Source organism: Lolium perenne, chromosome 4, assembly GCF_019359855.2.
Source record: "Lolium perenne isolate Kyuss_39 chromosome 4, Kyuss_2.0, whole genome shotgun sequence".
Classification (NCBI taxonomy): Eukaryota; Viridiplantae; Streptophyta; class Magnoliopsida; order Poales; family Poaceae; genus Lolium; species Lolium perenne.
Window position 1 is genome coordinate 78974661 of NC_067247.2, and position 70796 is coordinate 79045456.

Here is a 70796-nt window from a genome sequence, read left to right on the forward strand (position 1 = left end):
TTGGCAGCAAAGACGCCAACGGCCGGGTTGCCAAGTGGGCTCTAGAGCTAGCCGCCCACACCATCCTGTACGAGCCGCGCACGGCCATCAAGTCGCAGATCCTCGCGGACTTCTTCGTCGACTGGGCCGAGATGCAGTACCTACCGCCTGTGCCGGATTCCACACATTGGAAGATGCACTTTGATGGCTCGAAGATGCGCAACGGCTTGGGAGCCGGCATCGTCATCACCTCTCCCAAGGGAGACCGGCTGGACTACGTCCTGCAGATCCACTTCGCCGCATCCAACAATGTGGCGGAGTATGAAGCGCTCATTCATGGGCTGAAACTGGCCAAGGAGATTGGCGTGCGTCGCATACTCTGCTTCGGCGACTCCGACTTGGTTATACAGCAAGCATCCGGCGACTGGGACGCGAAGGACGCCAACATGGCCTCGTACCGCTTCCACGTCCAACAGCTATCCGGCTTCTTCGACGGCTGTGAATTCCACCATGTGCCACGGGCAAACAACGAGGCGGCTGACGCGTTGTCCAAGATTGGCTCAACCCGGCAAGCCATTCCGCCGGGTGTCGCCTTGGCGATTCTCAAGAAGCCGTCCATCACACCGTCACCGGACTCGGATTTAATATTCGTGCCGGCTGACCCGGGGGCTGCTCAGCCGAACCCGGGGGCTTCATCGCCCAAGTCGGGGGCTAACAAGCCAAACCCGCCGGCTACCATGCCGAACCCGGGGACTTCTCAGTCCAACCCGGGGGCTTCATCGCCAAACTCGGGGGCTAGCAAGCTGAACCCGCCAGCTAGCAAGCCGAACCCGGCGACCATGCAGTCGAATCCGGAAGCTCCCACGCAGGAGGCCTTGTTGGTTAGCGTATTCGAGATAAGATGCGTACCTTCATGGGCACAAGAATTCCTCTCCTACCTCACCGACGGTGTGCTGCCTGATGATAGAGTCCAGGCCAGGCAGATTGAGAGAAGGGCCAAGGCCTATACAATCATCAACCACCAGCTGTACAAACGCAGCGTAAGTGGGGTGTTCCAGCGGTGCGTCGAGCCGGCTGAAGGGATTGAACTCCTACGGGAAATCCATCAAGGAGAGTGCGGACACCACGCCTCATCCAGAGCCATAGTGGCCAAAGCTTTCCGGCACGGTTTTTACTGGCCGACTGCGCTCAGAGACGCAGAAGAACTGGTGAAGAAGTGCAACGGCTGTCAGCGCTTCGCTAAGAAGAGGCACCAGCCGGCTTCCGCCTTGAAAACCATCCCCATCACATGGCCGTTTGTCGTATGGGGCTTGGACATGGTGGGCCCGTTCAGAACGGCGCGAGGCGGCATGACACATCTCTTGGTGATGATTGACAAATTCACTAAGTGGATCGAAGCCAAGCCCATCAAGAAGCTGGACGGCTCCACAGCCGTCACATTCCTCAAGGAAATCATCATGAGATACGGCTACCCCCACAACATCATCACCGATAACGGCAGCAACTTCTCCCAAGGCATCTTCTCTCGCTATTGCGGGGAAATGGGGATCCGGATGGCCCTAGCCTCTGTGGCGCACCCGGAGTCTAACGGACAAGTGGAGAAGGCTAACGGTTTATTCCTAGCCGGCATCCGGCCCCGGCTGGTGGAGCCGCTCGAGCGAGCAGCCGGCTGCTGGATTGAAGAGCTGCCCAATGTGCTGTGGAGCCTGCGCACAACGACAAACCGCTCAGTCGGCTTCACACCATTCTTCCTCGTATACGGGGCCGAAGCCGTCCTGCCGACTGATATCGAGCACGACGCGCCAAGGATCAAGCTCTACACAGAAGCCGAAGCCAAAGAAGCTCGCGGAGATGGAGTCGACTTGGTCGAAGAAGCCCGGCTGCTGGCTGCGTCCAGATCTACTATCTACCAGCAGAGCCTCCGACGCTATCACAGCCGGAAGGTCCAGCCCTTAGCATTCCGAGAAGGAGACCTAGTGCTCCGGCTGGTCCAACGGACAGCCGGACAGCATAAACTGTCATCCCCATGGGAGGGTCCCTTCATCGTGAGCAAGGCAGTAGGCAACGATTCCTACTATCTCATAGATGCCCAAGAGGCTAGAGAAAACAAGCCGGACAAGGCTGACGAGGAGACTAAACGTCCCTGGAATGTCAACTTGCTCCGCCCATTTTACACTTGAGAGCAGGAATGTATGTATCCCTTGTATCCCTTTTGTAAGCTATGAAAAAGCATGCGCCAAGAGCGCCGTTTCCGAAAAGTTTTTCGCGTACTCTACTTTGTTTCGCCAATTGGCTTACACCCTCTCACGTGGCCGGCTAAGTAACGTGATCCGGTTTCCGACAGCCGGCTTCCGATCCAGCTACAGACCGCAACCCGGCTGTCCGGCTAGCGGGAGTAAGGCCTAGGGAGCCGGCACGCGAAAGACGACTAAGGGAAAGAGTGAAAGCGAATTGACTTGTAACTTTTCATAAAAGTGCCGGATTGCCGAACTCGGCTCGTTCGACTGAAATACTGTCGGCCTCACCCAGCGGCCCGCTCTTGATCCGGCGATGGATCGCAAGTCGGACGTACGACCGGCAAGAGCAAAGCCAAAGAGTGGGGCGGATGGGAAAAAGCGAACAAGTCGAAAGAAAGCAAGTCGGCACACAAATGATTAACAAACACATTAAAGTGTGACATAATAAAAGGACGATAATATTCATACATATGCACCCGGCATCCCGGGGATTTAACAAATTGTCTTGGCAAAAGCGACAACTAAAAGACAGGTAAACTAAGCACCGGCTGGAGGAGGACCAGCCGGAGGAGCATCAGCGGAGCCGGTTGCCGGGTCATCCCCAGGCGCATCTTCCGCCTCCTCATCTTCCATCTCCTCATCCTCGTCGTCAGACGGCGGGTTCGGGTCCGCGATGAAGAGGCCCTTGTCGACGAAGTCGGCGATGGCGCTGGCTCGGGTAAGCCGGGCAGTCTTGTATTCGGCCGGGAGCTTGTCCTCCACGCCGGCTCGCCGGTACTCAAGCTGCCCAAGGTCCACCTCATTGTACCAGGAGAGGACGAAGGACAACGCCATGTCGGCTCCAGCGCGCGTGGCAGACTCCTTCCAGTCGAGGAAGCGATCCGGCGCCCGCTCCAGCCAGGAGATGAGGTTGGAGAGATCTTGCGGCTCCGCCTCCGTGGGCCACAGCATCTGGACCAGCTCCTCAGCCGCCTTCCGGAGCTCTCAGCCAAGCTTGGTGATGGGCTCAACGCGGGCGGCCATGGATGCCATGTAATCTTCCTTGGTGAAGTACTCCGAGCTGCCCTCGCCAGTCGCCCGCCTCCTAGCCTCGCGCGCAACGCCAACGGCTGCTAATGCCGCATCCTGCGCCTCCGGGAAGGCCGCTGCAAAGAAGAAACGTCAGAAGTTGTCGAAGCCGAAATAAGCTGAAAAATGCAAATTTTCGAAGTCCTAAAGTAGGCCTGGCGGCAGCCGGCAAGAGCCGACTGCCCCCAGCCCGAAGATGGAGATTCCGAAGCTCTAAAGTAAGACTGGCGGCAGCCGGCACGAGCCGACTGCCCCCAGCCCGAAGATGGAGATTTCGAAGGATAAAAGGAAAAGCCTGGCGGCAGCCGGCAAGAACCGACTGCCCCCAGCCCGAAGATGGAGATAGCGAAAAAATCAGAGTTTCTGCCGCCGGCTGCCAACCTAAGCCGGCAGCCGACAGCCGAAAGCCGGCAAAGGGAAAGGAAGAAAGAGAACGTGCACTCACCCGACAAGCCGCGGTCAAGCATGCCAATCTCCTCCACCAAGCGCTTGGCGGTGGCCGACAGCTCCGCCGACTTTGCGGTCACCTCCTCCTGAAGCGCAAGCCGCTGCTTCTCGACCTCAGTCAGCCGCTTGCTCAGATCCTCCACCTTCTCCTTCTCAGCCGTCCTGAGGAGGGCAAGTTCCTTGAGGTGGTTCTCCTCAAGCCGGCGCAGCCGCACCAGCTCCCCCTCAGCCACCTTGAGTTTGCCGGCAGCAGATCGGCCCGCCTCCTCGCTCTCGGCGCATTGGGCGTGAGCAACCCGAAGGTCCGCCTCCAGCCGCGGGACCCTGGCGGCTTCAGCTGCAAGGCAGCCAGAAAGAAGCATCAGCCAACCAAGATCAAGAAAGAAGACACCAAGTCGGAGGGAAAAAGATCTTACCCTTGACGGCCTCCAGCTCGCGAGCCAAGTCGGCCCGGTCAAGCTTGGCCTTGTGATAGTGGGTCACGGCGCGGTTGTACAAGTTGGTGCGCCGCTCCGTCACCGCCTAAGGAGAAAGAAGATCAGTCAACTAGACGAAACTCGGACCGGCTCCAAGCAGCCGGCCCACGCCTCGGAGGGCTACCAGGATAATAACCAAAGTAAAAAACAGATGAAGTGCTTACCTTGCTGGCTTCCTCCACCTTGGCGAGGTTGGCCGCGGTCTCGGCAGCCCTGGCCTTGAGGTTGGCCTGGAAGCCGGAGAAGAACGTCTTCACCGACGCCTGGCCTGGGTTCCCCTCCTGGCTGGTCACCTCGTAGGAGTCCGCGCTGAGCCACGCCTGCTCCATGGTGCCAGCCGAGCCAAGGCTGGAGTCGGAGGCGGACGGTACGTACAGAAGCCGAGCGCCCTTGGCAATATGCAGGCCCCCCAACGGCGCCGACGGGGCCTCCGTCCTCACCAGCGCGCGCGAGCCGGTGTCCTCCGTGCGCGCCGGCTCGTCCCTCGCCGGCTCCTTCCCGGCCGGCTCCTCCCTTGTCAGCTCCGGAGGCGAAGGCGCTCTGGGTGAAGCAGTCGGCCCGGTCGGGGCAGCCATCTCTGGCGCTTGAGGTGCCCCTTCCGGGCTCTCCAACACCACCACGCTTGGCCCGGCTCCGGCTCCGGTCGCAGGCGGCGCAGCCCTGCTGGTTCCGGCTCCGGTCGAAGGCGGCATGCCCCTGCCGGCTCCGGCCGCTGGGTCCAGAAGACGAGTGCGGCGCGGGAACATGTCGTCCAGCGTCGGCTGGCGCGTCGGCTCGCCCCGTGCGCCGCGCCCAGGTGCTGAGGCCAGAGGCACAGCGAAGGAAGGCGCCCCTGCGGGAGGCGGAGTAGCCGCAGGCGGCGGCGGTGTAGGCGCGCGCGCCGAAGGCTGTGGCGTCGGCTCCCACCTCTGTCGCGGAGGCGGCGACACAACGCGCGGAACCTGCCGGGAGCCACCGCCTTGGGTGAACTTGATGGGAGCCCTAGCCGAACAAATAAGAAAGAGATAAGCATAAAGAGCAAGGAAAGAAAAGGAATCAAACAAGAGAAAAAGAGGACTCACCCGGCCTGCTCTGGAACCTTCTTCGGCTGCTGCCGGCGGAGCTTCTTCGCCTTCGCCTCCAAGGAGACGGTGGAGCGGGGGTCGCCGACCCGCTTCTTCCCCTTGGGCGCCGAAGTCGCCGTGGTGCTAGGCGGCCTCGCGCGCAGGGGCACCGCGGGGATCGGCCCCGTGGCAGACGTCGCCGGCTCGTTGTCCTCCGGCTGCTCTGGCGAAGGAGGCGGATTGTGCTCCCCCTGGCCACCTAGGTCAGGCGCCTGCAGCAGGTCATCGTCGCCGGCCTGGTCGCCGGCTTGGTCAGCCGGATCAGCGTGATCCGGCGTCCACCTCCTTGTCGCCAGGTCGCCGTCCTCGACGTTCTGGCGGTCGAAGAGCTAGAGAAACAGAAGATACAAGTAAGCAGCAAGCCGAAAGTCGGCAAAGAGAGAAGTCGGCCTCGCAGCCGCAAGCCGGCATTCGGCCCAAACAATAAAACTTACCAGATCAGGCGGCAGGTCCCGGTTACGGGGCGCCAGCCCGTAGTTCTAGTCCTCAGGCATGTTCGCCTTGGTGATGTTGTTCACCCGGCGGGCCACCTGGGCCTTGGTGAGCGGTGCCTTGGACGTCCGGGTCGGATCGAACCGGCCGGACATGTGCCCAATCTTGTGGGTGCGCATCTGAAGCGGCAGCACCCGGCGCTCGGCGATGGTGCAGAGGAGGTCCTCGGCGGTCAGCCCGTTCCCGACGGCGGCCCCCAGGAAATCCCAGAGCTGGCTCACCTCCGCGTCCGGGTCCGTCGTGCGGGCGTTGTAGCCCCAGTTGATCTGGCCGACTGGAGGAGCCGGATTGAACTCCGGCAAGTTGATCCGGTCGAAGCCCGGATTCTCGTTGCGCACGTAGAAGAATGACATCTGCCAGTTCTTCACCGAGTCAACAGTTGGAATCTTGGGGAAGGGCGTACCCGGCCGGGAGTAGATCGAGGCGGCGCCGCAGGTCCGCAGCTGGCCGTCGGTGGTCTGCGCCTTGATGAAAAATAGCCGGCTCCAGAAATCTATGTCCGGCCACAAGCCGGCATACGCCTCCATGAAAGCCACATAGCAGCTGAGGAGGACGCAAGCGTTGGCCGGCAGGTGGTGCGGCTGCAAGCCGAAATATTCGAGGAAGTGGCGGAAGAAGTTAGATGCTGGCAAACCCAGCCCGCGGTCGAGATGCGCGCCAAAGACGACGCGCTCGCCAGGCTCCGGCTCGGGCTCCACCTCCGCGCCGGGCGCCCTCGTGATCACCGTCGACGGGATCCGGCGGAGGCGCACCAGACGCTCGATGTCGTCGTCCCTCATGTACGACCCCCTCCAAGACCCACTGGCGGAGGCCATTGACGAAGAGGAGGAAGAAGAAGACCACGAGAGGCGAAATGGAGAAGAGGAACCTCGCGACGGCGGCGGCGGAGGGCGCACTGTTGAAACGCGAGGCCCCGTGGCGCCGGCTCGTCGGAGTAGCGACGGCGAATCGTCGGAGGCGCGCTCGCCGGAGTTCGCCAGTGAAAAGCGTTCGCCGGAGCAGCGAGGAGCAGGAGCGCAAGGAAGAGCGAGCGGAGCAGCGCGCGAGGAAGAAGAGAAGTGCGGGGAGTGCCGCCTCGATCCCCCCCGCGCGGCATTTATAGCCGCCCGCGGCGGACGGTTGGCCTCCAAGTGGCAGACGTGGCCACGTCGCCCGGATTTTCTGCGCCATAACTCCTCCCACGTTCGCTGCGGTTACCAGAAACTGCCACACCACGTCCCCCACGACCGCACCGGATCCGGGGGAGACAGTGATGTGACCAGACGAACCGGCGGCAGAGCCCTGATGTCAGACCGGTCAAGTCGGGTGCAGGACCCGAGGCGGCGGAGACTCCGGCGCGCCGCAAGCCGAAGCCGGACATTAAGTTCAACTCGCCCCAAAACTTTCCTCGCAAGGCGGAGACATCGCCAGGACTTGTAAAAAAGCAAAAGCTGCAGAAGTGAAAATCGCGACCGGCTACTAGCAGCCGGCCAAAACGAGCCGGATGAGGGCGCAGCCGGCTGAATGGACATTCTCAGTCGGCCCCTCCGAGTGCCGTCAAGTATATTCAAGAGATCAAAAGCCAGGAAAACCTGCCTAGGTCCTTCTTAACGCAGGACCTTGCCAGCTTCGGGGGCTAATGTCGGGGGGAAGACCCCGGGTAGGGCAATGGACGAGGAACTAAGCTTGGGGATGCTGATACGTCTCCAACGTATCGATAATTTCTTATGTTCCATGCCACTTTATTGATGATACCTACATGTTTTATGCATACTTTATGACATATTTATGCATTTTCCGGCACTAACCTATTAACAAGATGCTGAAGAGCCAGTTGCTGTTTTTCTGCTGTTTTTGGTTTCAGAAATCCTAGTAAGGAAATATTCTCGGAATTGGACGAAATCAACGCCCAGGGGCCTATTTTCACACGAAGCTTCTAGAAGACCGAAGGAGTCACGAAGTGGGGCCACGGGGCGCCGCCACAGTAGGGCGGCGCGGCCTACAGGGGGCCTGCGCGGCCCTATTGTGTGGGGCCCCCGTGACGCCTCCTGACCTGCCCTTCCGCCTACTTAAGGTCTTCGTCGCGAAACCCCCAGTACCGAGAGCCACGATTGTCGGGGGGAAGACCCCGGGTAGGGCAATGGAAGCGGAGTAGCCGGCTGGCCGCTGGCCGGCTCGCGGCAAAGGCCGGCTGAGGAGCAGCCGGCTGGCGCCGTGGCCGGCTGGTCCGGAAGCCGGCTGGCTCTAGGTCCTAGTCGGCCTGGCTACGGCCGCCAATGCTGTAGCTGGGCCGGCTTCTACAAGCCATATCCGACTAGGGGTTTGTACCTCAGACCGACTCGAGGCTGGCGAGTCTTGCACTAGAAGGAACCGAGTTGGTGATCCGGGTTCCCCAAAGTCCACGCTGACTTCATCTTCCGTAAAGCGCGGGGCACTGTGGAGCGATAGTGCCACGCGCCGGACAGGCCGTCATGGTCCACGTCGATCCGTACTGGCTACAGTGGCTGATGGCGACAGGGACACTTCCTCTCCATACCGCTGACCCCGGCAGCCGGATGGGACAGGCCATGAGGCCTCAACGGCTCCTGACGTCACTGCCTCGGGAAGGAGCGGAAGCCGGAGCCGGCCAAGCCGGCTAATAGACTATAGGGACTTATATGTAAAGTGTCGGTGCCTATATAAGCCGCACTACCCCCTCTCGTGCAGGGGATCGATCATTCTCACCTCACCTCCACCCTTAGCGCTGCCCTGTGAGAGAGACTCTTGTCTTCCTTAGCCTCCCAGGAGCAGCCGGACAAGCTCTAGGAGCAACCTTGTATTGTGTGATCATCATATACATCCCTAGCAGTAGTAGAGGTGTTACCTCCATCGGAGGGCCTCGAACCTGGGTACGTCGCCGTGTCGCTCGTTCCCATACCCGCATCCGGATACCGCCGTGAGATCTCCTAGGAACCACCTTCGTTAGCCATCCTATGGCATATGCCGTGACGATACCACGACAACGATACCGAAAACCTTCCATAGACGCCGCCGCCGCCAATCCCATCTCGGGGGATTCAGGAGATCGCCTCCGGCACCCTGCCGGAGAGGGGAATCATCTCCCGGAGGACTCTTCACCGCCATGGTCGCCTCCGGAGTGATGAGTGAGTAGTTCACCCCTGGACTATGGGTCCATAGCAGTAGCTAGATGGTCGTCTTCTCCTAATTGTGCTATCATTGTTGGATCTTGTGAGCTGCCTAACATGATCAAGATCATCTATCTGTAATGCTACATGTTGTGTTTGTTGGGATCCGATGAATAGAGAATGCTATGTTATGTTGATTATCAATCTATTTTCTATGTGTTGTTTATGATCTTGCATGCTCTCCGTTATTAGTAGAGGCTCTGGCCAAGTTTTTGCTAGTAACTCCAAGAGGGAGTATTTATGCTCGATAGTGGGTTCATGCCTCCATTAAATGCGGGACGGTGTGAGAAAGTTCTAAGGTTGTGGATGTGCTGTTGCCACTAGGGATAAAACATCGATGCTATGTCCAAGGATGTAGTTGTTGATTACATTACGCACCATACTTAATGCAATTGTCTATTGTTTGCAACTTAATACTGGAAGGGGTTCAGATGATAACCTGAAGGTGGACTTTTTAGACATAGATGCATGCTGGATAGCGGTCTATGTACTTTGTCGTAATGCCCAATTAAATCTCACTATACTCATCATATCATGTATGTGCATGGTCATGCCCTCTTTATTTGTCAATTGCCCAACTGTAATTTGTTCACCCAACATGCTTATTCTTATCGGAGAGACGCCTCTAGTAAACTGTGGACCCCGGTTCATTCTTTTAATCGAATACAATCTACTGCAATACTTGTTCTACTGTTTTCTGCAAACAATCATCATCCACACTATACATCTAATCCTTTGTTACAGCAAGCCGGTGAGATTGACAACCTCACTGTCACATTGGGGCAAAGTAATTTGGTTGTGTTGTGCAGGTTCCACGTTGGCGCCGGAATCCCTGGTGTTGCGCCGCACTACACTTCGCCGCCATCAACCTTCAACGTGCTTCTTGACTCCTACTGGTTTGATAAACCTTGGTTTCTTACTGAGGGAAACTTACTGCTGTACGCATCACACCTTCCACTTGGGGTTCCTAACGGTCGCGTGCTGTACGCGTGTCACCCTACCATCCCCTTCAGCCTACAGCGGGGAATTACTCACACATGGATGGGGGAAACATGGCTGGTCGATGGAGAGGCGTCGGTGGTGATGATGGCGATGATCTCCTCCAATTCCCCGTCCCGGCGGAGTGCCAAAACAGAGTTTCTGGTCCCGAGATGGAGTTTTGCGACGGTGGCGGCGTACTGGGAGGTTTCTGGCGACTCGACTTCCTTCCTCCCGTTTTTAGATCGAAACCCTTAAGTAGTCCAGAGGAGGGCGTCGGAGGCCAGCCGAGGAGGCCACACAGTAGGGCGGCGCGCCCCCCTCCTGGCCCGCGCCGGCCTAGTGTGTGGGGGCCTCGGGCCTCCACCAGGCTTGCCCTTCTGGCTCCGTAAATCTTCTGGAAAAATAAGACCTTCAACATAAATTCCGGGGATTTTCCTGAAAGTTGAATTTCTGCACAAAAACGAGACAGCAGAGCAATTCTGCTGAAAATAGCGTTAGTCCGTGTTAGTTGTATCCAAAATACACAAATTAGAGGCAAAGCAATAGCAAAAGTGTTCGGGAAAGTAGATACGTTTTGGACGTATCAACTCCCCCCAAGCTTAGCTTATTGCTTGTCCTCAAGCAATTCAGTTAACAACTGAGTGCGATAAAAGAACTTTCACGAACACATTTTCTCATATGATGTAAATATTCTCATGACATGGAAAAGTGCTTAGGCAATTCATAATAAGATACATGCAAATAAGATCATCTAATAGCTATATCAATCATGGAAAGGTACCAACGAATTAATAATAAGCATCATGAATCATGTCTATCAGCAGGATTGCAATGTTCATAAAAGGGTATGATAAAGTGGTATCTCGCTTGTCCGTATTTGATCAGCAAAACATAAATGCTCAGGCACCTCTGAGGTTCATAGAAAGACTAGAAATAGAGATTATCAAAGATAAAAGCATCAAAGTTATACCACAGTCAATCATATTTTGGGACAAGCATATTATACTAAGAATGACAGTTTTGCTCTCAAGAAAGTGCTCAAAGAAAGGATGGTGACACAACATAAAAGTAAAAGATTGACCCTTCGCAGAGGGAAGCAGGGATTAACATGCGCTAGAGCTTTTAATTTTTAAAACAGGAGTAAAATTATTTTGAGAGGTGTTTTGTTGTTGTCAACGAATGGTAATGGGTACACCAACTACCTCGCCAACCAGACTTTTAAGAGCGGCTCCCATGAAGGACGTTATTTCTACCAGCAAGGTAGATCATCCCTCTTCTCTTTTGTTTACACATGTACTTTAGTTTTTATTATGAGTGACACTACCCAACCTTTGCTTACACAAGCCATGGCTAACCGAATTCTCGGGTGCCTACCATCAATCTCATACCATGGAGGAGTGTCTATTTGCAAAATTAAGTTGCTTACTGACGAATCAGGGCAAAACATGTGAAGAGAATTATTAATGAAGTTATTAGTTGGGGCTGGGCACCCCGTTGCCAGCTCTTATTATGAAGGTCTGTCAAAAGTAAATGACAAGGTTGATAGATAAACACCACATACTTCCTCATGAGCTATAAAACATTAACACAAATTGAGAAGCATTTTGAAGGTTTAAAGGTAGCGCATGAGAATTTACTTGGAATGGTTTGAAATGCCATGCATAGGTATTTATGGTGGACACTTTGGAACAACTTGGTTTTCAGGGGTTTGGAAGCACGAGCAGTGTTCCCGCTCAGTACAAGTGAAGGCTAGCAATAGACTGGGGAGCGACAAATCAAGAGAGCAGTCACTGTCATAATCATGCTTGCGGCAAAATAAATTAGCGGAGGCATAAAAGTGATACAAGAACTCTGAAGCAAAGTAAATCATCGAGGCTTAATTGACTTTTGTTCAGTCATACACATGCGTGAGCATGTGCCAAGTCGATTCAAATGAATTATTCAGAGGAGGATACCACAATGTCATACCTATTTATGAATAAAACAATGCAAGCAAACATCCATGACATGCTACTCATATTAATAAATTGGAGCTAAACATGAGAGATCATGAACTACTAGAATTTTTTAAGTGACATATACCTCACATGAACCAACTAAGCATGCTCACATGGATGAGTATATGTACAAAAATGAAAACAAATAGAGTTCATACCAGCCTCTCACCACAGTCGAATTGTCGTAGATCGTCATTATTGCCTTTCACTTGTGTAGCTTGAATAATATGGAATGAAAACCACGCTCCAGCCACCGAAGACCATTGAACTCATAATGAACTTTACAAAACCAAAGAAGAACAGCAAATATTTTTGGTGTTTTCGAATTGGAAACAAGAACAAAAGGAAACAAGCAAACAAAGCAAAATCTTTTTGGATTTTCTTATAGCAAACCAACGATAGCAAATAGAGCAAAATAAAAGCAAGAAACCAAAATAAACAAATGGTGAAGAGAAACAACAGAAATATTTTTGGTCTTTTTGTGTTTTACGAAAGAAACAAAGCAAAAACAAGAAAATGAAAACTAGAAGAGTCACATAAACACAAAGCAGCAGGAATTCGTCAAACTTGACAGCAGTACAGTAATCGATTTTTAAGAAATTCTTCCGCTGCCCAGCTCGAAAAGTGTTAAACTAATGAAAGTTAGATAACAACCTGGGGAACATGCACAAAAATTGGCTTCGCAAAATAACGTTCTGGCTGTTTTTGAGAATTTTTTTGGTAACAGTCCAGAATCTGTTTTCAGGCAGCACTTCCCCAAATATCATCTCCCTCTTATTAGAAAACCACTTAAAGAAGCTAAACAAGTATATACAAGTATCCAGCAACCATAATATGCAAAAAATGAGTGATGCCGGTATACCTCCCCCCAAGCTTAGGCTTTTGGCCTAAGTGGAGTTCAACCCCAGCGAGGGTCGCTGTTCCACGCCGGTGGATCATACATGGCGTAGTCATAGTGAGGTCCTGGTGCAGAAGAAAAGGGTGAAGGCTCCACATGCCCAAAATGTTGATGCGATGAGCTTGCTGCATCGGATGACGAGTCGAGGTGTTCCTCGGCCTCCTCCGTGTTGTCTCTCGCATGATGGCCTCCTCCCTCTATGTATGCATTCAGTGCACCTTCCGTGACAGACCAATCCTCCCTGGAATCAAGGTTAAATAGAACAGGTGCAGGCAATCCTACTAGTTTTTCAGTTTTCTTAGTTGTTCTCCAAGTTTTCTTGTAAAATGTTATCTTGTAAGATAGGCTACCCAAATTAGACGAATCAGAAACAAATTCATACTTAATCATGGAGACTATGTCAAGTTTCTCTATGGGAAGCTGAATATCAAGATGGTGAGGTTCTACACCATGCATAGTTAATAACCGAGAGGCAATGAGACCTCCACAAATCATCGAATGACAAGTTGACAGTTTTATTATAAATTTTGTACCGAACCATGGGGTTAGATTGCGACCAATTGAACTTAAAATCCTGCACGACAGACATAGTCAATTTTGCATATTGGTATGGTTCTCCATCAACAAAATCATCCAACCCTGCACGAGAAATTAGATTCTGAACATCTCCCAAGATTCCTGCACTTCTCATGAAATCTATGCATGGTTAGTAAGAGGGGTATACTCCCTCTTCGCGGTTAACTCTCATGACTTGTTGCACCTCCAATTCTTGTTGGTTTAATTGATGCCTATTCCACTCCATTTTCTGAAATTTTTCAACAAACAATATAAAATTTGATTTGGTGACATATAATTGAGGGAAACTACTATAGGAACTTGCTAGAGTACTAATCATGCATCAAAACTAGTTTCTACAACTTAGAACAAGCATGCAAGCTCACTAAACATGTTACCTACAGCAGCAAAATATTCAAGATATACTCAACCAAACAAAATTCTACTTGGATAATCGGACGAGTCACATACCAGAGAGCAAATGTGCCAAATTTCAGACAGAAATCTGGGCTGAGCAAAGAGATCGAGAAATCTTGAGCTCTTGAGCAGAAACGCGAGTGAGAGAAAGCTGGTGCGAGTTTTTTCGGGAGAGAGAGTGAGATGGGTGAAAGAGATGAATAAGTGGGGCAAGGAGGGACCCACACAACAGGGTGGTGCGCCCCCCTTCCAGGCCGCGCCGGCCTGTGGGGTGCCACCCTGGGGTGCCCCACTGGTCATCCCCAAGTGCTCCCAGGTGCGTCTTCGAAAAATAAGACCAACAGTATAATTTTCGTGAATTTTTGAAAAGTTTGAAAAATGCACATTTCTGGGTATTAAGTTTATTATTACTGGACAGAAAATGATTTTGAAATCTCTAATTAACTAAGGAAATTTGCAAAACAAAAGTGCTACAGCAAGTAGAACAAGTGGAGGAAGAAAGAGATGTTGTTTACCTCCTCTATGCATATAAAAAGTATTTGTTAACAAGGTTGATCAAGTCTTGCCACCAAATAAATTTTACATAGCATAAGAAGAAATAAACCTCAAATCAATCATGTTACCTTGAATTGTATTGATATGGATCCAATCATAAGATTTTGATATCCTTCTTTAGGCTCATATATAGGACAATCAATAGTTCCAACTTTGATAGTTCTCACATTAGAAATAGTATTAACTCCACATACTTTATCAATCCTCTTGGGGAAATAGACGGTATGCTCCTTGTCATCGACATTGAAAGTAACCTTTCCTTTATTGCAATCAATAACAGCCCCTGCGGTGTTAAGAAAAGGTCTCCCAAGAATAATAGACATATTATCATCTTCAGGCATTTCCACCACAACAAAATCAGTTAATATCAAGCAGTTATTAGTAACTTGAACAGGAACATCCTCACATATACCAACAGGAATATCAGTAGATTTATCAGCCATTTGCAAAGATATATCAGTAGGTATCAACTTATCTAAGTAAAGCCTCTTATAAAGAGAAAAAGGCATAACACTAACACCCGCTCCGAAATCACATAGAGCAGTTCTAACATAATTATTCTTAATAGAACAAGGAATGGTCGGTATACCTGGATCGCCCAACTTCTTTGGAACTTTGCCATTGAAAGAGTAATTAGCAAGCATAGTGGAAATCTCCTCATTAGGAATTTTCCTTTTGTTAGAGACAATATCTTTCATATACTTTGAATAAGGAGGCAATTTAATAGCATCAATCAAAGGGATTTGCAAGAATAAAGGTTTCATCCAATCGCAAAATTTATTATAGTGTTCTTCTTCCTTTGATTTTAGTTTCTTACCAGGAAAAGGCATTTGCTTTTGAACCCAAGGTTCCCTTTCATTACCATGTTTCTAAGCAATAAAATCTTCTTTATTATACTTTTTATTTTTAGCATGCTTTTCAGGTTCATCTTCAACATCTTGTTTATCAGAAGCATCATTCTTATCATTATCTTTATCATGTTCATTACCACTTTCAGTTTCAGCATCAGAAATAGAAATACTATTAGGATCATTAACAGGTTCAGAGGATTCTACAACAGTTTTATGTTTCTTCTTCTTTTTCTTAGAAAGAGCATTAGGTTCAATTCGTTGAGAATCTTGTTCAACTCTTTTGGGATGCCCTTCAGGATATAGAGGATCCTGGGTAGAAACACCGCCTCTAGTTGTTACTTTATAAGCATGTTTCTCTTTAGAATTATTTTTTAACAAGTCATTTTGCACGTTAGTGAGTTGATCAATTTGAGTTTGAACCATATGAAAATGTTTAACAAGCATCTTAACATCATTGGAGGTTCTCTCCGCAATATCATGCAAATTGCTAATAGCTTGAGAATTTTCCATTAAATGATTCTCTACTCTCATATTAAAATTTTCTTGCTTAACAATATAATTATCAAACTCATCTAAGCATTGAGCAGGAGGTTTTGAGTACGGAATATCTTTCCTAGTAAAGCGTTGAAGGGAGTTTACCTCAATCATGGATGAAGGGGGAATTGTCTCGCATAAATCTTCTATGGGAGGTAAGTTTTTCACATATTCGGATTTAATACCTTTCTCCTTAAGAGACTTCTTGGCTTCCCTCATATCTTCATCATTTAATTTAATCAAACCCCTCTTCTTCAATATTAGTGTCGGAGTTGGTTCAGGTGTAGTCCAATCATCATGATTCCGGCCTATTTTAGCCAATAATTCTTCAGCTTCGTCTGGAGTTCTTTTCCTGAAAACACAACCAGCACAACTATCCAGATATGCTCTAGACTCAATGGTTAGTCCACTATAAAATATATCAAGTAAATCATGCTTTTCCAATTCATGTCCAGGCCGAGCTCTGATAAGAGAGCAAAATCTTGCCCAAGCTTCTGGCAATTTCTCTCCATCTTCCTGGTCAAAACTATAAATTTTCTGTAAAGCAGCATGTTGAGCACTAGCAGGAAAGTATTTCCGAAAGAAAACATTAAGCAAATCACCTAGACTTTTAATAGAACCAGCAGGCAAATTATTATACCAAGTTTTAGCATCATCCTTTAATGAGAAAGGAAAAATTTTAGCAACGAAATAAGTACGCATCTTGACATCATCAGAAAACAAGCTACTCATAGAAGAAAGTTCATTCATGTGTTCTACAACACTTTCTTTTTCAGTACCACAAAAGGGTGTTTTCTCAACAATAGCTATATGAGATAAATCAAGAGAAAAATCATAATCTTTATCCTTAATGTTTATAGGAGATGTGGCAAATTTAGGATGAGGAGATAGCTTATATCTAACAGTATGTTGTGCGAGAAACTTTTTAATTTTTCTTGCATCAGTAATAGCATTGCATTTATCAATAAAATCATCATTAAGCTCCACATAATCCTCATCAGGATCATCACTAGAGTAATCAACAGACTCAGGTGAATTAACAGGTGTAGCAGCATTAGGAGTTTCAGTATTTTCAATTTGTCTAGACCTAGCAATTGTAGCATCTAGAAAGGATCCCAATGAACCACTATCATCAAGCACAGCAGAAACATTATCAATATTATGAGAGTTTTCAGATTCAGCAGAAGTACCAGCAAGTGAAGCTTGCGGCGGTGAAACAAGTTGACTCATCACAGATGGTGAATCAAGAGCAGCAGAGGTACTCAGAGTTGTACCTTTTCTTGTAGTGGATGGTAATATGGCGACTTTAGGATCACGAGATTTACCCATGATGGAGAATTTGCAGCGAACAATATCAATCCAAGTGAACTTCCAAATAAAGCTATGTTCCCCGGCAACGGCGCCAGAAAATAGTCTTGATGACCCACAAGTATAGGGGATCGCAACAGTTTTCGCGGGAAGTAAAACCCAATTTATTGATTCGACACAAGGGGAGACAAAGAATACTTGAAAGCCTTAACAGCGGAGTTGTCAATTCAGCTGCACCTGAAAACAGACTAGCTCGCAAGAGTCTATCAGTAGTAACAGTTTTATAGCAGTAGCAGTGGTGAAATAACAACAACAGAGTAACAAAGACAGCAGTAGTGATTTTAGTAAACAGCAGGATTAAAATACTGTAGGCACAGGGATGGATGACGGGCGTTGCATGGATGAGAGAAACTCATGTAACAATCAAAGCAGGGCATTTGCAGATAATAATAAAACGGTGTCCAAGTACAAAGCAATCCATAGGCATGTGTTCCGTATATAGTCTTACGTGCTCGCAATGAGAAACTTGCACAACATCTTTTGTCCTACCAGCCGGTGGCAGCCGGGCCTCTAGGGAATTTACTGGATATTAAGGTACTCCTTTTAATAAAGTACCGGAGCAAAGCATTAACACTCCGTGAACACATGTGATCCTCACATCACTGCCATCCCCTCCGGTTGTCCCAATTTCTGTCACTTCGGGGCCTCGGGTTCCGGACAACGACATGTGTATACAACTTGCAGGTAAGATCATAAAACAATGCGTATCATGATGAAACAATAACATGTTCAGATCTGAGATCATGGCACTCGGGCCCTAGTGACAAGCATTAAGCATAACAAGTTGCAACAATATCATCAAAGTACCAATTACGGACACTAGGCACTATGCCCTAACAATCTTATGCTATTACATGACCAATCTCATCCAATCCCTACCATCCCCTTCAGCCTACAGCGGGGGAATTACTCACACATGGATGGGGGAAACATGGCTGGTCGATGGAGAGGCGTCGGTGGTGATGATGGCGATGATCTCCTCCAATTCCCCGTCCCGGTGGAGTGCCAGAACGGAGTTTCTGGTCCCGAGATGGAGTTTCGCGACGGTGGCGGCGTACTGGGAGGTTTCTGGCGACTTCGACTTCCTTCCTCCCATTTTTAGATCGAAACCCTTAAGTAGTCCAGAGGAGGGCGTCGGAGGCCAGCCGAGGAGGCCACACAGTAGGGGGCCGCGCCGGCAGTGCGTGGGGGCCTCGGGCCTCCACCAGGCTTGCCCTTCTGGCTCCGTAAATCTTCTGAAAAAATAAGACCTTCGACATAAATTCCGGGGATTTTCCTGAAAGTTGAATTTCTGCACAAAAACGAGACACCAGAGCAATTCTGCTGAAAACAGCGTTAGTCCGTGTTAGTTGTATCCAAAATTCACAAATTAGAGGCAAAACAATAGCAAAAGTGTTTGGGAAAGTAGATACGTTTTGGACGTATCACGCCTCCGCCTCGAGTGGGCGCGCGCGTTCCCGGAGGACGTCGCCGCGATGGAGGCGTTCTACGCGAAGAAGAACGAGCAGAAGGAGCTGAAGGCGAAGGCGGCGGCGGAGAAGAAGGCCGACCGCGAGAAGCGCCGGGGTGAGTCGGCGACGAGGAAGGCGAAGAGGGCGGAGAAGGCGGCGCGAAGGGCGGAGGAGAAGAAGAGAGGTGTCGGGCTGTCGACGAACATCCCCTCCTCCTCCTCCTCCTTCGAGTGGACGACCACTCCGGTCTCCGAGACTACTCCGACTAGTGGATCGTCGGACTACGACTGGGAGGACTCCGAGTAGATTTAGGGTAGTTAAATAAAAATGTTGGTGTCTGTCGAACTTTTAATATATTTGAATTTCTAGTTAAATTTTCATGTTTTATTTGATTTGTTTCGAACGAAATACGAACAAACTAGCCGTTCGCGCGGCCCCGCGCGCTGCAAAATGGCGCATCCGACGGAGGACCAATTTAACCGCCCGCGCACGCGCTGCAAAATGGAGCATCCGGAGAAGCCAAATTCAGCCCAGGGCGCCATCCGTTTGGCGGAAAAGCGCGCCGATTTTTACCGCGTGTGTTGAATGTGTTGGAGATACTCTTAGAGCAACTCTAACAGAGCCCGTAAATCCCGCCGGAACCGAACTTTTCCGGCGGATTTACGGGTTCGGGCCGAAACTGGCGCAGAACCGCGCCCGAAAAAGTGGGCCGGCCCGAATACGGAGTTCAGGGGCCCGAACATTTCCCCGCACGGCCCCTATTAAAAGGGATCGCGGAGGGGAGTTCGGTTCGCAAACCCTACTCCCCTCCGCCGTCTCCTCTCCCTCCGCCGCCGCCCGGTCCCCGCTCCGACGAGCGATTCTGGCCGCTCCGCCGCCGCGCCGCCGCTTCGGCCAGCTCCCCTCCGTCCGGTATGACGCGTGCTAGACGCGTGGGTAGGGGAGGTGGCCAATCCGGCGCCGGAAGGTGCACTCGGCGTCCGCCGGGTGCACGGGCGTCGCCGGCGCTCCATCGGCGCATGGAGGAGGGCCGGCCGAAGTGGCCGGAGATGATGGCGTACCTCGCTGCGCGCGTGGAGGAGGCGGCGGAAGCAAAAGCCGAGGCGCCCCCCGTTGCCGCGACGTGCAGCCAGCCCTCCTCTGCCGGCGCTGCCCCCGCACGGCGACGACGACGACGCCGCCGCCGGGACGTCTCAAGCGTGCGGGAGCACCTCCGAGGCGCCGGTCGTCGAAGTGGCGGCGGTCGTCCTCGCCTAGGAAGACCGGCGAGCAAAAACCCTCCGCCGGTGACATTAGCTCCCCGGGGACTAATTCTAGTTGAATTTAGGTGCCTAGATCTTAATGTACGTGCAATATGCATATATTTTGCCTAGTATTGTATAAATTATGAATGAATTTAGCTTCATTCGATGAAATCGTGTGCGATCGCAAATTTTTGTTTCCCACGACGTTTGATTTCTTCGAGTTCGGTTTCCCTTTTTGGTTTCTGTTCTGCGTCATCGCTAAATCCACAACTAAAGTGTTTTTTGGGAGACTGAACTCTATTTTTTCAGTTCCGATAAACAGGGCTATGTTAGAGTTGCTCTTAGGCCGCGGAGAGCGAACTATATGGAAAAAGAAAAACAAAACAAGCAGCAGCGAGCAGAAGCAGCGGGCGCGAGGCGGCGGCGGTTGGCCCTGTGGAGCCATGGTGCTGCACGCCACTCTCTCACGCGACGCCGGGAGCCACTCAGATCTTCCGCAGGACGGCCAGGAGGAAGCCGGGCCGCCGCGCCCGCGGAGGCCGACCGCGTTCTACAGCTCCGTGTTCGCGCAGGTGCGCAGCCCGCTCGACGAAATGCGGCACCGAGCGTGCCGACCATTTCCTTGCTTTTGGGTCCCTGCAGGAGGCGTGATAGCCTTATACTGATAGGTGATGATTCTTGCTTTACCGTTCGTGCTCGCAGATTGAAGAAGTTGGGTGGGGGCGGCTGGCGAGCGCCGCGGGCGACGACGGCGTGTCCTGCCTTGCCTTCCGCGTCGTGTATGATTTTCTGTCCCAACTCTTGAATATACCAGTGTACAGTCCGAGTGACGTTTCAGTGATGTATTCTGCTTATGCATTTGCTCCTTGATCTGATGGTTTGGAGTGAGCTGTTTGTCGTTCAGTGAGACTAGCGCAAACTACTGCCTGAAGGCAATGCATAGGCATAGGATGATGTCATAAAATTGAGTAGAGTTCCCAATCTCTCGTGCATGCAGTGCTTCTATGACATTGCTTCAGCTCTATGGTTGTATTCTGTGAACTTATGGCCTGTGTTGTCTCTGATTGTCAGGGATGAACATGGACGGCAACATTTACTGGAGATCACACTGCCCATGAACTACCCAGCATGTCCTCCTTCAATCGCAGCGGTATGTTTCATCAAATTGTCAATGCCTCTGCCAAGATCGTTTTTATGACATTGTGCAATCTCGGTTATTTCCGAAGGTTCACAGACCTATATGGTTGTCTACCTTTACAGGATGTTCCTTATCTCCCTAAATTACAGTGGTCAAAAAGCTCGAGACTCAAGGATGTTGTCGGTCAGTTCCAAGAGGTAGGCGAAAATATTGTTTTTCCACTCATGAGCTTATTATTCAGAGGTCATCACGTATCAACTTTTTTATGTTGTTTGCACACAATTAGCACCTGAAGGTATTGCAAGATTACTGGTCTACAATGGATGACATCGATATGGCCCTTTGGGTTGTTGATCCGACAAAGCCAGCATATGCTATGTCTCATCGTCGTATAGCTTTGGGTGATGATTGCTATATTTTACTAAATGTTGATGCGCAGAAGCCCAGCTCCTTACCAGAGTAAGCTATGATGTCATTTCTGTACTTCAAGGCAAGCACAATTAGCTCAGATGTCATTTCTGGCTGTCATTGATCACCAACACATTTTACAGGTGCCGCTTCCTGGGCACAGATGGGAAACTGGAGAGGCTGATAAAGAATTGGAGAAAATATCGCAATAGATGGTATATTCTCAGCTTTCCTAGATTATTAAGTGTTGTTACATTCTATAATTATCTAGTCCTATATGCTAAAACAATATGTTGCGTTCAGCTATTTAATAACCTATCGAAGGTAGTTCTGCTTTTAACTGATACCAGTTCTTGTTTTCTGAAAGATCTATGAGTGTGTTCTTGTAATACTAAAATATAAGAGTGCATAAATGAAAATGTCCTAGTGTTACATTGAAGGCCATGCAACAAGGTACTATTAATGTGTTTGTTTTTGTTACTAGGAGTGCAGACAAAAAGTTCCATGAAAACCTGGCAACCGTCTTAGATTTCGCACTGCCGCAACCCCCTTCTATCAACATCAAAGATGATCAGCAAGCTGATTGTGGAATATGTTATGCCACACATCTGCCAACTGGTGAGCTGATTTACTCTACTCCCTGTTGCAATCATTTTTCTTATAACATAGTCCGTGACTAAATCTTGTGCCTTTGCTCCTGAAGATGATGAACTTGGGACTCAAAGTGGATGTGCGACGGACTACACATGTGAAAACTCCAGCTGTAGCAGAGCTTTCCATTCTGTATGTTTGAGAGATTGGTTGCGAGCAATTACTACGACGAGGCAGTAAGTCTAAATGAGAACCCCTAAACCCTGTTTGGATGAGGGGTAATACTTGGTTCAAAAATTTACGAAGTATTATCGTTCATCCAAACATCCTCTAAAGCAATTATTTTTCCTCCAGGTTGCATCGGAGTATCATAGTATCATTAGATTGTTTCCTCACAAGTTTTCTGTGTGTTTACAGGTCATTCGATGTTCTGTTCGGGAACTGCCCTTATTGCAGTGAGGCTGTTGCTGTGAAGATAACTGACCGCTAACTTGGCCTCATGTTTGTTTACAAAATGAGACACCGAGATTATCTCAATGTTAACAAGTGATTGATCTGACCGTGACCTATATTATAAAAAAAAACTTGTGTTCGCACTTAATTGCATTTGTTACTACCACTATAAGTGTAACCATGAAATATTTACATGCATTGCTAACTAGACAAATTGATGACATGGCATATTGAATGAAAAAAGAGTGTGGGCGAGTAACAAAGAAGATACATGCATTGCTAACTAGACAAATTGATGACATGGCATATTGAATGAAAAAAGAGATGGTTGTGGTAACTAGCTATGTTACCATAACATCACACTTTTCAATGTAGAAAATACGCTTACCCATGATACTATATCTAAGTTACTATGCACTATGAAGGTAGTAACATAGCCTAGTGTCATATGCATGACACTAGTCGATGTTACTTCCCAATATAACTAGTCTAATTATATGTACGATTGTCGTGCATCCATAGAATATGTGATATGTGAGAGACTTACATCCGCGTTAACTTGTATAGTGTTACGACCATGTTACTATTGAATTGCATCCCTCATATTTATTTCATATTGATAAGAAAGTGTACTACGAGAAAGCCCATTTTACCCACCATGCCTTATACAACAACACTAACATTCAGAACAACATGTCCTCCTTATCAATCCTTCAATATATATACCAGTCATGTCTAAGTTGTCTATTAGTATATACACATCCACTATGATTTGTGTGGTTGAAAAATCAGTACAAAAGAAGTAGATGGAGCCAGTACTTGGCGGTCCATACAGTGATAGAATCACGTATGTGATGCACCTAGTGTTTCCATTCATTTTGTTGGAATTGTAGGCATTGGAAAAAAACTAAATAGTGCCCAAATGTACAAATAAAATTGCATGTTTACATGCATGTAGTTTCAACAGAATAGCACACAAATGCAGCACTCGCCCACACTCTATTTCTCAGGAGAGGTTACAAGTATATATGACCTGACAGTCCATGCCGATCGTGCCGTTGAGGCCACACCCACTACTCTACAAACCCGCCTGATCTAACAAACTCAGGAACGGGTCCAATGGCTACATACGTGTTACATACAATGATACATACAGACACCGGTACATGTACATAGAGTACTTCAACAGTTTCACGAGCAGTAGTGTAGACAAGCCCCACTAAACAGTAGTCTGGACCTTCTTTACGCAACTTTAATCTTTAAATCTGCTCGGATGAGGACACAGAGATGCATGTCGTGAGTCGCCCTTCTAGTGCTCTACCGAGTTGCCTTTTGTTGCTCCTGTTGTAGAGCCAAGCATGTTCCTCGATTGTTTACATGGAAACACTACTTTTCTATTCAGTAATTTGTAACATTGATAGTTTACTAGACTGAGGGAGACCGGAAATAAATCCACCAGAACTTGCATTTGTTTTTCTTTGTGTGAAAATGTCACTTTTTATTTTAATAACATGGTTAGGGTACATCATGTTTTGTTTGTTTCTTATTATCAACATGTATAAAATTCTAAAGAGCTCTAAGCTCCCAGAGGTTTGAGCCCGTGTGGTTGATTGGCATGTCACAATTGTTGGGCCCACATCTCCGTGAACGAGCACTACCTTTCTTTGCTTCGCACGATGCACTGTGTTCAACGGATTTCATTAGCGTTTTTCAGAGCTTTCACACAGAGCGTTTTGCTGTTCGGGACTTTCTCTAGGCCCCGCACCTATCACGCCTCCTGCAGGTAACCAAAAGCAAGAAAATGGTCCGGCTACACTCGGTTCAGCATTTCGTCGAGCGGGCAGCGCACCTGCGTGAACACGGAGCTGTATAACGCGGGCGGCCTCCCTGGGCGCGGCGGCACGGCTTCCTCCTTGCCGTCCTGCGGAAGATCTGAGTTAGTGCCGGCTTCGCGCGAGAGCGTGACGGGGAACACCATGGCTCGAGAGGGTCAACCGCCGTGCGCCCGCTGCTTCTGCTCGCCGCGGCTTGGCTTGAACACTTATGCCACACATCTGCCTACTGGTTAGCTGATTTACGCTACCCCATGTTGCAGTCGTTTGGCCTGTAACATAATCCATGACCATAATTCTTGTGCCTTTGCTCCTGAAGATGATGAACTTGGGACTCAAAGTGGATGTGCGACGGACTACACATAAGAAAACTCCAGCTGTAGCAGAGCTTTCCATTCTGTATGTTTAAGAGATTGGTTGCGAGCAATTACTACGACGAGGCAGTACGTCTAAATGAGAACCCCTAAACCATGTTTGGATGAGGGGTAATACTTGCTCCAGAAATTAACCAAGCATTATCTCTCATCCAAACACCCTCTAAAGCAATTCTTTTTCCTCCAGATTGCATCGGAGTATCATTAGATTGTTTCCTCGCAAGTTTTCTGTCTGTTTACAGGTCATTCGATGTTCTGTTCGGGAAGTGCCCTTATTGTAGTGAGGCTGTTGCTGTGAAGATAACCGACCGCTAACTTGGCCTCACATTTGTTTACAAAATGAGGCACGAGATTGTCTCAATGTTAACAACTGGCTGGTCTGATCGTGACCTATATTATAAAAGCTTGTGTTCACGTGCAATTGCATAGCACTTGCGTTCCTAACAAAGGTTTCTGATGTCCGGGCAAAAAAGGGTTTCAGATGAACTAATAAAATACAACTTGACAAAAATATGTTCTAGATTGCTAAATAGAATACAACTTGACAAAAATTATGCCGTTCCGTTGCGGTCTGGCCGTGGTGGATGAGCAGGTTGGACATTGCGGTCGGGCCGTGGTCAATACGCTAGGTGCGACTGTGCCATATAATACTCAGATTCTCTCTCTCGAAATAGGCTTTCGCCCCGCTATATTAATATAGCAACCACGATACAACAAGCATGCCGGGGCCGCAGCACAACCAAGACTAAAGGAACCAACAGAGAAAAAGAAAAATAAAAAGAATGCCAACACCGGCAGATCGACAAGAACGAGGACAACCCGCGACCGCTGCGCCTCCCAGAAAAGTCCTACCACACTCCTAGCACTCCGAACTACCGCGAACCAAGCAACACCTTCAACAAGGAGGACGACGATGACGCCGCTGCTGTCTGGACTAATCCTAGGGTTTCCCCTGGTCCACGGAGGGGATTGGGAGAGGGGTACAACCGACGCCCTCCAGGAAGGCAAGGCGGCGCCCTCGGGCGTCACCGCGACGGCGGCGGCAAGGCCAACAAGGATTTCTCCCAACCCCCAACACCACCACCCCGTTCATCCGAAGTGCTCCGCCCAACCAACCGCCCACAAGCACGCGCCACCACGATCTTGACGTCGTCCTCGCTGTCTCCCCGGTGGTCCTCGACGCAGGGCCTAGGATGAGGTGACCGAAGATGGCAGGGCCGGGGGAAGCAGCACCATAGCCTAGCGGGAGGGAACTACCTCCACCGCAATCGCGGGAGCCGACCGGACATGGCAGCACGGGACAACCAGGCCCGCCTGGCCCGGTACGCCCACGCCGCCAAGCTGCTGCTAGCCGGCCATGGCGCCGCCGCCACCCTGCCACCACCGCCCCAGCCACCAGAAGAACACTCAGATTTACTTTCTTTCTGTCCAGATGATCTCAACACTGGAGTACGAGCCATGAAATATTTAGTTAGTAAGATATAATTGTACAATTATGTGTAGAATTGTCCTGCATCCATGGAATATGTGACATATGAGACTTTCACCAGGTTAACTTGTATAAGGATACGAAGTTCAAAAAAAAAAAACTTGTATAAGGATACGAACATGTTACTACTGAACCGTATCCCACATATTAATTTCATATTGATAAGAATTTGTACTATGAGAAAATCCATTTTACCCACCCACTGTTAAACGAGGTTAAGGAGATACGATCCTAACCGGTACTATAAGTTGTTGAGAAGATAGATAGTCTGAATCTATAGATAAGTAGATAGACATGCACGTTGTTATGGTTGTTGTAATCTGAACTAACTCTAGCTCGTATGAGGCTGATGCTAGGCACGGCACAAATCCAATCTCTTTCTCTTTCTTGTTCTCTTATATGGTATCAGAGCCAAACACTCCAATCCACCAATGGCTCCAAGCTCCACGCCGTTCGGTACTCCGATCAACATCGCGGCCACGCTGAGCGCCGCAATCTCCATCAAGCTCGACCAGGAGAACTACTTGCTGTGGAAGGCGCAGGCTCTGCCGGCCCTCTACGGCAACGACCTGTTTGGATACGTTGACGGCTCTACCCCAGCACCGCCGAAACGCGTCCCTGCCGCCACAGGAAGCTCGAGTATGATCGACAACCCTGAATACGCCACCTGGCGCAAACATGATCAGCAGGTCCTTAGTGGCCTGCTCTCCTCCCTCACCCCATCTGTTCTTGGCCACGTCCAACTCCTGACGACGTCGGCACAAGTTTGGGAGGCGCTGGATCGGACCTTCGCGTCTCGGTCCAAAGCGCGGATCGTGCAGCTTCGCACCGCGCTGGTGAAGCCGAAGAAGAGGGACACCTCCATGTCAGCCTACTTCCAGCACACCAAGAAGATCGCCGACACGATGGCGACGATCGGCAACCCGCTCGGCGACGACGAGATCGTCTCCTACATCCTCGCCGGTCTGGGTGAACCACGAAAACTTCACCACCTCCATGAGCGTGATTGCTGCCAACGAGGACTTCACCCTAGGTGATCTCTATGGTCATCTGACGGCATACGAGGCCCGAACCGGAGGACGTGGCTCGGGCGGCCATCATCATGATGCTCCGTTCCCACACTCCGCCAACAACGCCGCACGCGGTGGCGGCCACGGGGGCTTCGACTTCCAGCGTGGTGGAGGAGGACGCGGCCGAGGCGACGGCGGCCGCGGCGGCGGTGGCCGCTATGGCGGCTACAACGGCTGCGGCTACAACGGTGGCGGTGGCTACAACGGCGGCTACAATGGGGGAGCCCACGGCGGTGGCCGTGGCGACAACTACGGGCGTGACGGGAACGTGCAAGGCGGAGGGCGTGGCCGAGGAGGCAAATCAACCTGCCAGATCTGTGGCACCTATGGCCACGACGCCCTGCGCTGCTACTCGCGGTTCAACCACGCGATTCAACCAGAGAGCTCCACCCGCGCCGCCGCCAACTACACCAACGCCAACGACAACTACACCAGCGATCCGAACTGGTACATGGATTCAGGCGCGACTGATCACATGACGAACGACATTGAGCGGCTCCACGTGCACGAGAACTACAAGGGCAATGAGCAAATCCAAGTTGCCAATGGTACGCATATTCCTATCTTGCATATTGGTGAATCTAGTTTATCCGGTTCCTCTCGTCCTCTTCATCTATCTAATGTTCTGCATGCTCCTCGTATTAGCAAAAACCTTCTGTCCACAAACAAACTTGCCTATGATAATCATTGCTTCATTGAACTTCACCCTGAATCTTTCTTTGTCAAGGATCTCACCACGAGGGCAACTCTGCTTCAAGGTAGAGCTCAAGATGGCCTGTACCCAGTTCCACCACTTCATCCTCGCCGCTCACCACTTCATCCCCCACAAGCCCACATCACATCGCCATCCAAGGAACTGTGGCATCGTCGACTCGGACACCCTGCAACACCGATCGTCCAGGCCATCCTCCAGTCAAATAAGTTAGGATCAACACAAAATAATGTAGTGCCGCATGTGTGTGATGCATGCCAGCAAGCCAAAGTTCATCAACTGCCTTATGCAGATTCTAGTCGTATTTCTCAATTTCCTCTAGAACTCATCCATACGGATGTATGGGGTCCAGCAATTAAATCAGCTAGGGGTTTCAAATATTATGTTAGTTTCCTTGATGATTTCAGTAAGTTCACTTGGGTGTATTTGTTGAAACATAAATCCGACGTTGAGCATGTTTTCTACCAATTTCAGAAACAAGTAGAACTTTCCCTTGGCGCAAAAATCCTCTCAGTTCAATCTGATTGGGGAGGAGAGTACCACAAACTTCATTCATATTTTCGAGAAACTGGTGTTACACATCGTCTTTCGTGTCCACATACTCACCAGCAAAACGGAGCCATTGAACGCAAGCATAGACATTTGGTTGAAACCGCTTTAGCCCTCCTTGCCCAAGCATCTGCACCCCTCCGGTTTTGGGATGACGCCATTCTCACCGCTTGCTATTTAATCAACCGGATGCCTAGTAGAGTTATTCAGAACTCCACTCCCTTCACCAAACTGTTTAAAGGACCGGTTGATTACTCATACTTGCGCGTTTTTGGGTGCGCATGCTGGCCAAATCTTAGGCCTTATAACAACCATAAGCTCAGTTTTCGTTCCAAATTGTGCGTTTTTCTAGGATACAGCTCCCAGCATCGTGGATTCCGTTGTCTTGATCGTTCTACTGGATGAATCTATGTGTCTCGTGACGTCATTTTCGATGAAACAGTCTACCCATTCTCTAAAGATCAGTCCTCTCCACATCCTACGCCCACCGAAGATGCCATTCTCCTCTCTGAACCGGAGACAGATGACCCTCTATGCAATGATACGGCAGGTGCTACTGATTCTGCGTTCTCTCATGATGTTTCAGGTTCGGCCGACCCGTCCACGCATGACGATCGGCAGATGCATATGTTGCATGCACCCCCGCACGTCGATCTGCCGCCTGCGGCAGGCCATGGTGCCGCTCCGGACGAGCCTGGCAATGGGACTCCCGACGCCGACTCGTCTCCTCCTCGCACACCGTCTGCAACGGCCCACGAACCGGCCCAGGATGCTCACGGGCCAGCCTCCTCGCCCTCGTCTGTTCAAACGGCGGATTCTTCCGCCACTTCGACAGACACTGCGTCGCCAGCCTTACCTGCTCGATGGCCGATTAAGCCTGTCCGTCTGTTTGATGGGATCATCCGCTACGACTCCAAGAAGCGCGCATTTGCTGCTGAGCCAACATCGCATGTTGATGCACTCAGCGTCCCTGCCTGGAAAACGGCCATGGATGCAGAGTTTTCTGCCCTAAAGATCAACAACACATGGCGTCTGGTTGATCCACCACCAGGTCGTCATATCGTCGGGTGCAAATGGGTGTTCAAGTTGAAACACAAACCTGACGGTACAGTGGATCGTCACAAGGCTCGGCTCGTCGCCAAAGGTTTCACGCAGCGCCAAGGCATTGATTATACTGATACATTTTCTCCGGTGGTTAAACCTACCACTGTTCGGCTGATCTTGTCTATCGCCGTGTCCCGGGGATGGTAGCTTCGTCAGGTTGATGTTCAAAACGCCTTTCTCCACGGCGATATTCAGGAGAAGGTATATATGTATCAGCCGCCAGGATATGTTGATCAGAATTTCCCACATCGTGTGTGCCGGCTGCAGAAGTCGCTGTATGGACTCAAGCAGTCACCAAGAGCCTGGTACTCCAAGCTCAGCTCCAAGCTTCAGTCCTTGGGGTTTGTTCCATCAAAGGCAGACACGTCATTGTTTGTGTTCATTCGTGGACAAGTGATCATCTATATGCTTATTTATGTAGACGACATAATTATTACTGGATCATGCAAACAAGCTGTTGACAGATTGATGGATCAGCTACATAGCTCTTTTGCTATTAAGGATTTGGGCAAACTATCTTTCTTCCTTGGTGTCCATGTGACAGATATTGATAATGGTGGTGTTGCACTCACTCAAGCCAGATATGCAACAGATTTACTTCAGAAGGTGAACATGCTTAATTGCAAGGAGATCTCAACGCCAATGTCATCCACAGAGAAACTCAGCAGAACCTCTGGTACATTGCTGACAGAAGATACAGCTTTTTTATACAGAAGTACAGTGGGTGCCCTGCAGTACTTATGCTTAACTCGACCAGACATATCGTTTGCGGTAAATAGGGTATGTCAATTCTTGGCTGCTCCTACGGACGTGCACTGGTCAGCGGTAAAAAGGATCTTGCGGTATGTGAAAGGGACAGTGAATCTTGGGTTACAGATTCGGAGATCTTCGTCAACAGAGTTGAGTGTATTCACGGATGCCGATTGGGCCGGATGATCGTAGGTCCACTGGAGGATATGCAGTTTTCTATGGACCAAATTTGATATCGTGGAGTTCACGAAAACAGCCTACTGTTAGTCGATCTAGCACGGAGGCGGAGTATAAGGTCATTGCCAATGGAACAGCTGAAGCTACATGGTTACAGTCAGTTCTCAGAGAACTGGGAGTGTTTCAGTCTCATGCACCAACGTTGTGGTGTGATAATCTTGGGGCGACGTTTCTCACTGCTAATCCTATGTTTCACGCTCGAATGAAACATATAGAAATCGATTTTCACTTCGTTCGTGAAAAGGTCTCCGCAGGGGCTCTGAAAGTCAGGTTCATCTCATCACAAGACCAACTGGCAGATATTTTTACAAAGGCTCTAGCTCGAGATGTCTTTGACAGGTTGAAGTTTGACCTGTGTTTAGTCAGTACACGTTTGGATCGAGAGGGGCTGTTAAACGAGGTTAAGGAGATACGATCCTAACCGGTACTATATGTTGTTGAGAAGATAGATAGTCTGAATCTATAGATAAGTAGATAGACATGCACGTTGTTATGGTTGTTGTAATCTGAACTAACTCTAGCTCGTATGAGCCCATATAAATACAGAACCCTGAGGCTGATGTTAGGCACGGCACAAATCCAATCTCTTTCTCTTTCTTGTTCTCTTATACCCACACCTTATACACCAGCACTAACATTCAGAGCAACATGTCCTCTTATCAATCCTTCAATATATATACCAGTCATGTCCAAGTTGTCTATTAGTATATACACATCCACTCTACGATATGTGTGGTTGAAAAATCACTACAAAAGAAGTAGATGGATCAAGTTTTGGGCGGTCCATACAGTAATAGAACCACGTATGTGATGCACCTAGTGTTTCAATTCATTTTGTTGGAATTGTAAGCAATGGGAAAATACTAGATAGTGCCCAAATGCACAAGTGAAATTGCCTGTTTGCATGTATGTAGTTTCACGAGCAATAGTGTAGACAGGACCAACAGAGTTGTAGTTTGGACCTTCTTGACACAACTTGTATCCTTAAATCTTCTCGAACGAAGCGAGTGTCTGGCACTGTGGGAGCTGCTTAGCGTGGGTCACCCTTCTAGTGCTCTACTGAATCGCCTCTTGGCGCTTATGTTGTAGACGTAGGCATGTTCATCCGTTGTTTCATGGAAGCACTACCTTCTATTCTAGTAATTTGTAACGTTGATAGTTTCCTAGACTCAGGAGTCCAGAAACAAATCGGCTAGAGCTTTCATTTGTGTTTTCTTTGTGTGAAAACGCCACCTCCTATTTTACTGACTATGTAAGGGAATGTCATGTTTTGTCTATTTCTTATAGGTGTGAACATGTATAAAATGCGTGCTCTATACACATGTTGTAGAAAAGATCATCACAACATATAAAAAAATATCATCACAATAATTGTTATGTATATTAGTTTGATTGTTGTAAGGAAATATGTTTCCATATTTAGCTGGTCTTTTTGAGTGAACAATAAACATACAAGAAAAGTTTGTGCTTATACTTTTTATAACTAAAAATGTAGGGGAGTTCCAACTATTTTCTTGGAGAACAATCAAACTTGGATTGAACTACAAAAGCACAATTTAATTTCTTCTAATTGTGTCATTTTGTATTGAAACTTTATAATCTACAACTATATTTGTTCCACCATGTGATGTAGTAGCTTTCTAAATTAAGTAACTAATACATAAATTCACTATTTGGCCTTTAATGGGTGATAATCCAAGTACTGTATATAATGATTTTTTATGATGGATGATGCGTCTCTTTAAACAAAGTTATTCACCAAAGGAGATATTTATATGTTATTGCTAGTTTTACAAATTAACTTTAGAAATTGGAGTTATAAGTAAATTCATATTCTCGTTGTTATTTATCCTTCAAGCTCTCAGTCATAAGTTTGAGATTACACTAACAGAAGCATAGAAGTAAAAAAAAAAAACAAGATATTCTCAATGTCTCTTCCTTTATGGCATTACGATTCTTCTTGTGTACTTTGAAGCGTAGGAATGATTCCATGAAGCTGGGTTACATACTTGCTTCTTTCCAAATTACCTTGCATCTTAGGTTTACTCAAAGTCAAACTTTATAAAGTTTGATCAAGTATATATAAGAAAAGTATCAACACCTGCAATATATAATGCATGCAATATGAAAGCATTTTTATGAGGATTCTAATGATTTTCATTTAAGATATTTATATTTTTTTCTAAATAATTAGTCAAATTTAACAAAGTTAGAATTTGACCAAACCTAAAATGAGGGTAATTTGGAAATGAGGGAGTATGTTCTTAAGATATATAATGTTCAAATCTCTGCACTAGCCACGAAAAGTACTCAAAATATAGGCATAGAAATTAGGAGGTGCTAGAATGATTAATTGTGTCTACAAACTTGGAAGTTTTAGCCCTTTGTGCATTGCTGGAAAGAAATACAAAACCAACGTTTCTTTCAATTTTATCAAAAGTAAACAAAGTTTTCATCACATCAACTATTGTTTCATATTTTATGATTAAACTATGAAGCAATATGTATTGGATGATAAATCATTTAAGAACCTTTCTCCTTCAAAATAGATTGTGATGAACTAGAGCTAGTCATGTTAATTGCAAATTAATGGTTTTTTGAGAGATCCTCATGGTTAAAAACTTAAAATACGTCCATGCAATAAATATCTTCTTTTGTAAAGTGGTGCAACACCTTTTATGATACTTCTAGTTCTAATATCCTCTAACTGATCACCGAACATGTGTAAAATTTGGTAATCTGCAAGTCAGAAAACATTGAAAATCTGAATCTCAAAATCTCAAATTTGTTGGTTACCTTAAGTTTGTCCCGACTCGTGATGCATATACTGCAATGGCATTATTTTTAGGGTGACTTCGAAATTGCAGCCATGACACGGAAGTGCAAGCAGTGGATGTGCGATACGTGGGGAGATGATCTCAACTTGGCCTGGAATTAAGATGGACATATCCCACCCTTTAGTTTTCTTTTTGGACAAAGGGCATTTTATTGATCCAATCGTCCCATTAAGGGGATACAACTTTAAATATTTGAAATACCTAACCGCTGCATAACTAGATGAGCACAACCCAACACACCGAACAAAAAAACATAGAAATTCCACATTGGTAAAATAGGAAAGACAACCTAGGGCACCGGAGGACATATACTGCCATCCAAACTAGGTAAACACATCCTTAGTTGCTTGCTCCAACCGAGTAGATTCACACATATAATCAACTCCCCGTGCTCTCACCGATGGAGAACAAACCACATATGTGGAGCCAACATGTACATGAGTGAATAACCTGCATTGGAGATGATTTTAGTCAGCTTGCTCCAACAGAGTAGATGCACCTATAATCATTAATCAACTCCTTATGCTCTCATCGATGGAGAAAAACCAAATATGGAGCCAACGTGTACATGAGTGAATAACCTGCATTGGAGATGAAATTTAATTTTCTTAAAGACAACATTATTCTTACATACCAATGCCCAGGATGTATACCCCTTAACCAATGCCCAGGCATATTTATCACATTTCGAGGAGGATACAAGTTAGATGTCATTTAATAACTGATTGTGACCTATTTTATGAAAACTTGTGTCCATGTGTAATTGTTACTTGTGCTCCTAACAAGGGTTTCAGATGTCCCGGCAAAAAAAATTAAGTTTCAGATGCACTCCCTCTGTTCATTAATATAAGATATTTTGGCATGCTGATTGAGCTGGCCAAACGTGTTATGTTAGTTAACAGAAGAAATACTATGAACATAGAACTTGACAAAAATGTGTTCTAGATTGCTACGTGGATGCGTCTGTCAGGTTTGTGGAAAACATGGTGACCATGGCCTGGCCTAGACGTCACCAGTGAAGCCGGCGGGGGTTGAATTGCCGTCCGCTTCTAGAGATGAAACAGTTTGTCTCACCCACAGGCCACAGCAGTTGAGACCTTTTTTAGACGGATTCAGTTGGCACCCTTCTAGATTTGGAATGATTTGCATTGGGCGATTACTGGTGTGCGTGCTGTGGAACTGGACTCTGAATCTCTGGATGTTGCCTTGCTTGTTCGCCTAACTGTGGCCCGTCGAGTTAGCTTACCAAGCAGCCGCCGGATGTGAATATGTGAGTAATATAAGTTTCGGTGAGTCGCGAAATGGTCAAGTCAAAATCGCAGAAATGCCTGCTGTTCGAGACAAAGGGGGAAGAAAAATGCCATCTAGAACTTCTCCCGTTTTTTTCTAAACAAGTACAGCAGTTGGAACAATTCCGATCCATCCGAACCTGATGCAGCAATATATAACTGAGATTCTGAGGAGCATATCGCCGCTTTACTTTACGAGCCATCAGGACATCAGCATCAGTTACCTCAACAAAAAAAAAAGGACATCAGCATCAGTATAGCAGGCAAGTGTAAATTAGCATCGCGATTGCTGCCACCAATCGCACCAGATCCATCTGTCTGATCCCGTCGCAGCTCGCGACATCGCGATCCGATTTCCGGAGGAAAGAAAGAAGGACAGGATCAGAAATTCAGAATCCGGACTGAAGCTGAAGTGGTGGTGATCCACCACTAACATCCTCCCGCACAAACAAACAGAAGCTAAACCCCAGCCAATTCGGTTGAGCTCTCGCGCCACGCCTCAGCTCACCCCGTCAGCACCCACCTCGCGCCGCCCGCTCGCGTCACCGAGCAGTACAAAGTTCCGGGCGACTTCTGAAATCCAGCCACCTACTAACCCAGCCCCAGCTCCGGCCGCCAAGTCAAAATCCAGGCAGGAATGGCGGAGGGAGAGGGCGGGGAGAGGAGAAGGGGGAGGAGGAGGTGGCTGCCGGCTGCGTGCGTCCCGCGGCCGGGGTGCTTCACGGTGTCCGCCGCCGACGAGGGGCCCTCGGGCTCCGGCGCCGAAGAGGAGGGGAGCAGGCCGGCGCCCACGCATCTCGTCGTCACGGTCAATGGGATCGTCGGCAGGTGATTGCTTCCATCTCCTCTGCCTTTTTCCCCTGCTCCTTTTTACTGTTTTTCACCAACCCGAGACAGCTCAAACACAACTGATCTGTTGTGGGTCATTAAAAAAAAAGGATCTGTTGTGGACAAAAGGCTTGATAATTTTAGGATCGTTATTGATCAGCCTGACGCTCTGCTACCTGATGAACCTATGATGGAAAGGGGAAATATCCATTTCAAAGTTACTAGGCTGTTAATTTGAGATGATATGCTTAAACACTTGTATTGACATGAGAATCATTAAATGCTGATATTTCTCATGAGAAACACTTGTATTGACACTTGTATTGTTGCCTATAGCTATATCAGAAGGTCGCCGATGTAGCAGAATACCGCAAAATAAATGCTTAGGAAATGCTGGTTCACTTTGTTTTCGATTGCTTAGGAATTTAAGAGCTAGCTTTCAGTAGATACCTTCGGAAATGTTGGAAGTTATACGCGTGTATCAGCAACTTCATGTGGAGAATGTACTGATCCTACTGAAGCGGAGATTGCTGCCATCGAGGAAGGAATACGACTAGCCCTGCAATGGACGACGCTGAAGTTCACCGTTGAGTCTGATTGTGCAGAAGCGGTGGAGCTGATCCTAGAGACCACACCTAACACTTCAGCGTATGCGTTTAGAATTAATGTAATCCGTGAGCTCCTCAGAGAAAGAGATGTAAAAATCGTGAAGATTAGCCGTGAGGCTAACATTGTGAGCCATGAACTAGCTAAGCTAGGTAGGATCCAAGGGAGAACTGACTTTTGGTTGAACAATGCTCCCCAGGATATCGCCTTGGCGATTGCAAACGATTGTAACCTATCTGTGGCTTAATATATCTCTTTTTCCCGCAAAAAAAAAAACTTCATGTGGAGAATAGGAAAGACTGATACTTCCAGTGGAGAATAGAAAAGATGATACTTCCCGTGGAGCAATGTGCAATAGTATTTAATTTACTAGGAGTGATACTTCGCTGCTTAAATATGTATGTTCTTACGTACAGAAACTAATGCAAGTGTTTAAGACATGTAATAATGCGCAAAACCCTCCACCCCAAATAATTCCGCTTTCTACATTGTAGTGCACTTGAGCTGTGAGGAGACGTGTGTTTCCATGTTTCTTTTCAAATGTTTTCCCTTTCTACCATGCAGTGCAGATGATTGGGTTTACGCAGCAAAACATTTCATCAAAAAACACCCCGAGGATGTTGTAGTTCACTGTAAGTTCAACAGCATCTTTTGAAGTATGTTACTGTTTTTCCCAAGTACATTTAAAATCAACAACAGCGCTCTTTCAGTTGGCAATGGACCCCTAATTTGGATATGTATAATGGAGAATTAAGTACTTCACAATTTCGTTAATGGCATGACCCTCAACATAATCCACATTTGCACGGTGCTTCATTATGGTAAATGGTTTTTTTTTTGCTCTGTGGCAGGCAGTGGATGCAACTCGGCAACTCGAACTTTTCATGGTGTTGATGTGATGGGAAGGAGATTAGCAGACGAGGCAAGTTATTGATAAATTCATATTGGGAAAATTAATATACAAAGCTGAGCTAGCCTGAAAGATCTATAATGTACATGTAATTACTTTTTTTCGATAAAGGGTACACAGAATTTCTATTTTATTATTTCAGGTGGGGGATTTCCCCTCTGCCGATTACTTAAAAACTCATCTTTGTTTGGTATTTTCAGTTTACCACCTCCTATAACTCTCTACCTTGTCTTCCTTCCTTTCATTTAACCTGTACTTTATGAATTTAGGTGATTTCAGTTGTTAAGTGTAGACCAGAACTTAAGAAGATCTCCTTTGTTGCACACTCATTGGGTGGATTGATTGCAAGATACGCCATTGCATTACTATATGAGAATGAAACTGCTACACAAACTGATTGTAATGAAGAGTGTGAGAAGGATGTCAATGATGCTCGTAGGAACCAACCGACGGGCCGAGGCAAGATTGCTGGTTTGGAGCCCATGAACTTTATAACTTTTGCAACACCACACCTTGGCACAAGATCACACAAGCAGGTTTTGTTCAAATTTTGCACTGGTTTCCGCTTTACCTATATCTTGTACCTTTGCCAGATCTCAACTTGTTGAGTTGTAGTTTTAACTTGCATCACGGAATACCTTAAATTTGAATTACCCAATTCCGTATGTTACAACTGGGCTTTGTTCAGTTAGAAGGTAATTAGTTTGATGTGAAATTAGAAATGATGTAGGTATTCCAAATTAAGCCATTCTAATGCTACGTTCTCATAGTTGCTACCGTACTTGTTAGTGTTACTTAATTTTTTTCTACTATTAAATGTGTGCAGCTTTTCTGCTCCAAATATCCGTCACTGTTAAGTAGTAGCTTTCTGGTTCTAGCGGGTGCATCTCATATGGCGGTGTGTCAAACTGGCAGATTCATTGACTCCATTCTTGATTGCTATATGCAGATGCCCCTTCTCCGTGGTTCCTATAGATTGGAAAAGATGGCTTTCCGTATGTCTTGGCTTGCTGGGAGAAGCGGAAAACATCTGTTTCTGAAGGATATTGAAGAGGAGAAGCCACCTTTACTTCTTCAGATGGTCACCGATTACGGAGATCTTCATTTCATGTATGCCATATATATGCTTGAACTGCCATAAAATTAGATCTCATCGTGTCACAAAACAGGTGCATTTTATGTTCATTATTTTAGCAATCTTATACTTGTTTCTGTGTGCAGATCAGCTCTTCGTTCTTTCAAGCGCCGTGTTGCTTACTCAAATGTTTGTGGCGATTGTATCCTTCTTCCATGTATACTACTTAACTTCTACTTAGCAGATGTATATAAACATGTTCGTTATCTATTTACCATTTAAAGTTTTGATACCATTGTATTATGTCCTTGACTAAAAGTTCAGTCATTGTTGGCTTGAGGACATCTTCAATACGCCGTCAACATGAACTTCCCAAGGTATGTAATGTATTTATTATCAGCCCGTTTTTAGTTTGTAACAGTGCTCTTATGAAATTCCCTCTTCATCAGAAACAAGATTTTGTGCATGATGGTAAATATCCACATGTTGTACATGTGGAAAAACCAAAGTCTCAGGATGTTGATTTTTCGGATGCCATGATTTATCAGGCAAAAACTACAAGTGAAATGGAAGGCATGATACTGACCCCCTCTCCCTCTCCCCATGTAATTAAATTGTGTTCATGTGTAAATCTATTTAAGTAGGATAGAATAAGAGAAGGAATGGAGGTATAGTAGTACAAGAGGATCCACACGATGATTAACTGTTCACTCTCAAAGGACATAAACCAGCAGAAACTATAAATTATTAATGTATTTAGGCTGGTTAATGTTTTCGTTGGAGCTGGACTCTTGTTATTATTTATTGTGTTCTGTATTATATCCAATATGGTTCTGTTTTTTCATGATGATTAAGATGATATTTTTTTCTACTGTAACTGAAATTAACCTGTCTTCATCTTTCAGAAGTGATGCTCAAAAGCCTGAATAGGATTCCTTGGGAAAGGGTAGATGTTAGCTTCAAAAAAAGTAGACAAAGGTTTTTTGCTCATAGCACCATTCAGGTATGTTCTAGAAATGCCCTAGCGCCAAGAGATTCAATTATGGTCTAGGACAAGAAATGATCACTCTTTCCTGATTAACTGCAATACTGTCCATGCTTGCACTGCTGATTCCAGAATGCTACATATGCTTCTTCTATGATAGTATCAGTAGTTGATCATGTGGGGCATAGTTGCACCGACACAGGAGATAGAAAAGGCTCACATTTAAGTTGGTAGGTTGTCACGGACGAATACGGATGCAGTCCTTGCTGTCAAACACACCAGGCCCTCCATTTTATGCCTATTCAGGATAGCTTGGTGCCTATGCGTTATAGCTGCAATCACAGAATATAAGGTTTAGCTCAACTTGCATGGCTGGGTAGCTTTATTCATTTTGTTCTTGAAAAAAGGGGGAAAAGGTACAGAGCTGTCTTTGGCCATATGAGTTAACATTTGCCCAAACTGAAATATGATGCAATCAGTCGGCTGATAAGTAGTAGGTTGAAGCAAAGTCACTGAGTTGTCACCGTCTGAGAAACTGATTCGTTCTTTTTATTTCTTTCTCGTGTTGCAGGTCAAGACCTATTTCTTGAATTCAGATGGGGCTGACGTGATTTTCCACATGATTGACCATTTTATTTATTGACATGGAGCTGAGGCGGTGCAGATTTCTCTTCTGTTTGGAGATTCAGTTTCAGTTGAATAGGATAAAGAACAAAATGTTTTTCCTCATTCCTAGTTTTGAAGGCAGGATTAGAGAGAGAGATATACTACTACAGTGGAACAAGTAGAAGTGTAGAACCCATGGTAAATGAGTGCTGGGTCTGCATTTGCTTACTGTAACCTTCTGAGGCTCGTAGGTTCTTTTCTCATTTCCATGCTTCATGCTTCAGTAAGTCAGTGTGCATGCATGCATGTACGCATGTAATGGACCACAATCTGTTGTTGATCAGTACAGTATACTAATAAAATTCTGCTGCTTCTCGAGCAGAGAACTCGTAGCGAGGATTACGGCTATTGACTCCTTGCCGTGCATGCTTCGCTGCTGCAGCATGTCTTGAGAGCTTGACCTGAAATCTCTTTTAATCCCCAGCCCTTTGACTGTTTACACCTGCACTGATATCTGCCCCTCCGTTCATAATTAGCATTTTGGGTTAGTTAAAGTTAAACTTTGTAAAGTTTAATCACATATTTAGAAACAAAACAATAACTTCTACTATTTAAAATGTATTATATTAAAAAAAATTATAAAGTATGTTTTCAAATTATATGCATATGATATTATGAATGTTGATAGTATTTTTTATTCTATTAATGGTCAAAGTTTACAAATTTTAACTTTAGCTAAACCCATAACGCGAGATAATTGTGAATAGAAGAAGTACAATACTCAAGTTATCTTATGAGTCGTGACATTATTTGAACGCGGTGTATGACGACCGATCATCAACAAAAAGGTGTCTCTCCTCATCTCCTAGGTATTGAAATATAAGAGCATCTCCAGTCGCGTTCCCAAAGGTCTTTGGGGCACACCAGACATTTTTCGATCTCAGTCGCGCGCCCCAAAGTCCCCTTCCGCCCGGTGTGGCTCAATACGTTGTCCGGCATCCTGAGCCCGTCCCCGCTCCACAGGGGACGCTTCGGGCGCGCCGGACAGTGCGAGAAGCGAGGCGGGTGCCCACCTGTCGGTGACCAAATCCAGAACGGTTGGTTCCCGTCTTTTATTTCTCGTCGCGCCTCCCCTCCCATGCCTCACACCCCTCCGCCACCGCTCGATTTTCCGGCCGTCTCAAAGGACAATATCTCCTGAGTCGGGCACTATCATGACGGTTGGCTCCTCGCTGTCCTTTTTGCCGCCGCCGCTTCGCCAACGCGTTCCAGAACTCGCCGGCAAATCCGCCACTCCTCCGCGCACAGAAGGTGTTCATCGGCTTGTCTGGTAGGCGTGACATGTCGTTGTTCATTGCCTCCTCTGCTGCAGATACATTTTAACCATTTGTTTCGCTTCAGACATGGATAACGACGACGAGATGATCATCCAAATGATGGAGGACGAGCAAGCCTTCAATGACAACATCGGGAGCATTTGTCGACCATCGCGTCCCTCCAAAACATGCTTGACACCGACACGGGGAAGAGGAAGAGGATGCGCGGCGGAGGTTCAAAGGCGGGAAGAAAGAAGTCGAAGCCCCGGAGAGGATGGAGGGGCATACCATGCTGCACAACGACTACATCGCAGATGGCACAACACATGCTGACAATTTTCGGCGCTGGTATAGGATGAGCAAGAGTTTGTTCATGAATATGTTCCATGGTGTTCGAGAGTTCGACCCCTACTTCAAGCTGAAGCACAACGTTGTTGGAACGACCAGGTTCTCGTCGATTCAAAAGTGCACCACCGCCATGAGAATGCTTGCATACGCTACCTTCGCATGAGTGAGTCTACTGCCATTGAGTGCATGTACAAGTTTTGCCAAACTGTGGTGAAAAAGTTTGACAAATACTACTTGAGAGAGCCAACTGAAGAAGAGAATGCAACGATCATGGACCAAAATGCAGTGAGAGGATTCCCTGTGATGCTTGGAAGCATCGATTGTATGCACTGATCATGGAAGAACTGCCTGTTTGCTTGGACAGGTACATAGAAATGGCATCATGGATATTGCAGTGTGGTGCTTGAAGCTATGGAAATTATGACCTATGGATTTGACATTTTTTTGGCATGACGGGATCAGACAATGACATCAACGTATTGCAACGGTCTCCGGTGTTTAGCAAACTAGTAGAAGGTCATCCTTCACCATGCAACTATGCGATCAATGGCCTCCTGATACGTGCATTTTGCTTCATATTTATTGCAACATATATGGTTAGTTTTCATTGATTTCCGAGACTTTCCTACAAAGTCCCTTTTATTGGTATTTAATTCCCGGGAGGCAAAAATCTATTTTTTCATATTTTATTTGTTTCAGGACTTTCTGAATCGCTAAAAATCGAGGGGAAAATACGTGATCAGATTTCCACCCGGAGAAAGACAGTGGACGAAAGAATCACGCGAGGGGAGCCACGAGGGTCGAACGGACCAGGTGGCGCGCCCAAACATGTAGGGCGCGCCACCTGAGGTCGTTCGCACCTCGAGCATCGTTTCAGTCCCCTTTCATACTAGAAGATCTGTTTCGCCTAAAAACCTAATCCATATTTTCCCGAGATTTATTAAGGTGGCGACGGAGGCGAAAGTCCTCTCCTACTATGGGAGAGGGCAAATCCTACTGCACCGATGCCTCCGTTGAAGGGGAAATCGACGCCATCGACATCCTCACTCCTCCTTGGCTTGGGACGAGGCATCTCCATCAACATCTCCATCAGCACCATCATCACCACCATCTCCATCTACGAGATCGACATCATCTCCCTCATATAGTTTGTGTTGAACTGAACCGCGGATATTGTTTTTAGTGCTATTGCATGTTCGTGATTGGTACTTCGTCATTATTTGTTGTGGAGATTATATATTTAGATTGTGTTGTAATCATTATGCCTCTGGTCCATATCATATTTGACATTTGTGAGTAGTTCCTCACGTTCCTGAGGGCATACGATAATCTGGCTATGATTCTATATGATGTGCAATGAGTATTTGGTTAAGTTTTCTATCTTTTATGTTGTTTTATGATGGTTTTATGCGAACGTCACCTGCATATTACTTCACCTATATAGGCTCATAGGGATGCAATTTAATGTAATGCATCAGTGTTGCAAGGGTCGAAATCTCAGAAACCGTCTTCCAACAATATGGGTTGCATTAGAGGGGTTTATGTCGGGGAACAATGATCTTATGTCTATGGTGGAACATTTATGTCTTAATGATTCCTATACTTGCTCATAAAAATGGCTCTAGGACCCATCATAAGGGTTGTATTTGCATATATCTATGGCTGCACCTAACATAGGTTCCACCCTTAATTGAATGAAGCTTGACAAAATATTTGTCGTGTTGTTTAGAACTCTGATAATAGTGAATCCATGCGGCCCTCAGAAACTTTAGTCTCATACACACACGCACACACGCGCGCGCATACACACACACACACACTTGAGCTTGTCTCTTGCTGCATAGAGGATTGGGTTTTTCTCTCATCGAGAACTTTTTATTATTTGCTATTTACTTCCTGCACTTTAATTTTATTTCAAACTATACACCCAAAAACACCAAAACTGCTACTTTATTATTACTGCTTTCTTGTCGATTTTGCTAACCAATACCTTCAGCTCCTCGTGGGTTCGACAACCTTTCTTATTGAAAAATAATACAATTGATCTCCTGCACTTGGGAGCCATCACCACCAATATACTAAAGGCTATTATCTAGCTGATGGTATATATCTAAAATGGGCGACTTTTATCAAAACAATCCCGGTGCCATCAGGTCAAAAGAATTTCCACCTTGCTTCGCGGCAGGAGGCTTGCAGGAAGGATGTCGAGCGGGCATTTCGTGTGCTTCAAGCTCAATTTGTTATTGTTCGGTACCCTGCTCTAAGCTGATCTCACGACCAAACCAAATGTGGGAGGTGATTCATGCTTGTGTGATCATGCACAACATGATCATCGAGGATGGTCGCAAGAATCGGGTTAGGACACATGTTGGTCCCTATGAGAGTCATGGCACTCTTGCAGAGGTGGATCTTGAGGTGCCCGCAGATTTTGTTGATTTCCTCGGCATGCACACAGAGATAAGTGACATCAATGTTCATGAGCAACTTCAACATGATCTCGTCGAGCATCTGTGGAGGGTCAAAGGATTATTAACAAATGCTGCGGCACCTTGATCTAGCCCAACTTTTATTATATTTATTTAGTTTCTTATTTTTGTTGTATTTTAATTTAAAAACAAGTTTAGCAAACATATATATTTATATGCTATGTTTAATAAAATGGTTGTGTATTCAAATACTCTAGAAAAAATGGGCCTCGTTTGGGACACCCGAATGGGTAGCGATGCCCCCCAAACACGACAAGAAGCAACAACGTCCCCAAACGCTGATCTAACTCATAAAACGAACGAAAACCCCATATCGACCCAAACTTCCGTTTCTAGGCCGATATGGGGTATGTGCTAGAGATGCTCTTAGGCGGAGAAGGAGAGAAATGATTTGCCATTTGACAATTCTAGCAAGCCATCAGCAGCTGTGTACTGTTGTGAAGAACAAGTGCGGTGGCAAGTAGCCCAAGCTAGCTCCGTTCACCATCGTCACTCAGCTGCCTCTTGAATTTCTCGGCCCTATTTTCTTTGCAGGGAAGAAGGATCTGCGCAGGGGCAGAGGCGGGTGCGGGTCCCCTCTATTTTGGCAACGATCCCAGCCCCGCGTAAGCGGCCTCTGCCGAGCCTGCTCGCCTTGCACCTCCCCCTGCTTCCTTGCTCTCCAGCTCCAGCGCGCGGTGCGCCGTGTACGCCTTGCCCGTTTCGCCCAAGGACCTCATTAATCCGTGCCCCTGCCTGCCTGCTCGCTGAGAGCGTCACTGTTGCATTGCCCATCCCTGCCCCCAGCCCTTGTGCCCTCCTGCCGCCTCTCTCTCCTTCCTCCTCCCAACTCTTGTGCTCCGTTCTCGCCGCTGCCAAAGGCCAAAGCGTTGCACGAAGAAGCCTTTATGGCTTCAGAGCTCAGCCGCATTCAATTGCCATGATCCGTACTACGTACCAGCACACCACCACTGTAGTGTAGATAGCCTCTCTCTGTGGACCATTTATTCTCAGCACCACGGCAGCAAGGAACCCCTGCCCATGTGAACAGTGGCCGTCGCGCGATCTCTGATATAAGTAGCAGTATCCTAGCTACCACTGCCTCCTCCCCTCACTCACTCACTCACTCACTTATTCATCAGTGAGTGCTTACTGCTTAGCTAGAGAGCTTCAGTCAGCCCGAGCTCCTCATGGAACTCCTACTACTTTACTCCTCATTTCTGCTTCTCCTTTTGTGCTCTTCCCAGGGCCTAGCCTCTACTCTTCAAGGTAGTGTACCGGAATCTCACTGTGTCTACTACGCCTGATCTTCTTCCCCATTCTCTCTGCCTCTTGCTGAGTGCTGATAGATCACAATGCCACTGCTTTCTTGCAGGGACAGGGCTACATCATCAGCTCAAGGAGCCAGCTCCAGCTTCAGAGGTGAGAATTGACCGACGCATTTCCGTTTATTTTCTCTTGCTCTCCCTGCAAGGGTTTGGTGTGTAACCACCAACGATCGACCTCATGCAGGTGGAGGCCGCGGCGACGATGTCGGCGGTGATGATCGGCTCCAGGCCGCCGCGGTGCGAGGGGAGGTGCGCCCTCTGCGGCCGGTGCGAGGCGGTGCAGGTGCCGGTCGCGCCGCGGGACAAGCACGCCGTCGCCGCGGCGGCCGGAAGCCACTTCCGACTGTCCAGGGCCTTCGGCGGCGACGGCGTCGACGAGAGGTCCACCAACTACAAGCCGCTCAACTGGAGGTGCAGGTGCGCTGACAGGAGGGTGCTCAACCCGTGACCGTGCTTGTGCCAGTTTTCTCTTCTGAAGATGCTTGAGCTCACACCCTCCCAGCATCTTCGATCCATCCACCAGATAGCAGCTGTGAGTTGTTGGGAGAAGTTGCGCTGAGATCCTCTCCTCTTTTTGGTCGGTTTAGGTATAGGAGCAGCTTATGATGCCTGCTGGGTGTGATCCATTGATAGTTGTCTGGAGGTGTTGCACTAATTAATCAGGGAGCTAGCTGAGGTGTGATGTTTTAACAGCTGCTTCTTATACTAGTAGTTCCTTGTATAAGCACGTGCTGTAATTAACTAATTAAGAGAGTGGGATATCACAAATCACTTTGCATTGTCATTAATTTTGATGGACCAATAAGGTCCTGTCTTGTCAGTACATCAGTACTAGCTGAATAGCTGATGGGAGTTCTCTGAATTGTCTGAACAAAGAAAAAAATGAGTTTGAAGTTCGAAAACAAAAACACTATGAGTTTTATGAGCCTGAAAAATTAATGGACGTGTCCTTTCAGAGATAAAGGCTCTGAAGAGGGGAAAACAGCAAGACAAAAACCTTTTCGAGCCTTGGAGCTATGCTCATCATTGCGATAGCCTTGTCTTTTCCTCTGAAGAACTTGTGCCCGTAAGCATGTGATTCGCTTCCAGGACATGTCCTCCAGGGATTCGCTTTAAACCTGAACACCGATTCTGTGTAAGAACAGAACTTGAAAGTTTAAGCCTTTTGCCCTGCACAAAGATTTTGCACAGAGCTTCTCGTAGATGACTCCAATTCTTCGGAAGATTGCCAACTTGTGTGTGTCAGCCAACAAAGTAGACAAGCCATAGTGTACGGAACATTTTATTCTACTTACATTCACAATTGTTCGAATGTTTTTGAAATTCTTTCGCGTCATCTTATTCTCTCGTGGCATGTTTAAACTCTATTGTTTTGTACTGGCTGTCTCCCACCAGGTGGCCTCTAACTTAATCTTCACCACTACCTAGTTAGGCATTGTGGTTTGTGGATACATTGCGAAAGAAAACCTCCCATTTCTTTAGTTCCAAATCCCCCACTAATTAGCATGATGATGGGCACCAAAGTTTTTTCGTCTAGTGATATTGATGTTGATAACCAATTTCCACCATTCTTTAACCGAGGTGAAGGGTGGTCAAAGAGACGTGACTTTCCATGTGATGTTTTACAATTAAACCCAAGTGTTTTACACCTGCCATCCGCCATCACCCACAACCCCACCTCCAACTTAATCTTCACCACTACCAAGGCATGCATTGTGCATATATTGCGAAAAAACCATTCCATTCCGTTCGTTCCAAATCCCCCACGAACTAGCATGACGAGGGACGCCAAAGATTTTCACCTAGTACCATTGATGTTGGTAACCGATTTCCACCATTCTTTGACGGAGTTGAAGGGTGGCCAAAGAGATTGTCCACTTCAGAATCCGGAGCCAAGTGATGATCATTTGCCAAATCCGAGTAGTGTAGTGGCATTCTAAAAATAGGTGATCCGGGAATTCATCCTCTTATTTGTAAAGTTGGCAAAGCTCGCAATCCGGCCATCCACGTTGTTAAAGGCGGTCGTCCATCCATACCCGATCTTGGAGGATTAGCCATGTGAGTAGCTTACACTTTGGGGAGCCTAATTTTACAAACCGCCTCCATGAGAACATGTCTGGTGATATCTTCTCTTATTTGATACCATGATATCACTCTTCAAATTTTAAATTATCATTGTTAAAAAAATTGAAATAAATTTGTAGATGTTACAAGATGTGTATTTATATTGCCTATAACTTGCAGAACCAAATTCGAAATACCCTTAGAGAAACGAAAACGAGAAATCCAACATGAATAGTGTCACGTAAAGATAAAGCACAAATTGACACCATTCACATTGCAATTTATCTTTTATTATGTTTGTATATTTTTAAATTTGGATATAAAAGTTTTAAAGAATGTACACATCTTGTGAACACCCATAAATTTGTTTCAATTTTTTTTTTGGCATCTGCAAAATTGAATTTTGTGAATTAGTATCATGGTATCATGTAAAATATGGTAATATGGTATCACTAGATATTTTCTCCGGCCTCCATTACGTAGGAGCCAATCATGCCTTTGAATTGAGCCTTATGTGTCGATGCCGCCGAATAAATTCTCAGAGATGTGAATTTCCCTGTGATGTTTAGCATCAACTATGGCCACTGGTGATTTATCTCTCCATGAGAGAAATAATTCAAGTTGCAATACAATAATATGCAGATTACTACGCTGCAAACATGCCACTGTTCCAAACGGCCCAAGGTGCCAACAGAAACAGATTGCCTAGCCTGTGCTACGCATGCATGGCTAACTCAAGCGTTGAGCAGAGGTTTACTACTAGCGCTACATTCAATCGAGATCCTGTCACGTGTAGGTATGCAAAAATCTTGCCTACCAACCCGGGTGCAAGGAAAAGGACAGTGCTGAACACACATTGAATACTTGCTCGAGTGAATGTGTGCCAGTCCTCCTCTGCTCTTGGTTCCTTTGTGAGAGGTCATGTCGCGTGTCCAAAGAGCATTGACGCATCTGTCTCGTCTGCCTCATTTATTCTGCTATATTCTTTTTCATACTTATTTTCACACAGGGAGAGCGTCCAGGACATTTATGCCAAAGCATAGGGACAGCTTACGAGCAATAGGGAGAGACTCACAGGAATCACAGCAGCAGTCAAACCTCAATACAACAGCCATGAACAATGCTTCCAAGATGACAGAGGTTGGCTTTTTCGCAGTGTTTGCTATTGCAAGTTTCAGAGCCTTGCGTGCTGCTAGTTGCTAGCCTGTCACACGCTAGAAACAAGAATCTTAACCTACTTGCTGCATTGCCGTTGAGCACTGCTATCGATCTACCTGTGCTCTGAAAAACGATTGCACAGCACGCATTGTTCCTGAGTTGCTTTGAGTGCATTTGACCAGCAATGCGAATACAGTGTAAGGAAACGAAAAGATCTCCTGAACCGAAATTTCCCATGACTCAGGGTAAACCGGATTAACAGCGTATCTCCAGGACAAAAGAATATACAGTAGCAATCTGTCGAGCTGAGGTTTGAGGAGGGGGATCTCCAACCCAATAGTCAACTACACAAGCATCTGCAGTTATCTGTATTTACCCTTGTAATCTATGTCCCCAAGTGCCAGGGATTTCAGCAGTATCTGACCGTGTGTCTTACATGAAAGAATGAGATGTATGGACTGGGATCTGGATAACTAAGACAACTTCGAGAGAATGAGATGTATGTGCCAGGGATTTCAGCAGTATCTAACCGTGTGTCTTACATGAAAGCATGAGATGTATACCACCACCAACCCAAGACAGCTTCGAGAGAAAAGGGCGAAGCCTCAGGAGAACTAACGTGATGTTGTCTCTTGCGTTGCCAACTGGGAAAGAACCTCACATCTGCACAAATTTCCCAGGTTGTGATTTGTGGGAGCAACCTGCTCTCTGGTGATGAATGTGACACTGCCTTCTAGAGAATACAAAGAACAACTAGGACTGGGAGCTGCCCCGCAACTTCGCCCTGGCGAAAAATACCCCTGCTAGTAGGCCTGCAGGGAATGGTTTCATTGTTAGTGAAATGTAGTATGTGTCAGCTGTAAGGTATTAATCTCTTTGCCTTCACCATAGACAAAACATACCGAACAGAATGCTGATGGAATTCTGCATGCTTGTGTGGACTTTGAAGAGAATTATTCCGGAAATAGAGAGAGGGATCTTGTTCAGGGAACCTACAAGACTGCAACAGGGGGACAATGTTCGCATTAGAAGCTCAAGAAGAGTAAAGAGCAACAACTTTAGAAAGATTGATCATACTCTGTACCTATATGTTGTTGCGCTTGTCTGACGAAGAAACCACATCGAAGTAAAGCTGATAGCAAGACCCAAAACTCCACTAGCAGTGATGACTAGCCAAAACATAGGCATCCTCAGGAGAGGCCTGCAAATTCATTTCCCATAAGACAAAAGTAGCCTTTGCAATTACCTATTTTTTTCTACCGGATATTAGAATTGTATCTTTTAGGAACCTAAGTTACTAGCAGATAAACACCTTCGACCCTATAGATCACTTTGTAGCAGATAAATACATTTGACCCTATACATCAGCTTACTGGCAAGATTCAGGTGACATGTCCACAACAGGTTTTTTTAGACTACATCATTTTATGTTGGTGTGCCATGAAGGACAGGAAAGGACAAATAGTTTTTGTTATACAGATGGAAGCTCCACAGTTTGCATTTCATTTATTAGGTTCATGCTAGAACAAGTGAATAAATAAAGTCTGAATCAGGAGCTTACGTTTCCAACAGGTACTCCACTTCATTAAAACCAAGCACGAGGATAACTCCCAATGGTAGTGATAGAATGTTATTCAGTAAAACCATCGAAAGCTCATTCAAATTGCCAGACCTGGTGGCTTCCTTAGCACTGTCCATTACATGCCGCAGTGTAAGCTGGAAAAAAAATAGTTCACTTGTTAAAATGTACAGATGAGGCATCTCAGAACTGTAGATAAGAATCTATAATACGTGGCAGGACTAACTATGTGATAATCATCTCGTGCTGTAACCATTGAGAAGAACAATACCGAATATGACGCTGTTAAAACACAGTTTATGATCTGCCATGTATAGCCAACTGCATTAAATGACAGGTCTGTTATTCCTCCAGCAATGGCGGAGATTATCTACAGAAGAAACAGAGGTGAGTCGGGCCTTAAATGGCATAATAGTGTGTTACTTTAAGTCAATGTCTCATGAACACACGAGCTTAGAGATGGTAGTGAATTGCTATTATTTAGCAATAGAAGAGGAAATATGCCCCTCGGACATTCAAGTCCAGCTCAAACATTCATAACTTCATGACCTACCATCAACGTGAGAGAAATCCAAACTTGTCTATCATGCTGCTTCTTAAAGAAGTAGGTTTCCCCAGAAGCAGTAAGAACATTGGCGACATTCTTTAATATAGTCAACATTGCAACATTGATGTACTTCAGACTGAAAGGCAAAGAAAATATCAAAAATTGCAGGACTTCTTAAATTTTCAATCTGATATTTCCATATTACTACCTCCATCCCAAGGCTTAAGGCCTATTTTTTTTAGAAAGTCAAACTATGTTAAGTTTGACTAAGTTTTTATCAAAAATCATTAACATGGAAACTACAAAATCAATATCATTAGATAGATAATGAAATATATTTTCATATTGTATCTACAAAATATCATATGTGTTCATAAATTCTTCTAAAAGTATGGTCAAACTTTACTTCGTTTGACTTTCTGAAAAAAATATAGGCCTTAAGCCTTGGGATGGAGGTAGTACAAGAAACAATTTCTTCACGGCTCATGAAAGCTCAACTCAAGTTTAGAAATTACTCAGGTTTGTCATAGTCCAAACTAATAAATTGAACATGAATAGATGTAAAACAGATGAGCCTTAACACACCAACATTTTATCCCTAAGTGAAACATATGAGAAACTAAATATTATTAAGCATCAATAGTGATTAAAGGAGAAAAAATTATATCACAACTGTGTTACTTTATTCATGGCTAAGCAAATAAACAGAGAGCAATTTTGGAATGTGTATAACCATAACATAGAATAACTGCTTAATTCAGATAACAATTCCATGCTCCGAGAACAAAAGTATATAAGTACAGACCCACATAAACTGCACCGAAAACAATTCACGGATTAAAATGATTTGAAGATCTTGTACACACCTAAACATGCTTGTAATTAGCATTCCGACAAATATGATGTTCACAGGCAACCAAACTTTGATTAGCTTCCACGTTAATGGTTCAGTTGGGATAACACCAGAGAGGGACAGTGTGGAAACTATGATCACGGATACAATGTTCTGCAGTCAAACATGATGAAGAAAATACTGTCAATGTCACCCAATAGCCACACTGCAGAAGGAAAACACAATTGCATGAAAAGTATACAGTCAGCAACAGTAATATACCTGGTAAACCATCAGAGATATCCCAGCATTGAAACCATAGCCAGACAAAACAAACTTATTTACTAAAATCATGCTACAGGATGCTATGCAGTAAGCAAGACCAGATAGAAGAGAGTGATTCTGAATTTTTGGGAGCCTAAGGGATCCTGAAGGTCTATCTTTATCTTTTGAGGTCTTTAAATCTTCCAAGTCAATCTCACCAGCAGAGAAGGACCTCATCATAGATCTGGAGAAAATATAAATCAAAATCACGATCAACTGGGTCAGCTTGAGGTTAACTGCTTACATTACAATTTTCATTCCAGTGGGTGAGAATGAGATCCATTGTCAAGATGTTTTCAGGATTACTTTGGTTATTTGACACATAGATCAAGGGAAGCTTACATGCCTGTTCCCGATTTCTCTCCTCATGGGACTTGCCAGTGAACTTTGACCTCCAATCTGATCCCAGAGCTTACTCTTTTCACCATTCATGAGTGGACTAGTCGTAATCTCCGGTACTTTTCTCCCAGGAGGGGTGCCAGGGTCCACATGAATGCCTAACTGAGGGTTTCTGCAAGGTAACCACTTATTTAGTGTATGAATCAGTGTGTATTGAGTTTACAAGCAGGCCACATTTTTGCTAGGTTTTATCTCGTCGAGTATCTCGAATTAAAATCTGAACCACTGGAATAAAGCAAGCCAATGAAACCGATGCCACTTCAAAATTCATAATAGTGGAGCATAATCATAATAAGCATCTGCGTAGTCTAAATATAATCGAACAAAATGGATAGGTTCCAGTACTTGTTCAGAATGGTCCCACTGCATGTGCCTGACACATTTTGAAACATAATACAGTTGGTATGCGTCCAGTTGAGCAACTGAACAGGCCAAGTTTGAAGTTTCAAACCTCATAATAACTATCCATAGAAAATATTTTCCAAACATCACCTCAACTACTGTAGGATATTTAATTACATCCACTTTATCGAAAAATTTAATTACATCCACTGGCCAAATATGGACTATACTAACACATTGTTAGGGTTATGCTATACCAGCGACTTATTCACACATTTTCGAATCTTAATCACTGCATAACACATAAAGGGGCACATGAACTTGCAGGTGCGCCCAAGAACAGAGCAAATTGAATGCCATGAATACTCGGCGACAGAGCAAAAGGAACACTAGTCGGTCAAAACGACGGTTTAGAAATTCGTTAGTCAACATATGCGAGAACTTTCAGATCCACCTAAGCCTAGCCTCAATCCATGGCAAACACACATAAGTAGACATGCTAGTTCAGAGGAAACCACATGATAGACAGAGGGGGAGAGGGAGGGATTACCTCATTCCGGGAGTGGCGAGCGTGGGAGGTAGCTGGGGGGTTTGCCGCGGTGACGAGGTGGGGAGGACACAGGTGGGATCCGGTGGGTGCCGATGTTCCACGGGGTGCGTCCCGGTGATCTGGTCCGACTAGCTCCGGTGAGGAGGCGGCCGGCCCAGGTAGAGGCGAGGGGGGAGGTTGGAGCGGCGGTGAGCGGGGCAGGATCGACGGGAGGGATCAGGGAGGAGCGGCGAGGAGGAGGCGGAGGGTGGCCGCCGGAGAGTCAGCCGGCAAGTCAGCAACTCGAACTCATCATCAAGTGGTACTGGCCGGCGTGGGCCGTCGCGAGAACAGCGTATGTTTTGCTGGCTGTCGCAGCAACATGCCAGTTAGCAAGTCAACTACGGCGCGGCCGTCTCCCACCAGCTAACAATCAACGGTCCGCGCCGATTGGACCACGAATTGGTCTGATCTTGATCAAGCTTTACTCAATTGATTTTTCTCTTCGAGCAGAGCTATACTTTTCAATTTTTCATATCGAAGAATAAGAATTAACATAGCCGGTCCAACAACTCTGACACATAAACAACTACTGATTTGAAGCCCTAAAACACCACAAAGATTTTTAGCGCCGCTGCTCCGACATCCACATTGGTCCAAAGACCACATTTTAGCCGAGGTAACACCTTTGTCCGCAGGCGACCAAAGCGTATCTAAAAGATGCCATGGCCCCGGTAACCATTATAAGTTCAGCACAATAAATATACGAGTTATTTCACACAAGCAATTCCGAAGCTAATGAAGATAGATTTATAGGATATCTAGCTAAATATGACTCATGCGTATTATTTAAGGTTAGTAAATACATACTAGGAAATGCTCACGCCATGGCGATTCCCGAAGCTGCGGCTCTGACTCACTCACAGGACAAACAACGCACACACGTCGAGCCTGATGCTGCATACCAAGTTGGTCGATGAGACCATCATCAAAGTGATCGAAGCCGACACCCCACACATGAAGATACTTGATAGCTCCTAGTTGCTCAAGTCCTCTCTCAAATCCCACAACAAAGAAAAAAGTTGTCAAGGAGGAATTAGAGAGGAATAACATAGGAGGAGTTCAACCAATAACTTCAAGATGTAGATCTAATAACTACCCTACACGTAGAAGAGAGTGAAAACGTAGATCTATATCCTCTCCCTCTCTCTCTCTCCCTCTTCCCGCCAAAAAAAATGCAAGGACCATAGAAGGGATGGGTAAGAATCAAGCTTTAGAAGATAAAAATATGGACAAATTTAGGTCCAAAAGGCTTGACAACCTTTGGCAAAGAAGATCCCTTTATAAGGACACTCTCGGTTTGTCTGCGCATTCCAAAAGCAACACAGACAAAGGAAGGGGGGTCCACAGTCTCATAAAAGCAATGACGACTTCCACGAGAAATGTTAGATATCATTTACATAAGAAACCGTTTCGATGAACTTGAGCTTACTTTCAAGATATAGCATCTCACACAGAAAAACATCGAAGATCAACAAACTAGGAAGGATGCCACATATGGAAGGTTGAGTTCTATATAGATGAAGATCCGTAAAAAACCTCCAACACCACAAACATAATATCATTTGCACACAAACTCCATTTGTGATGAACATGGAATTGTTTTGAAGAAAACAACAAGCTCTAGATCCTAACATAGAGAAAACCAAATACTGGCCAATTAGGAGAATGCCAAGAATGCAAAGCTTTAACCCCCCTACAAACAATGTAATACTAATAAACGCCCCAAAGCCGTTGATAAGGCAGATGTCAAACATATAATCCGGTCTCCCACCAAGAACCTTGAGATCGGTAAAACTAGGAAAACCTAGCAAGATTATACTTTTGCCATGTACATTTCGCTTGAGCTTGGAGACAATGCTTTATGCTTTCCCCAACTCGGAATACTTCACTTGATCATGTTGCTTGGTAATTTTTAAAAATACACCCCCTCCATACTCCATTATGGGAAAGTTTCACTAGAGCATACATTCACATGCAAGTTATCACCAAATGGACGGCAAACTTCGAGCATGTGATCTTTGCATTGGGATATTTTAAATATAAGTTTTGATTAAATCACATGGATAGATACCTAACCCACTTAGATACGCCAAACCCACAGATTAATCGACAGAACACAAAGCACAATTGGAAATTTCTTAGTATACCACGAAATCACTTGATCCCAAATGGTACAACATTTATGTTGTTTGTGTTGACCAACTTCAATTAAGTATTTGCTATTTGTCTTGTAAACATTGTATATTTCATTGCCCCACTTCTTAATTATGATGTTGTATTGATCAAAGAAATTAATGAACACTTCACTTAATCTTTGTTCCTTAAAGACAAGCTTGCGAGTGGCTCAATCTCTCGTGACCAATATTGGGATTCACCATGAGTCATCAATTGGTCTTCTTCATGCTCTATCACAATATATTGAGATACATACAAAATTCTACGTGATTGCATGGCTCAAGCCTTGATCAACCATATATGAACCAATCATGACCTTGACTTGAAGTCATATCTTGATCTCTTCTCTTGAAAACATCTTTTCAAGCTAGAATGTGACTTCCTTTGAGGTCCACGCGCAAACTCCATCTTGATGCCAAACAATCAATTTGTATGTTTATCTTCATGGCATCTACCTTGAATCTAACACATAGAACCTTGAATGCAGAACATGGCTTGCAAGCATATTGCCCATCAAAGATTACTTCAAATATAATCATTGTTCTATAGGGACTGTCATTAGTTGCCAAAATCACAAATGTGCACCATGCACGTTTCACACGTATTTCACAATCAGCTTCCCGATTATTAGGATGATTAGTGTCGTTGCCTAATCGACGGTACCCCGGAGGAGGGATCCTCTCGAGGGGGAGAAGAAGTAGGGGCCATAGGGCGGAGTGCACACGGGACGGTGGTACGCGATTTACCCAGCTTCGGAACACCTGCACGATGACAGGGCCTACTGCTGCTTGTCTGGTATTATTTGGGCGCTTTCGCGTTGTTACAATGAGTTGTTGTTCTGCCTCTAGGGCTCCCAGGATCCGGCTTATAAAGGCGCACGGATCTAGGGTTTACATGGAGAGTCCTAGCCGGATTACAGACAGCTTAGCTACGGTACAATATCTTGCCGTGCACGTCACGGATCCGCTTTCCATATACGTAAATCTTGGATCCGGGTTCCTCATGGGCCTCTATGGATCCGGGTTACTCCTGATGTCGGTACGGATCCGGCTTACTGATCCTGGGCCGGACTTCTTCCTTCATGATCAACAGCAACTGGGCCGCCCGATGGGCCACATGCCTCATCACCATCTGTGGGCCACCCGAGCTTGCTGGATCTAGGCACTGTCGATGGTACACCCATGAAGTATACCCACAACAGTAGCCCCCAGAGTTCTCCGAGTTTCACCTGCTGTTTCCGCCTTGCTAATCCATCATGACCTCCGGCAAATGTTGGTAACGCGGAGAAACATGAAGAACTCCAACTTCGCATTTTCTTCTTTTTCCAACTTAGAGCCGGAAAATGCTCCCATCCTGCGGGACTTCATCCATCGACGTTCCAAAGAACATTCCCGGGTTACTCCCTGCTTACAAATGAGAGCCAACTTATCCTCACGCGATTACCCGGAATCTTAAAAGACTCAAACGGTTCCGCCAATTCTGGCGCCATTTTCGCGCGATTTGTGCGGTAACTTATCTCTAGCCATTTTTACTGTTAGGGTTTGGGACACGTGTCACACATCCAACGGCGCGACGCTTGCGTTCCGACCACAGGATGCGGAGCACGAATCTCGTCCCCCAGCCTATAAATATCCACCGTCAACCCTTTACCCCTCATTCACCCCCCTTCTCACCTCTCTGCCGAGCGCCGCCCGTGAGCTCTTCCTCCGCCGTGCCGGAACCCGCCGGAATAGTCGCCGGAGCATCGCCGGAGCGAGCCCACCACCGCAGTGTTCTTCGTGTTCTTAACTCCGGTGAACCACCGCGCAGAAAACTCGTCGCCGGCAACTCCGACCGCCACATACGCCATTACGGTAAGTCTTCGAGCTTCACTTTCGCGCCGTAGTTGGTAGGGGTGAACTTCGGGGAAGATAATCGTAGGATCCGACTAAAGAAAGTTTCCGCCAAACTCTTTTCTCTTCAGATGTCTTCAACAACTCCGCCTCCGACCTCGGAACCAATCATGGCGACCCCAATCTCCTCCGCCCCACCTCCCTTTATTCCAGTCAGGCTGGAACCTTCAAAGGATTCCGGCAAGGAGGCTGAGGGGACCTCTGCTCACCCGGAGATAGCCTCCGGGGCGGGTCAAACGGAGCACCAGGCGGAAGAGGTCGCCAAAAAGTCGAAAGCTCGCAAGCGAGACTCCGAAGCTAAGGGAAAATGGTGGCCCTGCACCACCACCGAGATGGAGCTGAAGAACCTCGAGGCGGAGGGCTTCCTGCAACCCGGAAGCTGGAGGTCGGTTCCAGATGAACTAGCTCCAGCTCCGAGGGACGACGAAATGGTGCTGACGAAGGCACTGGTGGAGCGCGGTTTTTCCTTTCCGCCTTCGGACTTCTTCCTGGAGATTCTGAAGACGTATGGGCTCCAGCCCCACAACATATCTCCGAATAGCGTGCTTGCCATCAGCAACCATGTCACCCTCTGCGAAGGCCATCTCCGGGTAACCCCCGAGCTCTCTCTGTTCCAATTTTTTTTTACTGTCAAGAAGGAGAAGATCCGCCAGACTTCCGAGTTGGCCACCTGCGGATCCATCACCTTCATACTCCGCCCGGGTCGCGTCTACCCCCCCACCGACCGTCACGAATCCGCGAGGTACTGGTCCGGGGGTTTCTTCTACTTGAAGGACATCTCTGACCCCGCGAGCGAGAAGAAGCTTCCGCCTTTCAAGAACTGCCCCGCCACCGAGATTCCGGCATGGTCGCACTGCCCCCACCTTTCCGAATCGCCCCAGCTCACACGCGCCGTCAGGCGGATCTATAAGCTGACGGAAGAGGGGCTGACGGGGAAGGACTTAACCCTTTCCTGGTTCACCAAACGGATCCAACCGCTCCAACAGAGGAACCGCCTGATGTTCCAATACACAGGGCGCGATGACATAATGCGCGCCACAAAAGATAATCTTTCCGCCGACGCCATCGACAAGAGGATCCGGCTCCTCATCAAAATCCCACGTGAACTTCACGTTCACGTGTGCAATAAAGACATTCATATGAATGATTCCGGAACCGCGGTACGTCGTCTCGACTAATCCTTTGCCTCTCTTCGCATCTACTTTTTTGTCTAAGTGTTTAACTTTGCATTAGCTCGAGGCGCTTGAAGAAAGCGAACTCGGAATTCTCCTCCGGGTTCCTTCCACCGGTAACACGGATCCGGATGTCGCATCGGAGGCGGAAGCTCCTGAAGCCCCACGCCCTGCTAAGAGGAAGAAGCCGGCTCCTTCCAGCCCCCACGCGAAACGCCCCCGCGAAGTGCTTAGCACTGCGGCTACCCGGAAAGCGGAGGCGGAGAAGAAGCGCCTCTCACTGATTAATACCAGCAACAAGGGGCAACCTGCCATCCAGCATTTCTTCAAACCTTCCGGGTGAGCTCCTATTTCCGAGATCCAAGTTCTGGTTTCACGCTCAAACTTACTTTTATGTTTTTTCTGAAGCTCCGGAAGCCAGCCCCCCAAGGCCCCAAGGGTCCCAAAGAAGAGAGCCAGGCCATCTCCGGCCTCCTTTCCAATTACTCCCGAGGTTGAAGTTCCGCCTAAAGCTTCATCTGCCAGCAAGCCGGACCCGAAGGACGTGATCGACCTTGATGACCTTCCTGAGGATCCCGCCCACCATGGCGACTCCGCCAAGGGGACCTCCTCACCCGTTCCTCCGCCAGAGCAGCCAAGCTCTGCTTTCGCGGGGCCCACTAGAGAGGATCAGGAGCAAAAAGTTAAGCTCCTCCAAGTTACCAACGCGACTCGAGTCAATCTCCAACCAACTCCGTCCCTCCAAAAACTTACCCTTGCACAACGTCACGCGGAGGTTTCCGCCAGGCTGAACGAGGTGTGGGGAAAACCGGACGAGGAGATGCGAGAGCTCGCAAACCTGGAGGACAGCCTGAAGGATTTTTTCGCCAAGCACAAGGAAGTGCGGCAGGTAATACTAGCCCCCAAGCATTGGGTGATATATTTCCGTGTAACATGTATTAGCCGATGCTTCCCCAGAGTGTACTTTTTGAAATTTTAAATTTTTTTATCCCAAGACTTTGAATTCTTCGCTAGCCCCCAAGATTTTTAATATCCGACTAACTCCTTGCCGCTTCACAGACCACGCGGAAATTGCACGAAGATCTGCGCGTGCACGTGCTAGAGCAAATTACGGAGATCGAGGGGCTGCGCCAGAACGCGGAAAATAGCCAAAAGGCTATCCAGCTGCTTGAGACCCGCCTTCAAGGTACGAGATCCAGGTCTTTACTCTTTGTGCTGATATAACTGCCCAGGATGCATAATATGTGCAACTTTCTGCCTTCAGAAGAAACTGCCAAGCATTCCTCGCTTGATGAGCTATCCGCCAAGGTCAAGGTGCTTGAGGCGGAGAACGAATCCCTCAAAACCTTCATTCAAGAATCCTCCAGTAAGGAGATTGAGGCGAGGAAAGAGCTCTCCGAGAAGCATACCCGCGACCTGGCGGAGCTAAATGAAAAACTGGAGAGGAGCCAAGGCCGCGTGATTTCCGTGATAGCCAAGAACAAAGTTTTAGAAGCGGAGGCGGAGGCCATTGACAAACTTATCTTCCGTAAGTGTCGTTTCCGCGTCCTGCTCCAACCATCTTGCATGCTTTTCTCTAACGGAACTCAACCTCCTTCTTCCACAGCAAGCCTCGGCTTTGAGTGGTCAAAAGAGTCAAACCTGAAGAGGACAGAGGCATACGATGAAGCGCGGATTTCAATCGACGCGTTATTCCAAGCCTGTCGCGGAGTTGCCAAGACTCTGTCTCTGAAGAAAGCCAAAACCACGATCATTGACACGATGACCAAACTTATGCAACAGGTGCCGGATTTCATCAGAGACTGGCAAAAATCTTCAGCACGCGGAGCCGCCTCCCTAGTCCTGGCCACCTGCAAGGCTCACTTCCCCTCACTCAATTTGGCGGATGTTGCACGCGGAGCCCCCAAGGATTCCGATATGGGTGCCCTCCTCGCGGAAACCGAAGGCTACGAGCAGTTGTTTGTCAGGCGAGTGGATCACTCGTTCTGGTATAACAAGCACGATCTGCCCGGAGGGTTTTCCGATGCAGAGGAGGAAGCAGGTGAGCCGGAGTATTATGGGGAAGGATCCGGGTCAAGCGGCGAGCATTCCGGAGGAAACTCTGATGACGACTCCGGAGCCGGATCTGGTGATAGCGACGACGGCTCCACCTACCAGCAATCTGAAGAGGAGGACTCTGAGTAGAGTTCCTGTTTTAAACAATGAAACAAGTTGCATCATTTTGGCCCCGTAGTGGGTTTGTAATAATACTTTAAATTCTTAAGTAGCTAGGAACGAAACGATTATGCATGGGGCGGAAACACCTATCCTGCTATCCGTTAATGTTATGTGCATGTTTCGTTTTTATGTCAGAAAGCAAGTGCTGATTTCGTTGTTTTCCGGCTTGCCCGCTTGACCTTCCGCGAGCCGGAAAACCTTAGCCGGAAACGCTCGCCAGCGGCGACGAAGCCCAATGGCAGTCCGTCAAAAACCGCGGAAACAAGCCCCCAGGCGTAGGTGCCGGAAATCGCTACTAGGAATCCACAAGTTTGCAACAGACAACAATTTAATCAGAAAAATTAAGCTTACGTCCTAAAGGACGATTTTGAAAATCACAACTTTCATACACGCCTAGGCGGAAGAATCCAGCTCTGCGGTTTTAGTCGGAAAGCATACACGATCTAAAAATGAACAATTAAAGGAGGTAAAAGACTCAGAGAGTGAACCATAAGCTTTATTTCATTGATCATGTATAACTATTACAGAGTTTGTAACTCGGAAAATATATGCTAAGTGTAGAAAGGACGTAGCTGTGCGATATTCCAAGGGCGATCTGTTTCATCGTAGATGTCATCCGGATCCTCACGCTTGCGTTTCCGGTGCCAGTTAGCAGGTCTATCCCTCAGCTCGCGGAAATCAACAAGGTAGTACGACCCGTTATGAAGCACTTTGCTAACGACGAAGGGTCCTTCCCATGGAGATTGCAGCTTATGGTCTTTCACCTGTCGAAGGCGGAGGACCAGGTCTCCTGCCATGAAGGAGCGTTTCCGAACTCGACGACTGTGATAACGTCGGAGCTTCTGCTGGTAGATGGCGGAACGCTGGTCAGCTAAGTTCCGAGCTTCCTCGATCAGGTCCACAGATAGCTGTCTGGCCTCGTCAGCTGCTTCTTCATTGTAGGCGGAAACTCGCGGTGAGTCGTGGATGATGTCGGAGGGAAGCATGGCTTCGGATCCGTATACCAGGAAAAAAGGGGTAAACCCTGTTGATCTGTTGGGGGTAGTTCGTAAACTCCACAAGACAGCTTCCAACTCATCGGCCCAAGCTCCTGCTGCTCGTCGCAGCGGTTCTTCAAGGCGTGGTTTAATTCCTGATAATATTAAGCCGTTAGCCCTTTCAACCTGACCATTGGATTGTGGGTGAGCCACAGATGCAAGGTCTAGCCGTATCCCCATCGTTTCACAATAATCCCTCAACTCTCCTTGAGCGAAGTTTGTGCCGTTATCTGTGATTATGCTGTGTGGGATGCCAAATCTCATCACGAGGCTGCAGACGAATTTTAGTGTCGTAGCACCATCGGATTTTCTCACTGGCTTAGCCTCGATCCATTTGCTGAACTTGTCAACAGCGACCAGGAGGTATTCAAAACCGCCAGGAGATGATCTTTTTAACTTACCAACCATATCGAGCCCCCAGACCGCAAATGGCCAGGTGATAGGTATGGTCTTCAGCTCTTGGGCTGGAGCGTTTGGTTGAGTAGCGTAGTACTGACATCCTCGGCAGGTCTTGACTATTTTGTCAGCGTCTTCTTTAGCTGTGAGCCAGTAGAAACCTAACCGAAAAGCTTTTGCAACGAGCGATCTGGGGGCGGCATGATGCCCGCAGTCCCCTGCGTGGATCTCTCTGAGGATTTCAATGCCATCTTGATTGGAGACGCATTTGAGAAATACCCCTGCTGCACTTCGTTTGTAGAGCTGTCCATCAACAATTGTGTAGGATCTTGCTCGTCTGACGATCTGTCTTGCGAGGACCTCATCCTCTGGCAACTTCTGATCAATGAGGTAATCCAGGAAAGGCTGTGTCCAAGCCGGGATGATAGCCATCACTTCCCTAGCCGGAGACACTGCCACTTCTGGGTTTTCCGGGTTAGCGCCCTTCACCGAGGGTATCCGGAGATGCTCCAAGAAAATGCCAGGCGGAATTTGCTTCCTGCCGGATCCGAGCTTGGATAGCATGTCTGCCGCTGTGTTATCGTCTCTCCTGACGTACTTGACTTCGTATCCGAGGAAGCACTTGGCGATCTCATCAACTTCGTCTCTGTAGGCCGCCATGACGGAGTTTCTGGCGTTCCAGGTTCCGGCTACTTGTTGTGCCACCAGGTCGGAATCTCCACAGCATATGATGTGCTTGATCCCAATTTCCTTAGCGATGCGCAGACCGTGTAGTAGAGCCTCATATTCCGCCATGTTGTTTGTAGCTTCGAAGTGGATCTGCAGAACGTACTGCAGTTCTTCTCCGGTGGGGGACTTCAGGGTGACTCCGGCTCCCGAGCCTTGATGCTGCTTGGATCCATCGAAGTGCATGACCCATGTCTCTGGTTCCGGCTCCAGACTTGCATCCGGAGCTTCTGTCCAATCTGCGACGAAATCTGCCAAGACTTGGGATTTGACCGCAGTCCTAGGCTTGTAAGCGATGTCGAAGGCAGATAATTCGATGCCCCATTTAGCCGTACGTCCTGTTGCGTCAGCGTTGTTAAGAATTGTTGACAGCGGAGCCTTGCTCTAGCTGATTCTTGGGTGCTCTTGGAAGTAGTGCCTCAGCTTCCGGCTGCCCAGGAACACTCCATAGGCTAGCTTCTGAAAGTGAGGGTATCTTTGTTTTGACTCCGTCAGCACCTCGCTAATGTAGTAGACAGGTCTTTGGACGTCATATTCATGACCTTCTTCCTTTCGCTCCACCACGATGACGAGGCTGATGACTTTGTTGGTAGCTGCCAGATAAAGGAGCATTGGCTCTGACTCTGCTGGAGCTGCCAAGATAGGTGGGGAGGTGAGTATTTCCTTCAACCCTCGAAGAGCTGCGTCAGCTGCGTCGTCCCAGACGAATTTGTCTGTTTTCTTCAGCAGCTTGTACAGAGGTAGCGCCTTTTCGCCAAGACGGCTAACAAACCTACTGATTGCTGCGACGCAACCAGTTAGTCGTTGCACATCTTTGAGACAAGTTGGCCGTTTGATGCACAGGATTGCCTTGATCTTTTCCGGGTTAACCTCAATGCCTCTGTGAGAGACTATGAAGCCAAGGAGTTTTCCGGCTGGCACGCCAAAAACGCACTTCAGCGGATTCAACATCATCTTGTACCTGCGGAGGTTGTCGAAGGTTTCTGTGAGGTCGCTGATCAGGTCGGATCCTTTCCGGGTCATGACCGCGATGTCATCGACGTAAGCGTGCACGTTCCGGCCAATTTGGTCCTTCAGGCACCGCTGCATCGTTCGCTGGTAGGTGGCACCTGCATTTTTCAAACCGAAAGGCATGGTAACATAGCAGTAAGTGCCAAACGGGGTAATGAATGAAGTCGCCTTTTGGTCGGATTCCTTCATCCGGATCTGATGATACCCGGAATACGCATCAAGAAAACACAGAAGTTCCGCCCCCGCCGTCGAATCAATGACTTGGTCAATGCGCGGCAAGGGGAACGGATCCTTCGGGCAATGCTTGTTCAAGCCAGAGTAGTCGATGCACATTCTTAGTATTTCAGTGTCTTTTTTGGGTACAAGGACGGGATTCGCGACCCAATCGGTGTGGATAACTTCTATTACAAAACCTGCTTCTAGTAACTTTGCTAGTTCCATTCCTATGGCGCGGCGCTTCTTGTCTCCAAAGCGTCGCATAGCTTGCTTCACCGGTTTGGCCCCCGGATTTATGTTGAGGTAGTGCTCGGCGAGTTCCCTAGGTACTCCGGACATGTCAGAGGGTTGCCATGCGAAGATATCCATGTTAGCGCGGAGGAACTCGACGAGCGCGTCTTCCTATTTGGGGTCCATGTTGGCTCCGACCGAAACCTGCTTGGAAGAGTCGCCTGGGATGAGGTCGTGCTTCTTGGTTTCTATCGCGGCCTTGAAGGAGGTTTTCTGCTCGGAGATCTGCTTCTTGGTGGTCTGCATCTCAGTCGGATCCACCGCGGCTCACCGTAGCCTTTCGGCTCTTCTCCAGGATATCACAGAGACTCTGCGAAGGCGGCTTCGCCTAACTCGCACTCATGAGCCTTTTTGTAGTCTCCGGATACGGTAATCATACCTTTAGGACCCGGAATCTTGAGCTTGTTGTAGATGTAGCACGCTCTTGCGTGGAACTTGTGGTAGGTGGGCCTGCCGAAGATGACGTGGTAGGAGCTCTTGAAGGGCACAACTTCAAACGTGATCTTCTCTTGGCGGAAGTTATGAACATCGCCAAAAGCCACGGGAAGTGTTATGCTGCCGAGGGAATTCGCCTTCTTACCCGGAACCACGCCATGAAACTCAGTGTTGCTGTGTTTGAGCTGTTCCTTGGTGAGGTTCATCCGCTCTAGAGTCTCAGGGTACATGATGTTCAGACTGGCCCCACCATCCATGAGGCACTTGGAGAAGTCATACCCGTCAAAGCGGTGACTAACAAACAAGGCGGAGCTTTCTTTTGGCACATCGGCAGGGTGCTCCTCCTGTCAAATGTGCACGGGACTTCCGACCACGACATCTGCGGCACGGCCGAAGCTGGCGTTCAGGATCCGGGTAGCTGACTTGGTAGCGCGGACTGTTGGGGTTCCGAGGAAAGTGTGGTAAGCCCCCACGCTCTTTTTATCGAATGGGTTGGATTTTCCTGCGGATCCTGCCTTGGGGTCCGGCGAGTTATCATCCTCATCCATCGCCTCGGAACTATCATCTTCTTTGTCCTTGTTCTTTCCCTTGCCACCTTTGCCGCGTGGGCGGTGCTTCCGGGCGCGCTTGTATCCTGCCTCCGGGTCGTTCTTTAGATCATTGACCCACTTGCAGTTGCGGTTGGTGTGAGTGGACTTCCCTGTAGCCGGATCCAGATGGGCCAGGCAGGGCATGTCTCTGTATTCCTCATAGGTTTGCGGGGCGCGGGATCCGCCAGCTGTGACCTCGGAGGTATGCTGCTGACCCCTGCCGGCTCCGCCTCCCCGTCCGCGTCCTCTGCCGCCTCCTGAACCTCCGCGTTGAAACGCCATGGCGATCATCTCGGATCCGCCACTCTTCTGGTCATCAGGGTTCTTGCGCTTATGGCTGCTGCTGCTACCGTTGTCACGGTTCTTCTTTTGCTGATGCAGGGGGATTGCTGTGGCTGCGAGATCACCGCCTGCGTCATCATCGGCGGCAGTGTGATCGCTGGCGATGGTGATCATGTCGTCCAACGTCAGTTTATTTGCATTGACCAAGCAAGTTAGCTTGTGTCGCAGCAATCCTCCTCGCTGTAAGCCCCCAATGAAGGCGTGCATTGCTGTGCGGTTGTCAACGTTCTCGCACTCGTTTCTGCATGCCAACCATCGGGTGAGGAAATTCCTCGATGTTTCGCCCTTCTTCTGGATACATGCACACGGGTCGCTTGTTGTGGCAGGTCTCTTGTATGTGCCCCTGAAGTGTTTCTCGAAAGCGTTCTTCAGGTCAAACCAGCAAAAGATGGAATTTTTCTCGAGGTCGCTGAGCCAGATCCGGGCTGGACCTACAAGGTACAACTGAAGCATGCGGCAGGCGATGTTAGGGGTTCCTCCGGCAAAGGTTACAGCATTATAGTAATCCTCAATCCAGGTATCCGGCCTTTCGGTGCCATCATAATGCTTCAGGTTTCCGGGTAGCTTGAGGTTCATCCTTGGCTTTGGTTCCTCTCGAATCATCCTGCCAAAGCACTTCGGACCAATGTAGTCGGTTCTGTATTCGTTGAGGCGATCCCGTGCGTCGCGTGAGCCGTGGCGAGGAGACTTTGAGCGAGAACGAGATCTTCGACCGTTGCCTCCGCCTCCACCTCCGCCGCCACCGCTAGGTGGTGGTGAGGGAGACCTGCGAGGTGGGCGGTTCGATTTCTTGCTTCCACCTTCTGACTCTCCTCGGCCTTCCTGGTGCTGGCTCCGGCTTCTGTGGCTGCCTTCGCCGTGGCGCTGGCTGCCCTGGTCATTCCGGCGAGGCTCCGGGTCGCGGCTCCGGCGAGGCTCTGGGTCCCGCTCCTCATTCCGACTCCTCCTGGGCTCGGTCTCATGAACATTGTTCTGGTTCCGGCGAGGTTCCGGCGAGCGCTCCCTGTTTCTGTTTCTTGGCAGCACGTTGTCGCGGATAACAATCCCACCATGCCCTGGGGGCCTGGTGTTTCCGGCTGGACTACGGCGGCGAGGGGGTCGCGGGTAACCGTTGAGCGGAGGAGAGGGGTTGCGGTACTTTCCCTTTCTTGGATCTGACGGTGGCGTCTTTGATGGTACGGGGATCGGATTTGGGTGTTCCCTGGCTTTCCTTCTGCGCTCCGAGGATCCGGTGTGTGATTCATCATCGGGTCGCCGATCAGCGCGGGCGTCCTTCTGCGCGGTAGATATACAGTTATCCGGATTGGATTCCAACCTGCGCGAAGTATCCGCCTTGCTTTGCTGCTGCATTGCTGAAGCGACGAGTGTGCGAAGATAGTTGATATCAACCTCTTCGTCCTTCTTCTTCAATAGTTCCACAGCTTTTAGCATGTTGTCCTTTGGGGTTTCCAGCGGCCGGTGCTCGGCGGGCGTGGCGAAGTTGATCGTGCGAGGCGGGATTGCTTCTCTAACAATTCGATCGGCCTCCGCCTGCGCATAGGTCATCTTTACTTCCCACTCTTTCGCCATGCCCTTGACCTGCTCGAGTGTAGCAGCAATTTCGCGATCCTGTCTGTCGAAAGTTTCCGCCAGACCTGCAGCTTGTTCCCTTTCTTCCCTTAATGCGGCTTCGGTATCAGCGAGCTTCTTGGCTGTGGCCAGCATTTCCTGTCTGGTAGCCTCTAGAGCCTCCAGATCTGCGGCGTCGCCCGGGGTTATAGGTTTGTTAAGAACTGCTCGCGCCACCATCTCCTCAGCTGACAGGATTTCCTCCGAGGAAGAATCCCTGTGGGGTCGCACCCGAGACATTGGAGATCCTTGGTGGGATGGTTGAGGGTCAGATTGGCTGGTTGGTTCTTCAGATCCAGTTTGTCCCTGCGCTGCTATCGTTGCGAGAACCTGCTTAGGCTGGGCAGAGTCGACTTCAGGCTGATCACCGAGGCCGTACTCCCCTAGCTTGCGGTAAAACTCGTCAGTATCCATGGAGGGGGTTGATGTCTACGTTCCCCCTCCTTTCCTGTAGACAGTGTTGGGCCTCCAAGAGCAGAGGTTTGTAGAACAGCAGCAAGTTTTCCCTTAAGTGGATCACCCAAGGTTTATCGAACTCAGGGAGGAAGAGGTCAAAGATATCCCTCTCATGCAACCCTGCAACCACAAAGCAAGAAGTCTCTTGTGTCCCCAACACACCTAATAGGTGCACTAGTTCGGCGAAGAGATAGTGAAATACAGGTGGTATGAATATATATGAGCAGTAGCAACGGTGCCAGAAAATAGATTGCTGGTGTGTAGTTGATGGTGGTAGTATTGCAGCAGTAGTAATGCGGTAAAACAGTAAACAAGCAGCGATAGCAGTATTTAGGAACAAGGCCTAGGGATTACACTTTCACTAGTGGACACTCTCAACATTGATCACATAACAGAACAGATAAATGCATACTCTACACTTTTGTTGGATGATGAACACATTGCGTAGGATTACACGAACCCTCAATGCCGGAGTTAACAAGCTCCACAATAATGCTCATATTTAAGTAACCTTATAGTGTAAGATAGATCAACAGACTAAACCAAGTACTAACATAGCATGCACACTGTCACCTTCATGCATATGTAGGAGGAATAGATCACATCAATATTATCATAGCAATAGTTAACTTCGCAATCTACAAGAGATCATGATCATAGCATAAACCAAGTACTAACACGGTGCACACACTGTCACCTTTACACACGTGCAGGAGGAATAGAACTACTTTAATAACTTTGCTAGAGTAGCACATAGATAAATTGTGATACAAACTCATATGAATCTCAATCATGTAAAGCAGCTCATGAGATTATTGTATTGAGGTACATGGGAGAGAGATGAACCACATAGCTACAGCGGAGCCCTCAGCCTCGGAGGTGGATTACTCCCTCCTCATCATGGAAGCAGCGATGGCGGTGAAGATGGCGGTGAAGACGGCGGTGGAGATGGCTCCGGGGGCAATTCCCTGTCCCGGCAGGGTGCCGGAACAGAGAGTTCTGTCCCCCGAATTGGAGTTTCGCGATGGCGGCGGCGCCCCTGGAGTCTTTCTGGAGTTTCGTCAATTGGTGCTGCGTTTTTAGGTCGAAAGGGCTTTTATAGGCGAAGAGGCGGCGCAGGGGGCACTGGGGCGTCACACCCTAGGCGGCGCGGCCTAGGCCTGGCCGCGCCGCCATGTGGTGTGGTGGCCCCCTGGCCCCTCTCCGACTCTTCTTCGGTGTTCGGACGCTTAGGGAAAAATAGGAGGTTTGGCGTTGATTTCGTCCAATTCCGAGAATATTGCCCGAACAGCCTTTACGGAACCAAAAACAGCAGAAAACGAGGCTGGCACTGTGGCATCTTGTTAATAGGTTAGTTCCGGAAAATGCATGAAAATGATATAAAGTGTGAACAAAACATGTTGGTATTGTCATAAAACAAGCATGGAACATCGGAAATTATAGATACGTTGGAGACGTATCAGCATCCCCAAGCTTAGTTCCTACTCGTCCTCGAGTAGGTAAACGATAAAAGATAATTTCTGAGGTGACATGCTACCAACATAATCTTAATCATACCATTGTAAAGCATATGAGATGAATGCAGCGATTCGAAACAATGTAAATGCAATGAGTAAACAAGTGAATCATATAGCAAAGACTTTTCATGAATAGTACTTTCGAGACAAGCATCAATAAGTCTTGCATAAGAGTTACTCATAAAGCAATAAATTCATAGTAGAGACATTGAAGCAACACAATGGAAGATTAAGTTTCAGCGGTTGCTTTCAACTTGTAACATGTATATCTCATGGATAGTTGTCAATGCAAAGCAATATAACAAATGCAATAAGCAAGTATATAAGAATCAATGCACAGTTCACACAAATGTTTGCTTCTTGAGGTGGAGAAAGATAGGTGAAGCTGACTCAACAATAAAAGTAAAAGAATGGTCCTTCAAAGAGGAAAGCATCGATTGCTATATTTGTGCTAGAGCTTTTATTTTGAAAACATGAAACAATTTTGTCAACGGTAGTAATAAAGCATATGTATCATGTAAATTATATCTTACAAGTTGCAAGCCTCATGCATAGTATACTAATAGTGCCCGCACCTTGTCCTAATTAGCTTGGACTACCGGATCATCACAATGCACATGTTTTAACCAAGTGTCACAAAGGGGTACCTCTATGCCGCCTGTACAAAGGTCTAAGGAGAAAGCTCGCATTGGATTTCTCGCTATTGATTATTCTCAACTTAGACATCCATACCGGGACAACATAGACAACGAGATAATGGACTCCTCTTTTATGCATAAGCATGTAACAACAATTAATAATTTTCTCATATGAGATTGAGGATATATGTCCAAAACTGAAACTTCCACCATGGATCATGGCTTTAGTTAGCGGCCCAATGTTCTTCTCTAACAATATGCATGCTTAACCATAGGGTGGTAAATCTCTCTTACTTCAGACAAGACGGACATGCATAGCAACTCACATGAAATTCAACAATGAATAGTTGATGGCGTCCCCAGTGAACATGGTTATCGCACAACAAGCAACTTAATAAGAGATAAAGTGCATAATTACATATTCAATACCACAATAGTTTTTAAGCTATTTGTCCCATGAGCTATATATTGCAAAGGTGAATGATGGAATTTTAAAGGTAGCACTCAAGCAATTTACTTTGGAATGGCGGAAAATACCATGTAGTAGGTAGGTATGGTGGACACAAATGGCATAGTGTTGTTTGGCTCAAGGATTTGGATGCATGAGAAGTATTCCCTCTCGATACAAGGTTTAGGCTAGCATGGCTTATTTGAAACAAACACAAGGATGAACCGGTGCAGCAAAACTCACATAAAAGACATATTGAAAACATTATAAGACTCTACACCGTCTTCCTTGTTGTTCAAACTCAATACTAGAAATTATCTAGACCTTAGAGAAACCAAATATGCAAACCAAATTTTAGCATGCTCTATGTATTTCTTCATTAATGGGTGCAAAGCATATGATGCAAGAGCTTAATCATGAGCACAACAATTGCCAAGTATCACATTACCCAAGACATTAATAGCAATTACTACATGTATCATTTTCCAATTCCAACCATATAACAATTTAACGAAGAAGAAAACTTCGCCATGAATATTATGAGCTAAGAACACATGTGTTCATACGAACCAGCGGAGCGTGTCTCTCTCCCACACAAGCATTTATTCAAACAAAAACAAAAACAAGAAACATACTGACGCTCCAAGAAAAGCACATAAGATGTGATGGAATAAA

The 70796-nt window shown here is 47.3% G+C and overlaps 4 protein-coding genes across 6 annotated transcripts; 3 read left to right on the forward strand and 1 right to left on the reverse strand.

The window, feature by feature from the left end:
- Positions 1-20158: 20158 nt before the first annotated feature.
- LOC127293065 (uncharacterized) lies at positions 20159-22555 on the forward strand. The gene is made up of 9 exons (XM_051322616.2): positions 20159-20389; positions 20520-20596; positions 20889-20967; positions 21078-21152; positions 21242-21414; positions 21507-21578; positions 21848-21981; positions 22067-22190; positions 22372-22555. The coding sequence occupies exons 1-9, from the start codon at positions 20261-20263 to the stop codon at positions 22442-22444; spliced, it is 936 nt and encodes a 311-aa protein (XP_051178576.1). The 5' UTR covers positions 20159-20260; the 3' UTR covers positions 22445-22555.
- Positions 22556-34835: 12280 nt separating this feature from the next.
- LOC127293064 (putative lipase ROG1) lies at positions 34836-40038 on the forward strand. Of its 2 annotated transcripts, XM_051322614.2 has the most exons (10): positions 34836-35478; positions 36649-36716; positions 36936-37006; positions 37264-37530; positions 37944-38104; positions 38216-38271; positions 38394-38446; positions 38519-38642; positions 38975-39072; positions 39626-40038. In XM_051322614.2, exons 1-10 carry the CDS (start codon positions 35288-35290, stop codon positions 39695-39697), a joined length of 1161 nt encoding a protein of 386 aa, XP_051178574.1. In that variant the 5' UTR covers positions 34836-35287; the 3' UTR covers positions 39698-40038. The 2 variants fall into 2 exon arrangements, with proteins under 2 accessions (XP_051178574.1, XP_051178575.1); XM_051322615.2 differs by lacking the exon at positions 36649-36716 and having other exon boundaries at positions 35316-35478.
- Positions 40039-44580: 4542 nt separating this feature from the next.
- LOC127293066 (EPIDERMAL PATTERNING FACTOR-like protein 2) lies at positions 44581-45888 on the forward strand. The gene is made up of 3 exons (XM_051322617.2): positions 44581-45058; positions 45165-45211; positions 45302-45888. Exons 1-3 carry the CDS (start codon positions 44980-44982, stop codon positions 45563-45565), a joined length of 390 nt encoding a protein of 129 aa, XP_051178577.1. The 5' UTR covers positions 44581-44979; the 3' UTR covers positions 45566-45888.
- Positions 45889-48558: 2670 nt separating this feature from the next.
- On the reverse strand, positions 48559-53278 carry LOC127293067 (GDP-mannose transporter GONST1). 2 transcript variants are annotated; one of them, XM_051322618.2, is made up of 10 exons: positions 52913-53278; positions 51968-52132; positions 51580-51805; positions 51332-51471; positions 50472-50601; positions 50190-50288; positions 49901-50055; positions 49424-49540; positions 49242-49339; positions 48559-49151 (listed from the first exon to the last, which is right to left on the reverse strand). In XM_051322618.2, the coding sequence occupies exons 1-10, from the start codon at positions 52915-52917 to the stop codon at positions 49093-49095; spliced, it is 1194 nt and encodes a 397-aa protein (XP_051178578.1). In that variant the 5' UTR covers positions 52918-53278; the 3' UTR covers positions 48559-49092. The 2 variants fall into 2 exon arrangements, with proteins under 2 accessions (XP_051178578.1, XP_051178579.1); XM_051322619.2 differs by lacking the exon at positions 52913-53278 and having other exon boundaries at positions 51964-52093.
- Between the last annotated feature and the right edge of the window lie 17518 nt (positions 53279-70796).

Excerpts from the sequence above, each read along its gene's own strand:
- LOC127293065 (XM_051322616.2), top strand. The coding sequence starts at position 20,261 with ATGGTGCTGCACGCCACTCTCTCACGCGACGCCGGGAGCCACTCAGAT. Across the intron at positions 20,390-20,519 it reads ACAGCTCCGTGTTCGCGCAG|ATTGAAGAAGTTGGGTGGGG; the intron begins GTGCGCAGCCCG and ends TCGTGCTCGCAG. Across the intron at positions 21,153-21,241 it reads TTGTCGGTCAGTTCCAAGAG|CACCTGAAGGTATTGCAAGA; the intron begins GTAGGCGAAAAT and ends GCACACAATTAG.
- LOC127293064 (XM_051322614.2), top strand. The coding sequence starts at position 35,288 with ATGGCGGAGGGAGAGGGCGGGGAGAGGAGAAGGGGGAGGAGGAGGTGG. Across the intron at positions 36,717-36,935 it reads CGAGGATGTTGTAGTTCACT|GCAGTGGATGCAACTCGGCA; the intron begins GTAAGTTCAACA and ends GCTCTGTGGCAG. Across the intron at positions 37,007-37,263 it reads GAAGGAGATTAGCAGACGAG|GTGATTTCAGTTGTTAAGTG; the intron begins GCAAGTTATTGA and ends TTATGAATTTAG.
- LOC127293066 (XM_051322617.2), top strand. The coding sequence starts at position 44,980 with ATGGAACTCCTACTACTTTACTCCTCATTTCTGCTTCTCCTTTTGTGC. Across the intron at positions 45,059-45,164 it reads CCTAGCCTCTACTCTTCAAG|GGACAGGGCTACATCATCAG; the intron begins GTAGTGTACCGG and ends GCTTTCTTGCAG. Across the intron at positions 45,212-45,301 it reads AGCCAGCTCCAGCTTCAGAG|GTGGAGGCCGCGGCGACGAT; the intron begins GTGAGAATTGAC and ends GACCTCATGCAG.
- LOC127293067 (XM_051322618.2), bottom strand. Across the intron at positions 49,340-49,423 it reads ACAAGCGCAACAACATATAG|TCTTGTAGGTTCCCTGAACA; the intron begins GTACAGAGTATG and ends CCCCTGTTGCAG. Across the intron at positions 49,152-49,241 it reads TTCCATCAGCATTCTGTTCG|GCCTACTAGCAGGGGTATTT; the intron begins GTATGTTTTGTC and ends CATTCCCTGCAG.